The 72089-nt window shown below is 36.8% G+C and overlaps 1 protein-coding gene and 1 long non-coding RNA gene across 2 annotated transcripts; both read right to left on the reverse strand.

Annotated features, from left to right (window-relative positions):
* Positions 1-8078: 8078 nt before the first annotated feature.
* On the reverse strand, positions 8079-46875 carry LOC149772788 (sodium- and chloride-dependent neutral and basic amino acid transporter B(0+)-like). Its single transcript, XM_089947298.1, has 16 exons — positions 46721-46875; positions 34569-34646; positions 33927-34113; positions 33215-33346; positions 32127-32254; positions 29642-29826; positions 28535-28673; positions 28059-28193; positions 26722-26825; positions 26078-26202; positions 24967-25079; positions 20516-20644; positions 13951-14050; positions 12646-12752; positions 10856-11029; positions 8079-10109 (listed from the first exon to the last, which is right to left on the reverse strand). The coding sequence occupies exons 1-16, from the start codon at positions 46748-46750 to the stop codon at positions 9915-9917; spliced, it is 2061 nt and encodes a 686-aa protein (XP_089803424.1). The 5' UTR covers positions 46751-46875; the 3' UTR covers positions 8079-9914.
* A 4722-nt stretch (positions 46876-51597) lies between these two features.
* Positions 51598-53027, reverse strand: LOC149772789 (uncharacterized). Its single transcript, XR_016417598.1, has 2 exons — positions 52694-53027; positions 51598-52088 (listed from the first exon to the last, which is right to left on the reverse strand). It is a non-coding gene; the product is annotated as an uncharacterized LOC149772789 (long non-coding RNA).
* Positions 53028-72089: the final 19062 nt, after the last annotated feature.

The raw sequence follows: 72089 nt of genomic DNA on the forward strand, positions 1-72089 counted from the left end.
CTGATCATATACTCTTGAAGCTGGCATAAAACTCATACTGACCATAAACTCGTGAAACTGGCATCATCATACTCATTCGACCATATACTCAAGAAACTGGCAACAAACTCATACTGAACATATACTCATGAAACTGGCATCATACTCATTCTGGTAATATACTCTTGAAGCTGGCATAAAACTCATACTGACCATATACACGTGAAACTGGCATCATCATACTCATACTGACCATATACTCATGAAACTGGCATCATCATACTCATACTGACCATATAATCATGAAACTGGCATCATCATACTCATACTGCCCATATACTCATGAAACTGGCATCATCATACTCATACTGACCATATACTCATGAAACTGGCATCATCATACTCATACTGACCATATCGTTATACTCATATTGACCATATACTCATAAAACTGGCATCATCATACTCATACTGACCATATACTCATGAAACTGGCATCATCATACTCATACTGACCATATACTCATGAAACTGGCATCATCATACTCATACTGACCATATCGTTATACTCATATTGACCATATACTCATAAAACTGGCATCATCATGCTTATTCTGATCAAAAACGTATGAAACTGGCATCAAACTCATAATGAGGACATATTCACAGGGCACAAAACTGTATTCTGACTCAAATCTACAAAATAAAAAAAACAAGTTCTATTGTTTCTCAATGTCGTTAAATTTTTAAAGAATTTAGAGATACAAAAAAATAAGACAAACCACGTGACCAACTTAAATGCTAGCAAAGGTATATTAGATTACAATTGCGACATTATGAATGAATGAATTTTGCTGTCAGAAAGGTTTATGTGAGCTATTCGAAGCGAGCAGCAACGGGCACATGTGGTATTCAATTTCATATTAGCACATTGCAATAAATAACCCTCGTCAAATGTTACCGTGCGTATGTATAGAAGTCATGCATAATGGCTACAAATCAGTATTAATGACGGAACCTCTCGAAATCGTCAAATCATAATTAAGAAGAAAAAAAATGAACAATTCTCAAGGCGTATATTCTATCTTGGAAATGTGGATTTACGTGAAAAGGAGCATGTTCTTCAGTTCACATACGTGTTCAAATAATTCACCCAGGAGGTTTGTGGAAATGAAACGTCATGTCAACTGGCATATAAATGCATTTTATTAGCCGTGGTGTGTGTGTGTGTGTGTGTGTGTGTGTGTGTGTGTGTGTGTGTGTGTGATTTGGATTTTTAAAGTAGCTTTAACAATTTTTCAGTCATATCTCTACGATGTCTGGATTGTGGCAGGTTTTAGTGATGTCTAACTCTGTGGCATCGCGCCGCAGACACGTAGCATGATGTCCCACCCAGTCACAGCATTCTGATACCAGGCCGACCGGTCCTAACACTAACCTCTTAATGCTGAGCGCCAAGCGAGGCAGCTGTTAGTACCATTTTCATAAGTCTTTGATATGACTCGGCCGGGCATCGAACCCACGACTAGGCTACCGGAGCGATCTAATAACGGTGTTGTTTTTGCTTTCTATGAGCATTAGGCAATACTAATAAATCTAAACCTAAACGTCCGGTCGGCCCACAAGACCACAAGTATATAGCCAGAATTATGTTGTAGTACACATTGGCTAATTAATTAATCAGATATAGACCATTTTAAAGTTTTATATTACACATTATCGGGATTTTTCTTTCTCTCATTTCTTAGTCTTTAAAATCAAACAGTAATTAAGTTTTTTAGTGACGAGTCAGTTGGATCAAATTACATTACTCAAAGACACACCACAGTAGCTGACCTCAGGCCGGATCAGGTCAAGTGTTGGGGGACGGGGGGTCCCAAAATTGCAAAAGGGCCCTAACCTTCCTTGAAAGGGCACGAAAGCAAATGTCTATGTATCTATTTGTGTGCATAATAATCAATAAATGTGCGGAAGAATAATACGATGGTGAAATTTCAAGTGACAAGTGACTGCACGTGTGTGTGTGTGTGTGTGTGTGTGTGTGTGTGTGTGTGTACGGTTGCTGTTTTGGCCTGAGGGTGTGGGGTTCCGGAAACTCGTACTACCATCCCCTCCGATTCGTCGTCCCTGGACTATTAACAAGGTCTGAAGACAATGCAGACGCAAACTTTAGATTGGACACCAATCACGGAATCGATAAAAGAACTACAAATACAATGGTGACGACAATCAAAGCACTTGCAACCCTGTCGCACCCACACTTATTTCGGTCATCAACACAAATACTTAAAATTCTTTTCATTTAAGGTGATGGTAAAATTGAAAGATCTTTTTGTGTATCTCTTTATAATTTTAATTTTGTATGCGTTAATATATGGAGTTGGACAAATTTTACGATTTTGCAATAAAATAAGAAAACGGTTTTATATACATTTATTAATAGACATAAAATAATTTGCATATGGTGCTTGTTCAATGCCACTTCTGGAAATCACAAGAGAAAAATAAGGGTAACTTTTCTAACGGTGTTGGTGTATTTGTAAGCGTACACTATGTCCGTTTATTTGTCGTGCTTAGGTTTTCTCCACACTTCTGTATGTACACTCTTGCAAGTTGATGGGTGAAAACATTTTGGTGGATACAAATCACCACGGGCAAACAGTTGCCTCCTTTGCACCCTAGAATGACTGATTAACTTGATGCAGTTAGCTCACTTCCTCTGGTGATGTTCTGTGCACAATGGTGAATTTAAGAAGCCTATTTATTTTAGAGGGAACTACTCACTACCAACAAAATATATGAGCATGCGAAATACAGCATTCCGTGGAGTTAATCATTCTCATCAGACGTGCTGTTGAGATGGATCTATCTATATTGGTACTGTATTGTTGATACCATTGTGGTTGCCACTGCGTTATTTCATGGATCAAATCTATCTTCTTTTTCATCATCATTTTCATCTATATCTAAAGTGGTTTGTTTTCCTCATGAAAGAAGCAGCAAAAATGGCTGTACCGTGTCTAATAATATTACCCATCTGGTTAATGTTTTTGAACTGATGAAATGCTTAAGCCTCATTACAGTTCCAAACACATTATGACAAGTTAACCTCGGGTGGTAGCCAGTCCAACTTGTACGTGTACTGTTTAATTTACTGAGTAGAATTTACATAATTCCATCAAGGTGCTTACTGAAGTAAAGGGCAGAATTTTTATTTTAAAAAATTTAAATTTTCAGGTAGTTTAAATAGGTGTTAGCTAAAGACTATCATACAAATCAAATCGGTCGTTATTGTATAGACATTAACAATTTGGGGAATATTTATGGCCATTGGACAGCAAGTTAAATATTTAATCACTTCATATAGTACATGAAAGCAATAATCAAAGAAAGCAACTGATAGCATAAAGTTAATTCTTTAAAAGAAAAAAATTCATATACAGGCAAATGTTCTGTTGGGGGTCTAAGTCTGCTACGTCCAGCTGAATCATAAAAACAGCGTCGACAGAAAGCCCAGCCCAACATATCTGTCTTGCGTTTTGGTACGTCTGTCTTTGTTTCAAGGATGATATCTTTACATGTTTTTCTTGTGTGCGTAACGATAATATTTTCCAGGCAAAAAACGTATTTACATAAACTTAATTGATAAATTTAGACAAGGATATCCCAAGAGAATCAATGCGTGTCTCAGTAAATAAATAAATAATAAATAAATAAATAAATAGATAGATAAATAAATAAATAAATATGTTTATCGTTCTTTGATACACTTTGGTGAAAACGAACGTTTCTATATTGTAGGTTTATTTCAAATCGACCCATTATTTATATTTTTCATCTTATATTTTAATTTTAAGAAATTATGTAATGTGTACAGTCATTGATGATGATGTTGATGATAATTATGATGATGATTTATGTTTTTTGTGTATTTGTTAACTGATGTTGATGAAAATTTAATAAGGCCAATTCGAATTACCAAGTATTTCCTCAAATTGCATGAGAGTTTTGAAAAGGTATTTTCAACGAGCATGTTTCTCGAGAATTTATTTTAAGTTAACATGAAAGTATCTACTTACAAATCTTTACCGTTAGGCAACAGTTTTTGGAATTTTATAATAATAATAATAATAATAATAATAATAATAATAATAATAATAATAAAAAATAAATAAATAAATAAATAAATAAATAAGATTTTGGAACTAAGTACTTGTAAGTGTAATGTTTTGATGTAGATCATTTAAATTAAAGAAAATTTGAAAATGAAGGAATACTGTGAATTTGGGAGACTAAAACATCATTAGCCTTATATGAAACCGTGCACATGTATATTAGGCAACCGTTGGATCAATGGGAATCTAACACTGGACAACCATTTTGACTCAATATAATTAGTCTACAGGGGTAAGGCAAATTAAAGGGTCAGTCGCAATTTAGCACAAGAACCTACATATATTGACCAGTACACATGCATACTGACCATTAACCACATTTACGGACCAAAACCAACAACAACAATGATTAGCACCCACTTCTCCAGACGAAAACTTAGTATTACTGACTAACACCTGCATCTACTGACCATCACACAGGGTTGCGATCCCGTGCACACTTAGACTGAATAGCAACAATATCTACTAACAACATCAATAAAATTACTATTTAATACACAGCATTACTGATCAACACCTACATTTTCTGACCTACTGACCACCACACAGTCGTATTGACTAATACCCATATCTACTACCAACGCGAATGCTTACTCACTAGCACCCATGCTTACTAATAAATGCAAGTGTTGCTGATAAACACACTATTTACTAACCAACATATTCACCTTCTGACCACCACTCACAACTAGTGAATAACACACCGTCTTTACTGACTATATCCAATATATACCACCCAACACAGTCTTACTGCTCAGTGATCTAACCAACACCCATGTCTAGTAGCCAATATACAGTTTTACTGGCCAACACTAGCACCTAGAAACAGATGTGCAAGGGTAGAATGCAACGTAAGGGTGTAAATTAATGAGCATTAATAGCTACTTTCAAACAGACGCTTTATAGAAACACCCAAAGGAAGGGAAGTAATACATAATCATCAAAACTAATGTGGAATTTATCGGACGCTGAAAAACGAACGAGGAAACAAACGAAAGGTAAGTGTGGCTTTAACAGAAAGAAATACTAAATCTCCACAACTAAAAGAACTATTTAAATATATTACCAATTTCATTTGTTTTAAAATTGTACTTATAAGGAGCTTAAACCTGAAGGCATGAATAATCCAACTGCTTCCCTTGTCTCTTTTCTTTACAAAGATGAGTGCTGGATGATAAAATAGTGTATTTGTTTTTAAAACAAGTCTTCCTGATTCCACCCTGTAAATATATTACATTCATATTCTAATGAGTTCGTGTGTAATATAATGAGCGTTGGAATACTGAACAACATGAATTGGATTGTAATTATGTTTCACTACAATATAGCTATATATGTATTACATACATTCCCTTTTACATGTGTTTTTATGTTTGTTCTGTTGGATAGTAAATAACCTGCTTTGACTGTAATTATATTATTATGTAATTATACCCTTTAACTAATTACAGGTGAGTATGTGTGCATATGTGTGCATGTTGGATAATAAGAGTGCGCATTTTTTCGTCCATACGTAGGCACGACTGATCCTCGCTATCACAAAAGTCTGTTTTGTTTGATTGTGTGCTCTTGGGTTGCAAGGGCGTGTTTGTTGGTTTCTTCATAAGTTGCCACTATCCCTATCCATTATAGGTTTTGATGGTAGGGACGTGTGCTGGATCTTAATTGTGTGTGTTAGTGCCAATTACATAGCAACCCGATCCCTCGTTTTTTATATGTTGGTGTTGGATGATCAACGTAAGTGATGAATAGGCATTAGGTGTTTGTCTTCATTACTATGACGATGCATCAACAGAGTGTAAAATGTGTTAGCAAATCATAACATCGTTGACTCCAAACAGTCTTTTTCAGGACCACATATTCTTCTGGAACTAGAAATACTACCGAATTTATCAGTCCCAAAAATTATCTGATTTATCTAATTTATGATTTTACAAATATTGTATGATCAAAAAATTTTTTAAGGAAAATAAAATATTAACCTTAAAAATGGCTAAAATTTCTACCAAACTTACTAAAACTTAAAAATTCGATATAATTTGTTAAAGGCTCTAATGTTTTGCTTGCGTAAGTAATTTGAAACATGTAAATTTGTAAGAATTTTATTTTTAATTCTTTTGACAATTTGGAAGGAAAAAATTAAATTATGTTTTCTTTTTAAAAATTATTATTTAATCTGTGCTAAATTCTATGTTAGCTGGGAATTTTAGTATTTCTTTTAGTTTGAGACGCTTTGTTTTCTCCAGTTTTTCTTCTCTGCTAAATTAATCAATGCTACATAATTCCATTGTCTCTGACCGTTTCTAAATCTCTACTAACTTCCGCTTCATTGTTAGGTTTTAGTACTAGATAAAGTCTGTGCCATAATTTTAGACTTTTCCCAGCTTTATTTGCAGCATTCGCCAAAGATAGTATTAGCTTCACATTTTTGTATATACATTTAGTCTTGGATGTCCAAATATCTAGTTCCTGATTGGGTTTTTTTGGATTGTTTTTTTGTTTATGTGGGGGCTTTTGTGTTAGTTTTTTTTTTGTTGCTGCTTGTTTTGTTGTCCAAGTGCCGCTAAATGTTTTGATTGATTCTTAATTTTAACATTAGTTTAAGTCACGACGACATTCGTGTTATATGACTTGACTCTGTTAACTACAGCTATTTAAAGCATCGGTACCATATAAAAATGCACTATTAAAAACATGATAAACCAAAGCAATATGGGATAACAATAAAACATTTAGCAAAGACGGATGCCATCACGCTCCTTGTAAATTAATTTGGGGCGAATTTCACTTTAGTCTGCTTTAAGTTAATCTTGACGAACATATATATATATATATATATATATATATATATATATATATATATATATATATATATATATATATATATATATATATATATATATATTGTATCAAGAAAACATTCCTAAGATACAGTCACTTGGCATTCAATTGCCAGAAAGAATACTGACACCAAATGGACGAATAACAGCACACCGATATCATTTTGAAAACGTGAAGAGAAAGAAAATGACAATATATTTGTTCTAGAAATAGGGACAGGCACTGTACCTTTCAATAAACTCAGTTGACTCAAGCGATTCTTGATGCATGTCCTAATAATCAAATTGTATATCCACATATACAAGCTTGTTACGTAATCACAGGCACGTGGAATTTACACACTTTGAAAACTTTGCCGTTTGAAGAATTGTAACTACAAGTTAAACATCTGATTCTATGAAGGCAATTGCAAGACTGGTCTATTTCGACTAATCATTGAATTAATTTAATTTTGTCTCGTTACAGAGTGGCGATGTATTCCAAAATGGTAGCGGTCATACACTATGAAGGATTCGAAAGAGGAAGCTTGGTCCTCTGACAAGAGAGAGGTAGTGGACAGAGGAGAATGGGGCAACAACCGGGAGGTCATTGAATGTGGGGGAATGGGCACAAGGGAAGAGGGCAAAGACGTCTAGGTCTCATGTCGTTTTGCATTTGATTCTGTGTCTTAAAATTAGCATTGCTTCATTCAAGCCCTATGAAATATTAGGGGGGTGTTTTTAATAATATTTTCTTCTTCAGCTCTTCTGTGCGTTATACTGGAATCTCTAAATGCTGGATAGTGGGCCTATAAAGTCATAGCATGATGCGGCATCCAGAAATAAATATCATCATCCTACTAACGTGACGACTGATTTATACATGGCTCTGAACATCTTTCAGAGAATATAGTTTAACAAGATTATCAAAAGAGAGAGCTTAAATAACAGATATCTTCCAAGTATATAATTTTATGCCAAAATATGTCCTCTTTTCATCGGACACTATGATTTGAAAAAGAATTATGTAATGCCTTGAATTTACGACAGCGATAAGAAAAGGTGGAGCAGTAAGGATGATAAATGGGAACAAAGTAAATACTAGTCACGTGGTATTTTTTAATTCAGTATACAAATACGTACAGTGGTATTTATTACTCCAGTACACAACGAATTGAAGTGACAATTTTAATACAATACACAAAAATCAAGTGGTATTTCTTTTTTAATCCATTGCACTAAATATGCCTCACATAAATAAGAAAAGAACAAACTTTCTTTGTCTTTCCTTCCATTTATGATTTATTAAAAATCTAATGTTGGTACTGTTTTCATAATATCATTGATTTAAAATTTTAGTTTAGTCTTTTCCAGCCTAGAATTAAAGGGAACTGATCAGAAGCGTTACACTTGAGCTCTATTTTGAGGATGGTTAAACAGGATAACGCTACTTTGCCATCTTTATGACGTCTTTATTTCTTCAATTTTCTTAAACCATTGCAAATGGACGTAATAATATGTAATTGTTGGAAAACACAGAACTTCCACGACGTAAATGACCAGGTTTAGTCATTAGAAAACTAGACTTTTTCTCACAGTATTATTCTTGTTTATTTTAAAAGAGATTAATTAGACCAAATGTATCCACATTAACTCAATTAAAATTAACTGATACAATGAACATGAAGATGAAATAGTTAAAAGACATTCAATAAAATATACAGTTCAGTGAATGACAAAGAAAGAAAAAACACTTAAATATGAATAGTGCTAGGGTCAGCTGATACAATTAAGATGCAAATTACTATACAATTACATTGTAAATTAGGTTAAGAATGACGACAAATGATAAACGAGACCAAAACAGATTTTGTAACAATCGCGTGTTCTATACATATAAAGGAACAATTAAAAACCTTTGTTCAGGGGCAATTAGTCTTTGCTAAGATGCAAATTGGAACAAGTATACGAGATAAAAATCATGCATCATCCAAATATATTTTATTGTTAGTCCTAGGAATAGATTATCACATCCTGCTTGGAACTTTTTCCTTGGATCAACAATGAACTGCAATATTTCGATGCGAGCTACCCAGACACTTCTCATGATTATCCGTATATATAGCAACGCTAATGTCTTCAAGGGACGTCATGTATTGCAAGAAAACATCGTATCATTTAGAATTAGCACGTGGCCAAACACGCAATTATTAAATTCATAAGTTGATTATTCAATAATGTATTCAATAATGTCTTGTTAAATAGCTACCTTAGGGAAACTGGAAGCACCCTATACCACAAGCAAAGTTTGTGTATTTAATACACGTCATTGTTTAAGATGTGAGATTATGAACCAAAATCATTAAGATTGTACGTAATAAGCACACGCGAGATAATCATCAAATAGCGGTTGCGATCAACTAGCGTAATACACCTCTGAAGCCATTTATGTGCAAATGTTACCATCTGCAAAATTTAAATACACATCACCAACATTGTTGAATATGAAATGAATGTGCATGCAGATCTCAGTGATTTTTGACCTCCTTCAGGGGTCTTTTGGATTCTGAGGATTTGACTTTTCGGACTGGAACAGAATTGTATTGTTTTAATTTCTGACAGTCAGACTGAATATTACATTATGTCATTCTGTAAAGGTAAGCTGAAATATCTTGCCTGAAACTTAAATCTGAGTCTATCGTATGGGCTCAAATAAAGGTTTTGGTAATGTACTAATAATAGGGTTTACTGATTCAAAGACATTTTTTTAATCACCCGTCAATACTTAATGGCAATAATTGTATGACATTTGTGTTTTGCAATCAAATTACGAAAGGGTGCGTTAGAGCACGTCTACAGTTGAGAACATGACTCCATTGGTCTGGGGTATCGACAAAACCAAATACAACATACCAACACACCCAGAAATAATATGGATTATTTAGAATTTATGGTTTTCTTCATCAGGAACAATAGTCTCATACCCGCTCACTTTATCGTCAGCAGAAACAACAACTGCTGGGTTATCATAGGCATGTTTGTCGTTATTTGCAATGTAATGCATTTGAAGACCTTGTTTCATTGACCCGTCATTTGGTCCCCACTCTGACGTTGGTGTTGTGATTGTAACCAGCCTCTGTAAGAATATTAGCAATAACATCAATAACACCTCTAATAAATGAATACTCTTGTTCAGTAACATACTAAACTGATTTCTATAAACGAAGCACGTGAAATTCTTTTATTATCAGGGTCGGATTCTAAACAATTTGTGATTTGTGTAGCCATAATGGGGTTCGCTAAGAATCAAACTTTCGATACTTGAGAGGCTGGAATCAAATAACACAGACAGAAATGCACACAACCATACTAGAATATTTCATGTAGATATTCTCATTTTAATGACCTTGATCGGATAATTTCAAAACATATAAAATATCCATAAAATGTGGTTTTTCAGGTAAAAGTCACATCCTCTTGTAGTGGGAGAATTTAAGACAGAAAACTTTAAGTAAAATATTTTTTAAAAAATGTCTTTAATATATAACGTAGCATTTATTTACAAAGTGTAGTATGCGAGCAAATACTACATGATAACAAATAGCGGCAATACATGCACTGGCACATATTAAAGTACGTAACTGCCGTAGCTGAATCGAAAAGCCTTTTAATGTCGCTGAAACCGTATCCTTTTATTATTGATTGATGCATCATAATTCTCTTCAAAATAAGCTTACGCATAAAGTAACATCTCATTATTGCAGACAATAATGAAAAAGAGGACGCAACAAAATTAAATAAAATATTGAATAGTTTCGGACAAATGGGTATGCACTCTGTGTGTGTGTGTGGTTAGTGCCGGGGATATGGCACTCTGATTACCTGCAACAGATCTCCCTCCGCTTGGAACAACAGTTTGTAGAGGAACGTAAGTGGGATAGGGCACATGACAAAGGCCGTGATACCCCATCCGATATTCTGCGCAAACTGGGGGTAAGGAGAACCATCATCAAGCGTGGGAGGACTGTATTTAACCATGCGGTATACAAACAGAAGCTGCGTAAAGAAATAGGAAAAATAACGATAGAGCCAGCTGACTCATTCGGCACATCTCTGTCATTATCGTGTGGTGCCAATGAAGGTGCACATGAGATTGTTAAAATGTGCCCATATGCTCATGACAACAACATTCTCTTTCTATTGATTTTTTTGGAAGCTGGTTCTAATCTTTAATTTTAATTCGAGACTTTAAGTGACAAAAAATACAATTTAATACTTAAATGTGCACTCTACTCTCATTTTAATGAATAAATGGCTTTGTATTTTTGGGAATATTTTCCATTAACATGTAAGATTTCATTGAAAAGTAATATATTAATGCCACATTTTACTATCGATTTCCTGTTCCACGTAGGTGGGACTATTTTGTCAAACGTGGTATTCACAAACCTGTGCAGCCTGTCTGCTGTATAGTTCAATATAGATCGAAACAGTACACAGATTGTCCCTACAACAAGAGGCAACTTTCAGTACAATCAGTTACTTTATATTGATTCGAAAATGGACTTCAGCGTCCGAGCGGTCTCACTACATGGAGAATTGATGATAGCATGGTGTTTTGATGAGCCAATAAGCAAACAGATTTCAGCAAATCAAAATGGTAGGCGCTAATTTACATCCAGTATACTCTTAATGCAACGTGATATTATTATAAATATACAAAACGTAGTATGCTGAATTCAATGTTTATTTGAGAAAATGTCAGATACAATAAAGTCTTTTTCTTAAAACCTCTTCGACCTGGACACTGTTTTAGACAAGATAGTTGTCTACCGGTCATAATGACGATATGCTTCATTATTAATTGCAGAGTCTTTCTTCCTTTTTATCAGATATTTCCTTTGGTTGCTTTCAACTGAACTCTAGCTTAACGTTTCGCCAACGTTCTTATGCAAAATATTGACCACTTTTGTTACTCTAACTAGTTGCCTCTGTAGTGAGTTAGTTATTACAGCGCATTCTCCTGATTTTCGTAGGAGGTTGATATTGGAGGTGTTTGGTGTTACTTTGCCCACGAACGTTATCTGAGAACTCATTGCCCCACTTTCTGTCCAAAATACTCTTCTCGATCTAAACTAAATTTAATTTCGCGTGAAATGCACATAAACTGCTATTCGCTACTTCTTGTTCTCCGTTATGATCTTCAGCGGCAAAAGCGATCTTTTGTACCCAGTAAGACTGTTTTTTGTAAATTTACAAATGTGTGGTGACATTTATGAGTAATTTCAAATGTATCCCAATAATTCATTCCTGATTTTCTATACGTGGCCAACTATTCAAATTTTCAAGTTTTTCAAAAAAGCTCCAGGCTAGGTGGAACTTTTAGGTGTACGACACTGAGTCACAGATTGAACGTCTGTATCGGACGCTAGATCATGCATGATTAAGATTAAATGGGTACGTAATAAAAGTTCCAGAACTTGGAAGGAATATTCAACAATGTGGTTAGAAAGATGTATATTAGTTAACATTATATTTGCCTCAACGAATCGTTTTTAAAAGCGAAATTTAGACAGAAATAAGGAAGTTCGCATAAGAACCTGATTTGAATATATCGTCTCTCTGTCTCTCACTCTCTGTCTCTCTGTATCTGTCTCTTTCTCTCCACTTACCGCAATAAGGACAGGAGCACAGAAGGCCCAACAGAAGGCCCAGTACCAGGAAGGCCTTGGTGGACTGCCGAGCATAAAGGTCACATCTTTAACAAATCTTCTGATACCTGAAAGGTGTCAAGCAAGTTCCAGTGAACAGATCACTATCAAAATATAACGAAAAGATTCATACGTGATCCGGCATGAGTACGTTTTTTTTCTTTGTTTTCTTATACCTATTTCAGGGCAGTGGCAATCGAGTTGCAGAACGCGTCTATACAATATCTGAACAGTTGTTGTTGAAGACTTTAGTGCGATGTTTTGATTTAAACAATATATATATATATATATATATATATATATATATATATATATATATATATATATATATATATATATATATATATATATATATATGATTAATGAGATATCCATACCTTATCGATCCGTTTCTCATTTGTTATTCGCCGTGGTTTTAAGAATACACGATTTCAGTGAAATCTGTACTTTCCTCTGTATCAAAATAATATGACGGACGGAACTGTTAGCTCCGACATTGTACAACATAAGTTGTTTATGGAGCTGAAAATCGAGGGTTTTACGTGCGTTGCGGAGAGTAAGTTTTGATTTAACTCAAACGTTGAGATAATCAAAGAAGGATAATTTTTTGTCTTGCCATTTCGTTTACTAAATCGGTTATTGATTGCGATAAGAGTTGAGGTGGTGGACTCAGTAGTAGTATTAATCTTAGCAGCAACTATAGCAACAGTAGTTTCAGCAGTGAGTTAGAAGTACTGACAGAAGTTTTGATATTAGTAGTCGCAATAGCAGGACCTTAGCAAAGGGGCTATCGCTACGCCATTTCGCGGAGTTTTCGGTAGCTTTTCTTGTTGGGTGCGTCAAAGGCAGCGTTCTCCAGGGGTGCATTTGTATCCAGTTCAAACCTGCGGCTGCCTTGAGTAGCAATACATGTATAAATAGTAGAGGCACTTGCATAAATTTTGATAAGCCGTATCGGTGGCGGATGTTATGGGACGTTGTTGTTGATGAGAATAATAATAATAATAATAATAATAATAATATCAATAGTAATAATAATAAGTAGGTGTCCCGGTTACATTTTAGAAACAATACTCAAAAGAAGTCACTGTTATAAGGAAATAGATGAACATAATGAATGAGGCATTTTGTTTAATTCTATTTTCTTTGATGTTTCAAACTAAGGTACGATCAGACAAATATAAACTCTTCAAAACGTTAATCGTGTACTGAATGTAAGTTTTTTTGTGTAAAATAAAACAAACGGAAATTGTTCAACTAGCTTACCATAGACCCAAAAGACAGCTATACATTCGCATGCTGCAACGAATAAGACGCAAAAGTCGGCACCATAGCCATCCATGATTGTCACGATGTAGTCTCCGGCCTATGCAAAATAAATATATTCCATAAAAATCTAAATACAGCGCACCTTAAAACCTTAATACTTACAGTTTCGATTGTATCTTTTTGTTTCGTACAAATTGTTTTTCCAGTGTCCGCAACCAGGATATTTAAATCTAGAAGCAATAAGTGGGCAATACTATGGCGTCACAAGTCAATATACAAAATGTCTCAATCAGTTACTGTATTTCGTAAGTAACTGATATGTGCCTACATTGTTCACGTATCGATGCTGTTAATTGTTGCTCTGACACATTACTGCATGAAATATGCTGAGAAAAATGAGTACTAATTGTTACTTTGAAGAACAGAATGCGGCAAACGACTATTATCGAACCCACCAATATAGTATTTAGCGTCCGAAGATCAGCCAATTGAAATATCGCGACTATAAATTAATAGAAGACTTCTTTGGAATTTTTTCCTTCGTTAGAGGTTCTCAAGTTAAAAATAAATGCGATTAATTCCTTTATTCTGACAGCATCTATCTAACTATGCAACAATGAACTAGTTGTATAAAATATATGGCCAAATATAGCATGTGCAAGCTAATGGTTCGGGGACATATAACAACAGTGTAAATATTAGCTTAACGAGCATTGAGAAATGAGTACAAAGGATGTGAGAGAAGTAACGATCCTAAATATCCCTCGACCACTACATCCAGTTCTTTTATTTGAATAGTTTACAACCAGAACCCTAACTGCCAAAAAGATAAAAAGAGAATTCAAGGTAATAAGGTCACAGTATCCGCCAAATCAAAAATAGAATCTAAGGCCATCGGTGATAGTATCCACCAGATATAACCGAGGCCATCATCAATCTAGTATCATGAAAAGACTGAATACGACTGAATCCTCAGCTAATGAAAACACTATTCGAAATAATTGTGATTATGACTTGGGCATTTATTTTTCTTTCTGCCCTTTAGTCATTTTCTCTTCCTCGCACGATGTTTACTTGATTTACTGTAATCCTTTACTTAATCTCTGGTTGTACGCTAAACCCGGAACCGGGACAGACTTAGAAAATATCTATTTCGTAAGCAGTATTACCAAACAACTCGCTAAACTATTCAACTAAATTATCTTGAAACATTTCACGTAATCTGTTATTGTTCTCCGTGTGCTTCGTCCAACATAAATGCCACTTTTTACACATTTGCAAAATTCAAATGCCCGTTTTCTCCAGAAAAAGGAAAAGAAAAATAATTTGCAAGAGATCATTTTCGAATATTATAAAAGAGATATACAGCCCAAATCCCAGCGTTTTAAACTCTGACGCTCTCCATGCCTGTTCATGCCATGTATATAATCCCTACTTTCAGTAAACATTATCTTAGATAAAGTTTTCAAAATCGTTTTAAAGATTAAGAAATAGCAAGGGCACTAAAGTAGAAATATGCAATTAATCGTTTTAGCGAAGCCCTGGCACGTATGTATGTATGTATGTAATGTATGTATGTATGTATGCATGCATGCATGTATGTATGTATGTATGTATGTATGTATGTGTCTGTCTGTATATATATATATATATATATAGAGAGAGAGAGAGAGAGAGAGAGAGAGAGAGAGAGAGAATATAATAAATTATTTAGAATAAGCAATAGTATACAGCAAGTTATATGCATGGAGACCAAAGCTTAATTAAAGGAGTATTCTGTTTGAAAAATAAAGGGCATACATCAGATTTAAGACACTAACACGCACTTATTATCGATCAATTCAATTTAATGCCACAGTTGATTCACATTTTACACCAATATTTAAAGAGATAGAAAAGTACTACCCGGAAGACAATTGTTTTACGTACCCGCCAGTTAGCAATTTTAAAATTACACTTCAAAATTTAAAAATGATGAATCATTGAACAGATACAGAGAACTGTGTGACATGAAAGTTAATGAAAATGTCAACAACAACTTTAGAATGCCATACGATATATTTAAACTATGAAAAAACACTGGTTTAAATAAGGTAATGTATATAACAAAAACGCCTGTAATGAAGCCCGTAACAATTCGTCGAAACATAAACAAGGAAATTAGCCCAGAGAACGTGACTAAAATTCATGTAGATAAGAATCACGCAGAACAAAGGTGTATGACTACATTAATCGCAATCGAATGCTTTCATGATATAAAAGGCGTATATCACGAGCTTTTACTCGATTTTTATCACACAAATAAACAAGCGTTTATAATACGTATGACTAACAATGTTTAATTCATTTCTGTTGGTTTTTCTGTTGGTGCTGCATATATGTTATTGACAATATTGTTCATAACTTTTAAACTTATCAACCATTGACTTATCTTAATCATCATTCTACTAATAGCCCCTTGTTATTCTTCTTCCACCGCCTCCTACTAAACCCTTAAACAAAATTGGCTATTGTTAGCTGAACAGTTGCTGATATCCTAGCTATAGCTATAAAATCATGTGTCCCCGTTACTTTCACAAATTTGAAATATCTCTTGCATTTAAATCTTGTTTTTTTCCATATTTGCCTGACGGCTGACAGTATATCTAGAAATCCTGTATTTAATTGTAACACAGTTTGAAGTCTGATTTAATTAATTTAAGGTTTGAGTGTATTACATTAGCTTCTGTATGGCTACACATTACCGAAAGAAAATACTATTTGTAATAAAATCTAGAACAAAAAGGCCTCTTTATAGAATCTATCGATAAATTAGTTTTATTGTTAGAAGTAATATTTAGTGTTCACCTGGGAACTAGTCCTTTCTGATTGACAATTGTACTAATCGTGAGCATGCGAAAAATGACAACCAATCAAGCATGTTATCACTGAGCTCCAAATATTATTAAATATATGTATGTGTTATAGCGCCAACAGTATATTTCTGTCGTAAATTGTGTTCTTGAATGTGTTAGCTATAATGTCGAGAATGGACATTCCTCAAGAATTTTAAATTTCGATGTAAATTTCGAATTACTGTATTTACGCTTTTATAGATTTTGTGTGTTATCTCAGCAATCATGTTTTCCAACCGATAGTTAAAAAGCATTAAAATCATTGACTCCATATCTTTGTAGTTTAATAATCTAAATGTGCAAAGCAGATATAAGATTTTAACTCTCCAGTGCAAACTAATAGATTAGGTTTGTAACAACCCGATCACCTTAACAAGAGAGCTCTGTGGCATCTAGTGCTTTTGATATGGCACTCACTATCATAGAAGCGTTCTGGTCTATCGCAAACTCGTTTATCGACCTTTTGCTTTCATTTGTTCTCTTAGCTTAAGACTTTAGGTGCATTAGACGTTTTGCTAAATTTACTGTGATGTAGCCCGATGTGCCTCGTATCGATTAAATTCTTAGACAAAGTGTTCGTCATACCAACCACATGAACCTCTACAGCTGTCCGGTAGCTACTACTATCTGAATCAATCAACACAATCTTACCTCCAAGTACGATGGACGTTTAAGTTCTAAACAAAATTTATATTGATCATGATATTTCATATTCAATATACATTATAACATTTGTATTTGTAATACAGAAATAGTTGTCAACTTCCTCCAGAGATGTATGAAATTGACGATATTGCAGCGCAGAGTATAGTTTTGGTCACCGTATTAGTTTGTGTAGATTACAGCTTCTACCTGAATGTAACTCCACCGAGTTGAAGGGCGGAATGCTGTTTTCCCGGCTTCTTAACACGTTCCATTATTGTATATGCCATCACCGTGAATGTCAATAATGCTTGCTGTTTTGCCTCATAACAAATTCACGTCATTTGTTTCAAATCAGATCATTTACATATATTTCATGTTCTAAGTCCCTATGACATGTGCTGCAGAATTTTATGTAGTCCGCATGCCATCTTTTGCTGGTGCGTATATACTGCCACTCAGAACGAATGCTTTTGTTCTGAAATTTCCTAATGATCTTAGACAAAGGCCGCTTATAAAGACATTTTATATCATTCCAGCGTTCTGACCGAGACTATTGGCGGGTGCCTCTTTATACAAATAAAATATCGGATCTGAAGGTACGTATTTTGCATTTTGTTTTTCTCTCGTTGCTAGCAATGTTTCTCCTCACTTTCTGTCTCCCATTTTACGTTCCCACCATCCATGGGATATTTCCTCAAAGACCACATGTTCTAATTTATTTGTATCCGTACCAGCCAGAATGTACTCTTCCTATCAAAACTGTTACGACTATTATGTATTACTCTTACTGTAATATTTAATTTTACTTTTATTATATTTTATGTTACCTTGTGTTTCCTCAAATGCATTCATTTCTTCTTTACAACTGTTTGTGTCAATGTATTAGTGTCCTTGGATAGGTTATCGCCCCTGTGTCATTATTTGAGAATGAACTGACACATCTCATAGCAACCAAATCTGATTTTTCAACACTATAATGTTTTTTATTTTTTATTTTATTATCCTGCTGTTAGGAAATGTGAAAAGACCTGCCTATCAGACTAAATGGTATTAATGCATACATTTTGTCTGCTACATTCATTAAAATGAAATTTTACCTGTCAATCTTTGTCATACTTTACATAACGTTACTTTTAAACATGAACTATGCTTTGTCATTTTTGAAACCAATTTACTGATAATGTTTATGAAACATTGAATAATGGATGGTATTCTTCTTATTGCATATTTCATCCACCCACATCTGAGTGACGAATACGTGAAATAAAGAAAAACATGAGAGAAACTATTAAAATTACTGGATTTATTCAGTTATTTACATCTATAATGTAAACACATGGTACATATCTTTAAAATGCACCATTTGGTCTTATGATCTATAAACAAATTACATGTCTTCATTAGTATCATTTACTGCCCTTAGCATATCGCCCAAGTTAGTATTGTACATAATTGGTGTCTCAGGGTGGCAATGCACAAAATGACAAACATTTATTTTCAGTGTAAGCATCGGACCACTAATTACGATTTAGTTAGGGAACCAATGTACTCATGAGGAATAAAAATATAGTATAAAATCGTTTGACAAGCGTCAATTGGCTAACATGCTGTTGCAACATTTTGCCATTATTAATTTCACAAACTTCGATCTATGTAATATAGTCGACAAAAATATTTGATTTCCTGTATTTGATCGGGGCTATGTTTTTAGGTGTATAACATGGAATCCCCGGTACTACAATAAAAAAGGTAAACATGCTGCGAAGCTGCTTTTCTAAAAGCCGAAAGGAAATGTCGCGAGCCCTAATAAATAGAACCTGTTTTGCCTGACGACGTTTTTTTATATAATTGTTCAATATGTTAGCATTAGGTTCAGCGAAAAAGGAATTAGCCGTCCGATTCACAATTATTTACTAAACTAAATTAATTTTTGTTATAATTTGGTATCATATTTACTTCTTAGTCTAAATGGGGTTTTCCTAATATCTTGAAAAAGAAATGTGAATACTAAGCAAGTGAATAGTTGGTGTATGTATTGGATACTTGAGCTTTACAATGCTCGCGTTTTGTGCAGGAAATATATCTTTACCAGTCATGTGATCGTGATGGCTTAATTTGTAGGTTTTGTTGGTGGTCGCATTCTCAAAATACGCCGGTAAACTCCATTTTATAAGTATTGTGTTGGATGAATTATGATTTTTTTTCTTCATTCATAAATACTATTTTAGTTGCATTTCCTGTGTCAAATATTGCAAGATTGTATAACGAGATTAATAATAAAAGTTATAAATTGATTCATAGCCGTATCTTGTTTAGTTATGTGCAGTTTCTTAGAACTGATCAGTTGAAGAAAAAAACAGCACCGACCGATCTGCCAACGCATTATGCAGTTGGATTCGGCTCAGGAGCGATTATGACGATATATATTCGTATCTTTATTTGAGATTTCTTTTTTAATTATAAACGATACTTATTCGTATATGTATTTGCAGTTTCTTTCTGAATTGATTGAAGGTGAAGGAAAAATCTTGATAGTATTTATTTTTCTGTCTTTGTGCACGTTATGTTTTGCGAATTTATTTATAACAGCATTTAGGTTCATTTTTAAAAAATCACAGTATCACCGGTGATAGTAGTCTTCATATTATGGAAAAATGGTGGTACAGAGAAAAGCCTTACTTCCATTGAACTTGGCGATAATTGATCTAATCTACGAGGATGACGCAAGGTTTCAAAAAGGAGATTGCACTAAAATGTAAAGGCACTGAATGTGATTGTGGTACAGACAAAAGAATCCACCTTACAGTTAGAAAGTGGCCCGAAACACAAAACACGCCAAATGTTTAATTGTACGAAGATGTGTAAAATAATAAAAAGAAGCCGTATCTCTGAAAATGCACTATAGAGAATTGATATTATCATTCTCGTTAATAGTTCTAGAATGATACGTGGTAGCTGTGGTGGTCGTGATGCTGAAAAACTAAATAAATATCATTATATCATTATACCATAGTTTAACTTACGTTTGTAACACAGGATAGAGCAATCAGGTAACATGCCGCACCAAATCCAATACATAAGTGGCTCTTGTACTTCCTCAGCCTTGGAAACTCATCCTGAAGACAAGTGATTGTTGTTTCCAAAAGAGCGAACTGAAGAACAAACAAAAATATAGTTGACAGACTATTTGCGATAGTGAAACAAAAATTAATAGTAATGTCGACAAAATTCAAATAATTTACAATTCATTAGACAGTCGAATGCTGATACAATCTATATCAGTGTGAATCAGGGACAGTGGACAACATTGCCTCGATACATGTGGGTCTTATAAATAAATACAATAATGCCTACCTCGTTTTCACGACTGTAAATTTAAAAACATTAAACTAGACATCCTATGGAGACGTGTAAGTAGTGATCAAAGATTTATATACCAGTGCACAATTTGAAGCACACACCAGAAACGAATTAGTTAATCGTATCAAAGAGGACAGAAATGTGGGTACGTAAGAAAGCTTGCTAGTAGATTCTTTTGGATTAGTGGATCTTTCCATAGTTTTATCGGGTTCTTCCTCCACCATTTATATTGGACGCTATGTATAGCCTATCTTGTGATCAAAAATGGCGTTCAATCCAACAATGACAACAACAAACCTCAGTCAGATTCTATTGTGCAGAATTATGAACCATTCATGTCGAAAGGGTCTATATCACTGATAGATGATTCGACAAATCCTGTCATTATTAACGGACACAATAGCTTCTCGGAGTCTTTATTATCAGGTACGTTGTCTTTGTCTTAGAAGGCTTCTTTTCCTGAAAGTGTTACTGATTTTGTAGAGTGCATTTGTATTCATATGTTATTCATTATGTTAATTTATAATCAGATTAAGTTTCTGGTCCAGTAACTGTCCGCGCCGCTCACTGAGGGTGTCCATTTATTATTAGGCAATGACTTAGCTGAAAATAAGGCTGTGGTTAATCCACTGGTAACTTTGTAAATAGTTTGATCAAAAGTTTGATCAAATTGAAAATGAAATATCCGTCTTGCACAATTATTTAAGCTATGGCTAAATCAGCTGTTGAGAATGAGTTCGATCAGGACACTTAATTTAGCCGACACATGTATTCGTCAGGGTTTGACGAGATCACTATTTCTCCTGGTATTGATGAATCAAGATGTATCGATCATCTTGATCCTTGTTTAACTACCCATTCTCTTATTTCTAATCAAGGTGTCAAATCACTTGCAGTTGAACGGGGAAATTTACTTGAATTTTTTGTTGTTAGTTTCAGAGGGCTATAAGCTGTTTTTGAACAATAGAGTCTATTTGTTAATAATTACCCGCTGTTGACGAGTGGTCAGTGAGCTAACAAATATGGTACCTTAGTCATATAGTATAGTCCATGAAACAGTTTTGGCTGGTCATTTGTGACTCGTCAAGACTTACTCAAGATCTTACATCATTTTCATTGGCCTAAATTAAAAGTTATATTTCTAAGTGTTGTACATCTTACTGTATTTGACACCTGGTCAGATATAGTTCTCATGAACTATCGTTTGGACATTTGTCCATGAACCATTGGAATTGTTAAAAGAAAACTTCTTTCAACGGAGTATTCCGACATTGATCTCTTTATTTAAGAAATGAAGTGATATAACCATCTATCTGCATACTCCAGAATACAATTAAGACATGTAAAAACTACAAACGTAAGAACTTATCAACCTGTTGATAAAGATCTGTATCTCTCGCCAATACCTAAACATCGTCTTTGGATTATATTTTATGGTCTTTATAAAGTTAAAAAGAAAGTGATTTAAGTTATATGAACACTCCTGAGAGGGGGAAACATACATTATTCCGTCACCGGTTATGCAGATATGTTAAATGAGTATGTTGGTCGAGTTAGCTGTGTAAGTCATTCAATAAATTCATTTGTTCTTGTCCCACACAGCGAAACAATAAATGATGGCGTACATCCGGATTGTAGTGAATTTGGTTGCCACAGGAAAAGAATCAACGAAAGCAGCTAATATGTAAATATGAGCACTTTTTCACAGATATTAGAACTTGAACAAGCACAATCTACAATGATGTCGGAATATAGGGTGTAACATACATCCTTACGGGATCAGTCCTCTCAAGCGAGAAAGTTTGAAAAAGGAATGTGAGTATTTATTGGACAATTACTTTATTGAACCTAGCAAATGTAACTCTAAATCGCCCTGCTTGCTTGGGCCGAAACCAGATAATTCGTTCCGTATGTGCACTGACTACAGACAGGTGAACAGTGTCACCAATTGCAAAACAGAATCTTGCAAAAACCAAGAATTGATGGCTGTAGTGCCAAAATTGGAAATGTAAAATATGTCACCATGTTTGACGAGTTAAAGGTTACTGGCAGAATCCTCTTACGGATAGAGCAACAGAAAGTTCGGCCTTTGCAACTCCAGGTGGACTGTGTCTGGCAATACAGAGTGATGCCATTTGGTATGAATAATTCTCCCTCTTCATTTCAGCGCTGAATGCAAATGATCTCATCTGGTATAGAAGGCTGTGATTCTTGCATACATAGACCACGTCATTATTTACAGAGATTCCTGCAGGGTTCACCTAGAAACTATCCGCAAATTCTTTGTTCACTCAATTAAGGCAAATATGACAATCAGTTTAGGTAAAAGTATGTATTGCCGAGCTTTTATCACATTTTTAGGATATTTTGTAGCACATATTCAAGTTAAGCCTATATAGGATATAGTTAAAGCTATGTTTGAATACCCTGAACATATCAGTAAAATGCATTTGATAGATATGGCTGGATATTATTTAAATTTTGTTCAAAAGTTTCCTTAACTGTTCACCAATTTAGTAAGTTAGAAGGCCAAGTCTTATTGGTCTAACAAATGTCAGGAGGTCATCGAAAGATTACAGGCTATACTTAAAAGTACACTAGTTCAGCTCAGATTCCCTTTCAAATGTCTATAGACGCAAGTAATGTCTGAGTTGGTTGGGTGATAGTTCATGAATATTTATACAGCGTGGATCATCCAGTGTACTATTTCTCTGAAAAATTAAATAAGCACCATAGAAAATATTACTTTATCGAGAAGGATTGTTTGTCTTTAACTTTGCTTTACAACACTTTGAAATTATATTTATTCTGCTCCTTCTCCGATTATTGCATTCAGTGAAAACAGCTCCCCTGCTTTCATCAACATAATAAAAACTAAAAATCAAAGATTGTCGAGATGTACTTTGATTTTGGAAGAATACAAGGGAAAATAAAATTTATTGGCAAATGCACTTTCACATGTTGCTGATTTTCCTATTGATTTATTTTATTGTATGCATATTTGTATATTCATTATGCGTCTTCCAGTGTTATTTCATTATTATTATTTTTGCTTTGATTAATATGGAAAAAGAAAGCTATATTGCATACATCTTTCTAATCCCTATGACTAGATGTATTATGCATATTTATCGCTTTCTTGGAACACATGGGGCATGATTTTATTTTTCTTTGTAATTTTTATTGATGGATGTAAATCGTACAGAATATCTTAGGATAAATTTGGCCTACGTGACCTGAGCGTAAACATTACATAGATTGTATAAATAAATGTTGACCTATGTGTTGAATGTTATTGTTTATAAATTTATTATTAATACTTAATAGCGGCTTTGGATTCATTTCTCATTGGCTGATGGAGTTTAGACGATTCTAGAAGAATTCAATAACTTTCCCATTAGTTGGTCAAAGGGAATGTACGTTTTTGGAGTCTTAATGAATAGTAAGGTTGATCTTGTTTTATGTTGTACTTATATATTATTAAAACAAAACACCATTTGTTTCGACTGTTCAATGGAAATAGAAGGTTTTCATTACTTGGGCTATAACATTATTCTGGAACTGTTGTGAATTGTTCACAGGAGTTCTGAACAGCGCCATGTTGACAAAGTGAATTTTCGGTTTCGAACTTTATACGGAACCTTTTATTGCTTTGGACTTTTCCAGAACTCTTTCAAGATTATTTTGGATTTTCTTTACAATATTGTAGGTTCCTCTCATATTTTCATTTATAACTTTGTTAATTAAATAGTGTGTTAATGTTTGCATTTTCTTTTTCGGTTTTGCTTCTTTCTGTTATATAGTTTGTGATAATAGAAAGGTAACGCACAAAAACCACGAGACGCTTGTCGTTTGTTATTAAATATAAAATATATGCATCTAGTGTATGTCATTTTGGCATTATTCCAAATTTATTAGAAATTAAAGTAAAAGAATGTATTATTCGCAGATGGGATATTCTTTGGATTATTTGATTTGTCATACGGTGTTTTCTTTCATAATTCTACGGCATTTAGTTTTCAAAAGGATATAGCAATAGGTAATAAATGCATGAAATATTGGTTTCCTTATTCTTAAATGCAATTACAGAAAATAAAACAGAATTGACACATACCTCACTGTCGAGTCCGAGAGTGAAAAGCATGAAGAAAAAAAGAATTGACCATAGTTGCGGAGGTGGCAATTTCGATAGAGCTTCTGGGTAGGCAACAAATGCCATACCATAGCCTGTAATAATAATAATAATAATAATAATAATAACAATAGTAATAATAATAGGTACAGATTGTTAAATTATGAACTGGTGGAAAGTGTATACATACTTTGCCATAAAGTATACAAGATGTCTTCAAATTTTTCTTTCCTTATCTAAGAAGTGTACTAGCTACAATTTACTCAGAATATTAGTTCAAGATATTTCCCTTCAGAACATGCACACTTAGTATCGGATATTCCAAAGAAGTACTCTTCATCTTATTCTTTAGTCTTTTTGATAGGCATTCAAGTCTTGCATCTAAATTGGCGGCAAATTGTAGTAAATTTAAAAGGAATGTTACAGAGTTGGTAGAAGATTAACAACTAACATTCTAACGTAAAACAAATACATGTTAATCATTCAGAGAACAAAACTCGAATCAGATCATCTATTTCCTTCAAAGCAGGGCCAAATTGCAGCTATCAGTGAACAGGTAATCAAGGTTTTGACTTCAACTATTCATTTATCTAAGAAAGAAGGATTTTATTCATTGCATAGCCAAAACAACCAAGTGTAACTGATTTTATGTTTATATTTAACGAATCATTTACAAGTGAGCGACTTGGAAGGACATTCGGATGCCTCTGACATTATGTCTTTAAATTGCACGATGTTATGATATATTTTTCTGTAACTTTATTAAATGTTATCATACGTGTGCAAAATGACGATGACGGTAATATGAGCATATCAAATAAAACAGGTCGTTAAAACTAACAAATCAGCCCTCTCCCAAAAAAATACACCAGTCCTGTAATGAAAAAGACCATTTGATAAAACAAAACTAAGTTCATTTGGAAGGTTTTAAGAAATGTGAGTCTGCATCCCCGTGAACGTGCATGTTCAGGTGACGGGATTTTCTTTTAAACGTTTATCAAGTAAAGTATTGGCGTTTGAAGAAAAAAATACCTTTCTAACCCAGTTTCGCCGTAATTAAGGAATGCTTGTTTTACAATTGTCGCTGACTTACCTGCCTTCGCTACGTCCTGTACTTCCACACCAAGGACCTTGGCCATTCCACCAAACGTTGTGAATATAACAAAGCCAGCGATTAAACTAGTTATTAAGTCCATCGATGCAATAAGTAAAGCGTCTCTAAGGAGGAAAATGAAAAATATTAGTTTTTACTCATCTTGCAGTAATGGCCCAATTTTGCTGTCCTGTAACGAACTATTCCAGTCAGTTTTCTTTTTAAAATAATTAAAATCAATAAAAAGAAACATTCAGTATTAGATGACTGTTGAGGTCAAGGGGAGACCGTGTGTGTGTCATTTGTATTTTTAACCTAGCTTTAACAATTTTTCAGTCATATCGCGATCGTGTCTGCAGTGCGGCAGCTTATAGTGATGTCTGGCACTGGGGCATCATGGCGCAGACTTGCAGCATGATGTCCAACTCAGTCACATTATCCTCACACCAGACCGACCAGTCCTAACACTAACCTCTTAATGCTGAGGCAGCTGTTAGCACCATTTTGGAGAAGTGTCATCTGCGATTATATTATGTGTATGTGTCCTGAGTGGGAGTTTTTATATATTTGTGAGCAACAACATTTGTTACAGTTATATCTAAAAATAGTTTTCTCTAGTCCTGAATTGTATCGCATATACTTACCCATACACCTTATTTGTAAATTTGTTATAGCTTCCATACATGATTATGCCACCAAAGGATACACTTAGGGAGAAAAACATCTGACCCGCGGCAGCTACCCATACCTATAAAAAAAGAAAAGGTATGGTCTTTTAAAGGACTTAATATGATCGTTAACTGTGCCAATCGGTGATTAAACTCAAATGCAAGATATATATTAACAACTAACATTCGAAAATTCAATCTGTTATGGTGACTCTGAGTCATATTATTTTCAAATAAGCATTTAGGCAACTCGGTGACAGAACCAGTTCGACCATGTCAGACCACTGTCAGAAAACGCTGGGCATACAATGATATCATTAGAAAATGCTTCCATGCATCAAACCTGCGTAAGGCCAAATTTGGAACTGAATAGGAACATGAAACATGTTACCGCGAATTTTATGATTACAGCGACTTTCCACCGAGTCTATTATTATTTAGGAATCACTCAGCTGTTCATAGTAAACAATATGCCACATCCATTCGACCCCTTTGGAATCTAACATCCAGGGTTTCTTGAGGGACATTGTTTTTATAAGATACCAGAATCTACTCTATAGATGCTCAGTTATTCATGTGTGTGTATGAAAAGACTCCTTATTCAAATCCAACACATTTTAAAAGGTTATATCCTTTCAATATTCAAATAAACATGATGGTGAGGGGAATTCTGCCTTAGACTTACTGTAATGTATCATACCTGGAATGCATGATATAAAGCACGTGTCAGTTGGTAAACAAACTTCTTTTTTTCGAGAAGGATGAACTTTTGAATTCAATCCATGAATTTGTTTTGGGGCGTATAACTGGTGTCTTGATTAGAATTCTATCAGTCGTGCTTTAACATCTGACACGATAAGTTGTATTATGTTGTGACCAGTATTGGCTGAATTTTCTATCTTCAGATTATTTAATTCAAGTGATTATTTTCTCTCGAAATACAAACGTGCTCTGATGATTCTTGAACAAAGACGTTTACTGTAATTCATACGGAATTCAAAATTAAAACAATATTTTCTGTGATATAACAAGATAATGACATATTTGCACTTCGTTATTACAGACTTCCTCCCCTTTTATCTTGGATTTTCATCAGGATTTGAACAGTGGTTCACTTTGAACTTTTCATTAATAGGAGTTGTGTTTTATATCTTGGATTACAAATTGGATTGAATTCGCAATACCGTAAGTTCTTTTTTCTCATTTTTCACTTTGTATCCTAGGGAAATAAATGATTTGTTCAAACTTACAAAGCTTCTTTTCTTCACTCTTTTTTGTTACTTATTTTAAGAGCAGAAACTGGTAACACTCACCTTGAGGTCCAATAGATTTTTCCACTTTGGAATTATAAAATATTTCACCCCCTCTATGGCTCCGTCAAGGGTGGCACCACGGACGAGCAGGATCAGCAAGATGACGTATGGGAACGTGGCAGTAAAATACACAACCTTTGAAGAGAAAAATCAAGCGAATGCAAACAGAATTTATTTTTTATTACACAATCGTTCGAGTTTAATTGAAGATACGTCCAAAAGATATAGGCAGAATGTCAAGAAAAGGGAAATGACAAAACATGACCTGCTTAAACACAGGAAAATCAACGGCTTAGCCATTGAAAAAATAATGCTCGTTTTTCTCATTGGACGAATCGTGCACTTTTTATTCGTGGTGTTATTTTCTGTAAATTCTGATACACGTGGATAGAAAGCAACAACGATTGAATTTATAATTAATTTATGGAACGTAGGTCACACAATCGCTCAAAGATACCTTGATCAGTCTGGCCTACCTTTCCCGAGGACTTGATTCCTTTGATGAGGCAGACAATAACAACGATCCAGGACAGGAGGAGACACAGAGCAAGTTTCCAAAGTGGGTTACCCACATCCTCGGGGTACATGTTATGGGCCTTTTGAATGACCTCTTTACTGAAAGGAGTTCACAGAGAGTAGGTTTGTGCAATCATTTTCAGATAATTGTTTAAGGCGTCGATATTATTTATTTACTAAACAAGATATTGATACGCGAATCGTTGAAAGTTCTTTTTCGTTGTAGTTATAGCATCCATACAGAGTGGTTTCTATTGGCGGCATTTGAATATCAGTTTAAGAATTTACGGTCATGATTTATCCTGCCATTTTTCTTTAAAACTAGACAATACAGACATTAAACAGTCCTCGAAATTTTTGTCTTTTTAACGAAATATACTCTAATCTTGAAATGAAAGGCCCCAATCACAGGAATGTTAACCATGATAATGGAGAAAATATGTTGAGCGGTTGCTTGAACACCTGAAATTAACAAACGTTTACAAAGGCTGGACACAAGAAGCGCGTTGCATGGTGGAACGGTAAAACACACATTATGGACTGCACACGAAGTATAAATTTAAACAGCCTTCTTGTCATAAAGATTTATAAAAATCATCAACATATTTCACACAAGAATCGCTTTCATCCGCTACGTTCATTGGTCAGCAAGACAACTGCGTAAATAATCAGAAATTTAATCAGATCTACCGTGGAAATAGGCTTCTTTTGCACAGAAAAATGCAGTTGTCATAAGAGACTTAAAACTATCACGGTGTTACATAGCGTAACAAACAATTCTTTTTTTGTCTAATCTTTTTGTTTCTTGTTCTGACTATACTGCGATTAAGCGTTTATGTTTCGCAAATTTCCGAATTATGACTTTGGTAGTTGATCACGTCATATTGCTTTCTTGCTACGACATTGTTTTCCGGACACTTTGTATCCTATCAGATCTAATTTTTCAAATCTTCATCATCACTGGGTTTCCAATCATGAATAAAAGTAGAGAGTAATAATATATAAATTTACGTGACTCGTATTTAGTGAGAACACATATTCACAAAAGTATGTTTTTTTACACTCACTAGAAGTACAATTCAGCCACTGGTGTTGGATTTCCGATATAGCTGACGTTTGTGCAATTGACAGAAGGATAAACATCAATCGTTGCGTTTAAAGTACAGCGACAATCTTCAGTAATGTTTTTATCAGGATTACAGTATCTCAATGCCTTGGTTGTCTTCTCTACACATCCAAACTGCTTCCACTCCTGATGAAAGAAGGAATTATTAAAAAAATCCTATGTAAATAAATGTTTTCAACAAAAATACTGTATTTCCTGCTTCTGTAATCTTCTGTATTATATATATCTATATATATATATATATATATATATATATATATATATATATATATATATATATATATATATATATATATATATATATATATATACACAAAGCAACTAAATTAATTGTACACCATAAAATACTTTTTAAATACCAGTAATTGACAAATGTTTATAAAGTCATATTTTTGAATGGAACTTTAGAATAAAGTTTAGTACTTTTCAAGATTCATACAGGCAGAAACATTGAAAACAGATCAAACCGCATGAATGGCCGCACTTTAGCTTAGGTTGTTTATGCACAGAGTGCAATCTATTTGCGGTCTTCTTAACTTCTGGAATCATGTAAAATATCAAGTTAAAACAATTCTAATTATAAAAGCTTATAAAATTATTAATCATTTTCGAGTACCATTTGAAAAATTGTTTACAATTATTGACGGAGCAAAGTATAAGTGCGCTATGATATATTAGTAGTTCCTTTCATCATGTTATTCTAACCACCGGATGCTTGTTGCATAGGCTTGGTAAAACGTTGCAATTATATATCATTAGGAAATGGATAGATGACAACTTGTGCAAAACGTCTGGAAGCTCTTGTCACTTACGATGTCAGAAATGAACGAAAATAAGTTTAATTGACAAAACATATAAAACATGGAAATATTGTTAGTGTTGTGTAAAATCATAAATGAAGTAAAGACTAATTTATCAGATGCATGCACTGATATGGCCAGACCATCATTTTTGTGTGTTTGTGATGAACATGAATTATAGCTATCACGGTGGTTGCGGAGATTACGTTTATTATGTGTAATCTAGTATAAAATGTCCAAGACAATTTCTTGTTCTTAATAACACATGATACAAGCTTTCTATCACTGATTGGACCATTTCCGACAAAACACCGCAAAATGAAACGAAACACTTAAAACGCCAGTAACAAATCGTAAAGTTTCGATGCCATTGATGATATTGAGGCAAACTGTATCTATTCACTAACATATTTTGTATTTGCTTTAGATTTTAGTCTATATGTCTTTCTGTTATCAGAGAAATGAATATATTGCACTCATTATAGCTGTATGTGTATGACAAAACAACAAACACCGATAATTTGGCGGAGATTATTTCGTGGTAAAAAAGTATACTCAATGCAAAATAAAAATTTTATTGAGAAATTTTATTTAATTTTTCATTCTATACGCATATATTCTGTTACAAGTTTATTCTTTACTCTTATGTTACGTGTTTAGCTCGAATAAACAGTAAAGCAAGAAATAGTGAAAACAACAAACTTTGAAAAATATAACAAATAATTTATTTCCGTGGGAAAATACTGTAAATTTCATTTAAAATGTAACACAATCAAATCCAAAATAATCCAAGAATAACCCACAAATAAAATTTCAGAAGTCCTAAAAATGAAATGTTCTAATGATTTCAAGTTCGATTTCCGACGAAGAATCCAAGATGGAAGGCGATGACGTATGGTGTTGAACTGTACTGTGTTTTAGTCTACAGTTCCTGGTAGAAGCACAATAAATGGTCCTCCGGTTTTGGGAATCCAAATAAACTTTGTAAGAAATGTCTTTTGTTTAAAAATTGTGTATGAGCACAAACTATTTCCAGATAAACGAACTAATCTTTTAGAATCTGAAAAAATAAAATTAAAATTAAAAACTCACAAACTTAATACTGGTCACAACAGAAGAAAACAACCTGACATAAAGTGTTTAAAAGCCCCAAAACTATGAGAGAGATCTCCAAACATCACTATTAATACTAAGTATTTCGCAATTATGGAAATGACTAATTACGAAATGGAGGATCACGTGATCATGTTTACATATAAAAATCACGTAGCCCCTGTATGTCCTTGGTAAGAACAAATCATTTTACTCAGAGAATAAAACTTTTTTACTTGACCCTTAATCAAGTCCAGGAACTAAGTCAAAAATAGAAACACTGTTTCTATTGTTAGGCATTTATGAAAAGATTCAGGTCAAGCTGAAAATTTCCGGAAAATATAAAATTCCTAGTAAACAAATTTACATTAAAATGACATGTACAAAAAATTAGAAAAATATTGAAAAACGCACAAACAATCAAATCAAATCAAGCACAAATTAAATCAAATATAAATTAAATCAAATATACGTAACAGGTACAGCTGACACAAAGCATAATGGAGGAGAGAAACAAACGATACTTATCCATACCTCTTTACAAACGGTCCAGGGAAGAGTGCCCTGCATGGAGGCAAACATGTAATACACTGTATAGGCCATAATCACGTTGTAATAAATGGCAACTACGAGGGATATAAGGGCCTGAGCAATTCCAATACCTTTAATAATAAGAACAATTATATCAATAACAATGATATCAATAACAATAATATAAATAACAATAACATCTAAAACTACTATTTCAACTACTACTAGTACTGCAGTTTATGCTACAGCAATACAGTTCAATATAACTTAAACTGTAACTCATAGGTTATTTGAAAAGTACCCCTATTAAATTAAAAACATGAGATAAATCTTTACCATGACATAGAAAAGAATACAAAATACTGGTTTTCAGCAGTATTTAAAAAGTAAAAGTGAAAATTAAAAATTAGGATGGAAAAATTATTCAATAAGGAGCCTATTATCAACTTATGCAATTAAACTCGATGCAGATGGTTTAATATAATGTGTATTTTTGACATAACGTGTCAACACATTACTTTTGGTATGCCACGGTGTGATATAACATGTTTGAATGACTGAGACTTGCATAAAGAAGAAGAAGAAGAAGAAGAAGAAAAATATAAAGAAGAAGAAGAAGGAGACGAAGAAGAAAAAGAAAGAGAAGAAGAAGAAGAAGAGAAAGAAAAAATAGAAGATGAAGAAGAAGATGATGATGATGAAGTAGAAGGAGGAGGAGAAGAAGAAGAAGGAGGAGTTATGATATATTTACTAGGGTTAATATATATATATATATATATATATATATATATATATATATATATATATATATATATATATATATATATATATATATATATATATATATATATATGTAGATAGATAGGTAGGTAGGTAGGTAGGTAGATAGATAGATAGATAGATAGTTAGACAGATAGATAGATAGATTAGTGAGAGAGATAATGACATAAAGATAGAGAGACTGATTGGAAGGTAAATCAAAATCTTTAAAAGAAAATTGGCACGCATCTGTAATTTAAGTATTTATCCCTCCTACTGATTTTAGTAAGGACATATTGAATCATGTTATCATATTTGTCATTGGCACTTACCTTTGGCACTGGGATTCAGAGCCCAGAGCGCTGTAGGTCCCTTACCAGAATATTGTCCTAATACCAACTCCAAGAAGTACATCGGCTTGCCAACCAGAAACTGCAGGATGATGTAGGCAATCACGAAAGCAGCTGCAAGACAATGATTTATCTCCACTATTGCTCAAATCCTGCTCACAGTTTCGGACTTCAGAACGAATTGTACACATTCAACCAAGGAAGTATGTATGCAATATGCACGACAAGAATCTGAACAAAAGGGACTATTCAAGAAGTAAGAGCCGCAACAAGGAATATAGATGTAATTTCTAATATTTTTTACACAGGTTGTGTGTTCCTATCATCTGTTATTGTCCTCAAAATGTTTATATTTGTCTCTACAAACACGGAAAAACTTTAAACATAAGTTCTCTTTAATCATCTAATGTTATTTTGCATGCATTTTAAGGAGATAATATTTCTGTCAAAGATTAATATGTGTACACCATTGGCCTTATTGTTTCCTTTTTATTTTTTGACCTTGGTAATTCGTCGCAATGGCCACCCAGGAATGTGTCTTAATGAATTAAAGCAGAGTGTTTAAATCATGGTTATACAATGGTTTTGGACCAAAACAACAACTCTCCGAAAAAAATAAAATAAAGAGGAGGTCGTATACAAATATTGCATCCTTAAATCTCCATTAAGGAAGTTTTATTAATATGTTACAAACCTCCTCCATTTGCATAAGCCAGGTAGGGAAATCTCCAGACGTTGCCCAATCCCACTGACAAACCTATACAGGATAAAATAAATTCCCATTTGTTGACCCACTCTCCTCTCTCCACATGTTCCGGTTTGTCAGCAAGTATCTTGTCATAGGTTATTCCGTTGCTACCATTTTGAGTTAACTGGCCATTCTGCAAAAAAAGAAAAGTAAACATGGTTGAAAACGTTTATCATTGTATGATGTGGCCACTTCATTTATAATGAATCTATTATAGAAGTTCTTGATACATGATATGAATTTATTATTTCAACATTGATCAATATTTCGCCAGTACATAAATGACTGTAGAGTTTGTTGGCTATGTTAAAGAGTCGACGGAAGTGATTTTAAACTCAAAATCTGCAACACATATGCTCCCGATACATGTTACTTCTCCTTTCCTTCCGTCTTTTATTGTTGTCTGCGTCTTATTCCCTTTATATTTTGTATGTAGATGATAGGTCTGATTTTGGTTCAGTACTGTCAAAGCTATCACCCCTTCATGTTTGATCATGTCTTTCGTATTGCTTATATGATAAGATATTCCTATTAGTATAAAAGTCTTTTAAAAAAACAATTATCCGACGTGTAAATAAATATATTAACACTGAAACTCTCTTTGTCATCAAGTATCTTGTCATAGGTTGTTCCGTTGCTTGCATTCGATGTGCTACCATGGCCATGCTGCAACAAAAGAAAAGTAAACATGGTTGAAAACGTTTATCATTGTATGCTGTGGCCACTTCATTTATAATGAATCTATTATAGAAGTTCTTGATACATGATATGAATTTATTATTTCAACATTGATCAATATTTCGCCAATACATAAATGACTGTAGAGTTTGTTGGCTGTGTTAAAGAGTCGACCGAAGTGATTTTAAACTCAAAATCTGCTTCACATATGCTCCCTATCTATGTGATTTCTCCTTTCCTTCCGTCTTTAATTGTTGTATTCGTCTTATTCCCTTTATATTTTTTTATGTAGAAGATAGCCCTAATGTGGGTTCAGTACTGCCAAAGTTATCACCCCTTCATGTTTGATCATGTCTTTCGTATTGCTTATATGATACTATATTCTTAATATTATTAAGGTCTTTTGAAGAAAACGATGTCTAAATAAATATATTAACACTGGAATTCTAATTCCATGTGTTGTAAACCAAAGTTTGATTTTCGGTCTGCTGGTTGGTTTGAAAACTCTAGCTTTGTTTCTTTCGCTTCAAAATTAAACTATGGAACATAAACGAAAAATTAAAAAAAAAAACATCACTATTCGAATAAACGGAAAGAGACGTCATAAACGATTTTGGTAAATCTAATAACAAAATGAAAATCTATGTAAACTGAATGCACAATTTGTTGTCAGAACGCATTTTGATGCGTTTATTCATGTAGAACGACTGAATCGTTCTTATGTTTTGACAAGAGTTCTTTATTTTGGAATATTTTGCAGGTCTCTTTTCACTGTCATTTATCTAGATTCTTGGGACAGATAGCGTAAATCATTTAAAGACCAGCATTTATTCCGAGTAGATTTCAACATAAATGTGAGTCCTTTGAATGCTTTCTCGTCTGTAAATTTGTTTCCATCCTTCCGACAATGGCACAATGAGCCAGTAACAATTTGAGTTATCGTTTATTTATGTATATGCATGACAAAATATTACGTAAGGGTCTGTGTATTTAATTGCATTATTAACATAAAAATAGGCTGTCAGTATGGTCCTGGTAAATGATAAACCTTGGTAACGTCTGCAACCGGATAATGTATAATACTGATATTATACTAGATGTGAAGATCTTCTATGAATAGAAAATTGGTTAAGATTTAAACCTTCAGCTTCAGAGAATGGAGTTAACTGTGTATGTAAAAGAAACCGTAAGGAATTGTTTTCATTCGCTCATGACCCCAAATGACAAACTGAAACTCAAAATATTCACTATTTTGTACATTTCAACTGAGACAACGTTTTCTCTACCTCTACTCGCTCTTCTTTAATAATCACAAGTAACTATCATACATTTGAATGTTTATAATCATTACGCCTTTCTCACGTAAAATTAAGGTAATAATAAAGTACCTTTTGGAAACACTTTGTATAATTTTAACAAAGCAAATGCACAACACAGACTAGGCGTGTTTCAGCACTGATTTTCATTGCTCTCATGGAAGGACAGGTATATATTTGCTTCCGTCTAAGTGGCAGTCTAAACTGAGTCAGGTACAGCTTTTATGATGGTTTTCTTTAGGTTTTCTTTAAAATGTTGATAGGTTTCTTTTATTCATCTTGCTAAGCTTTAAATTAGATAATCTAATTTGTGTTACTTCTGAGCCTTCTCAAATAGCTTTCTGAACTTTTTTGCATACCCACAATGGCCGAGCCCGAGACTTGAACCCAACAGAAGAGAGATGGCAGTTATTCATTCAGTATTGTTTTTCTTTCATCACGTTTGACTTTGCGTCGCAAAATTTTATTTTACCATTTATCTTAATTGCTGGTTTCATGCTATGTATTCCTACGTTTCATATCTATTTTTAATCCACATAATTACATTATATATTTTCATGTCATATATACTTATAACACGTTAACCAATACTTTAATAAATCTGGACCATTTAGAACCGAAATTGGGCATATTATCTATGCAATACCACCCCCACCAACAGCGGGTTCGAGGTTGTAGACTAGACCCGATGTTCTCTCCTCCATGTCGTAAGAGGAGACAAATCGGAGCATCTGCATGATACTTGTATGCCACGTTGTTATTTAAATATATGCTGGACCATTTCTTGGACAGGTTAAGTAAGAGAACCCATCGATTAAGATACATGTAATATGAAACAGAGAATAAAACAATTGTCCCTTGCAAAAAATATTGATGGAAATGAATGACAAAATTATATTCACGAGAAGGAGGTACGTTTATAAAAAAAGTAGCCATGGTCTTTACTTGACCGAGTGGTGTCAAACCCTGGAGCGATTCCCGCTAGAAGTAATAAGTTGACCAGAAATTTACACTTCCATACATGTTCAGTTGTAAATGAGAAAGCCCGACGTGTCTTTTCTATACATCAATTTTACTATTATCAATGCAAGACGACAGATCTCTCAACCTGCCAAATATATATCAACCGCACATCTGCATTGTGCCTCTTCGCGTGGTTTCAGTACCGCCAGCAGTTCACGCCGTAGGAACTATGCAACTATCCCCTGACACCGGAAACTATTGCAACTATGCCACCCTAGGCCAGTCAATCCACTGTTTCCAGGTACATTTCGGCAGTACAACTGCATTACCTTTGCCACATAAACGGTATCTGCCGCGTCCCTTCTTATTTATTATTTTGTTTAATTTACAGTTTTCCTACCTAAAATACTGCCAATGCAGTCACACCACCAGTGTATAGCACTAGATATTAAGAGGGACTACGGTATTCCAGGGACACTCTTTCGGTTTTGACTACTAACGAACCACGGCATCATGGAAACTCACTAACACTTCATACCGTGACGTTCGCTTCTAGAAATTGGCTAATTATTTTGGGGTAAAGAATATTTACATTGCACCGAACTCCAATAATCAGACAAATAATCACAAAAAATCTAAGAATTCCTTAAAGCGGGGCGCTATAACCAAATGTGCATACTCCATATTTATCAGAATAGATATATATATATATATATATATATATATATATATATATATATATATATATATATATATATATATATATATATATGATTGGTTATTACATTTGTTCCACAAGGGTCAGAACAAGAAAGTTTGATTTATAAATCAGCCACACTGAATATCAACTTTGTAGTTGCATATGTATTTGCCAGCACAGAATAAACCTCTCTTTATAAAAGGAAAGGTTTGTATATAGTAACGTTTCTGGCCTAAATTATTTCCTCAAAACGCACGACCTGCCAATATTGTATTATACCTTGCTGACATGCAAACGGTTACAAAATGATGAATGACGATCATGAAAGTTCGTTCACTTGTGGGCTATTTGATATGTCGTGCGTGTTTGGACATATTGTTTCTCAAACCTCTAGATTCAACGGCACAGACCACCATATTGTACCTAATGCATAATTTTGAATTATTTTAATCATTGGCATTTTTAGATTTATTTTGTCCGGTAGTGCGAACGGTTGTAAAACAGAATTTCGCCTTCAACAAGAAAAAAGTAATTAAAATAATAAATCATTTTCTCGTCACTTGCATGTTTGCATGTAATGTTGTTAATATTTATGGACGGGGTGTTTATATTTTTTTTTCAGTTTGCTACAAGCCACAGTGATTGCTAGCAATGGATACATTTTACAAGATGCCCATCAACATTAACATGTATAGGCGTACAATCTGATAAAGGACAATCATATATATATATATATATATATATATATATATATATATATATATATATATATATATATATATATATATATATATATAGAGAGAGAGAGAGAGAGAGAGAGAGAGAGAGAGAGAGAGAGAGAGAGAGAGAGATTTATGTTCAGTAGTCGTGCATATGAGCTGCCTTACAGAGCAATGAGGTGTGGTAGTGTGGTAGTGGACAAACAGAAAAAAAGATGTGGAAAAATGGGAACCAGCCTGGAAATGGGTGAATATAAAATTGAGTGTATATGGGTTTGGCTGACCAAGATGTGTTAATAATGTAACTTATGCTTTAGGAAAAAGAATCTTTGAGACCCTATCCTAGTTGTAAGTGGGAAAAACAGAGACATTGTTTTATTGATGGAATTTCAGTCCTTTAACAGCCTTGAGTTTGGAATACTCATTACTAAAATTAGCACCTGACTCTTTGGTGCGGATTTGAAAGCACATGTTTCAGACATGCAGGTCCAGAAAATGCCGCGGCTCATATCCTTTCCTCAACACAGAAGCTGACGTCCAGGTTTCATCTATACTGATAAATATAGGTTTGATCATGAACACTCATAAATTTTAAGTTATTGAATTTTTTAATATTATGGTGTTTGCATACGTTTCCTATGGGAATTGAATTAGTACCGTGAGTCCTATAAAAGGTGAATCAAACCAATCGCGGCATTTTGAACGCAATGCAAAATATGTGGCAACTCTTGGACTTTTTTATTCCTTTTATGACAAGCCATACTGGTCCTTTGCGAGGGTGATGACATAGATCAATGATAAATTTCCCTGGGTCAAGTCACACATGGGACTTCAGCTAAAGACGCTTTGTTTAGTGGATTTAAAATACTTTGCTAAAACCAGTATAGACATTCCAACTGTGCCACGAAGTTGTCCTCTTTCAATATCTAAGCGAAAGGTATGTAAACATGGTGTTTAGCAACTATCAAATACATATATGAAACGCTTGGCGCGACTTCAATGTCTGCACAAGGTCATGTCTGATAAATTCAACGAAAAAATTGGAACATTGACCGTGCGACAGAAAAGCTGTGCAGAATATCCCAGTATTAGTCGAATAGATCTAGAAAGCTAATTAGATCTGACTAAAATGAAATCGAATAAAGAATAAAGGTCTTCGACATAAACAACGCCTTGTTTAAGTTTCTGGGTTATTTATGTGAACACATGGTAAAACGTAGGTCTTGAAACTACGTAAATAAAGATGTGGATCAAGAAGATGCAGCCTGCAGAAAGTAGTACAAGATTGATACTCGAACGCGAGATGTAACCCTGCCATAGTTTTCTGATCGAGTAGTGTGTTCTCTACAACTGTTTAAGATGTGATTACGCTCCGAAAGAAAGCCCTTACTAAAAGTAAACGATTTAGCGGAGGGGGTAGGATAGTGGAAAATATATAAAATTGGACATTGTAATATGCTCAGAGTAGCAGACAAGATTAACTATGTGCCCAAATAACACTATTTAATGCTGGTCACGGCCGCTAGTCGTGTTCCGTCTTCTGTGTAAAATAATAAGAAATATTCGACACATAAATTTGTTTTCTAATAAAAAAAAGCAAAATATAATGAGTACAGTGTTTACGAATATGCCAGAGTTTGTCAAACCATCCACATTGCACGTGGATTCAGTATGCATTGAAATTTATAATGGCGTTTTTTTTGTGTTGATGTTGGGGAGGGGGAATGCGCGACAGGTGCATTAAGTTTGCGAGAAATAAGGAATCCAAAACGCAAGTACTTTTCGGCTTGGGTGGGGAGTTAAACGCATAAATTCATCAATGCATTATCCGATCGGTCTCCTTTTAATATACCTTTCTGTATACCTTCTCTTCATTTTCATTTAATTCTTAATGTTATTCACCATTTATTATGTGATTCATTTCAGTGCAGGCAATATAGTATGACTTAAGTTACAATCCATATTTCGACTGCCACATATTCTGAAGTAGATAGACACATTACATACCAACATGTGATAACACGTATAAAAACATTCAATGTGAGATACCTACGTTGTGCAGAAATAAGCAAAAGTTATATAGATTGGAAGCGTTGGGATACTCCACATTTGTCACCGTTCAAATAAACCAGCCGGAAAAATCTGCTTTTAACCGGTCTTGTAGAATTTTCCCCGGGCAACCTTCTTAGCAATAACCCCCAATCGCACATGTTCTTTTTGAGCTTCTGTTTTCATTCATATTGATCAAATAAATAAAAGAGACTCAGAACATGAAACATTATGAACAGTGCATGGCTCGAGTCCCAAACAGTGAAAGCGCGGCCATTCGATCACGGGAGAATACATAGAAAAAGTGAGAGAATATATTAAGTGAAATGACTAAACAAAAAGAGGATATTCTAATATTTAAATTTATCTACAGTTGGTCAAAGTCATTGTTATGATTTACTTACCATCGATACTGACCATAAGAATTTACCTCTCTCTCTCTCTCTCTCTCTCTCTCTCTCTCTCTCTCTTTGTTCATTTTGTCTGCCAGTTTTGCAATGGTAGGTCCAGAGACATGCCATGGGCAAAACTCCGCTATTTCTCTTTTTTCATGGATTTTCACCAGTGACTTGCTATGGTCCAGAAGGTGGTGCGGGTTGGAACGGTATCCAGTTTGATTAAACTGACATCCTGGGTGAACAAGCAGCAATGATATCGTGATGATATTGGGTGGAGATTGGCCATAAAGTTGTTTAAATAGTGTTCTGCAGGCGTGTGTGTGTGTGTGTGTGAGAGAGAGAGAGAGAGAGAGAGAGATCAAATGATGTAAAACTGACATGCTAATTGTGCAACCAACTCAGACCAGGGTAGTTTGTGTATGTGATTTGGATTTTTTTTGTAGACTTTTTCATTAAAAAATCGGTCATATCACTATGATGTCTGCAGTACGATAGTTTATAGTGATGTCTAGCGCTGGGGTCTGTAGCATCATGTCCCACCCAGTCACATTATCCAGACACCAGGCCGACCAGTCGTATCACTAACCTCTTAACGCTGCGCGCCAAGCAAGGCAGCAGCTAGTGCCATTTGTATAATTCTTTGGTATGACTATGCCAAGGTTTGAACCTGTGACCTCCCGCATCTGAGGCTGAGGTTCCAACCACAAGGCCGCAGGAGCGATCTCAGACCAGGAGAGAACGAAAGGGAGAGAGAAACTTTCAGACATCTCAATAGAATTTACCTTTCGGCCTACTCGTCCCTGATACAGCGTATTACTCACTGCACATTGTAACTGTAACGCTAGAACCAACACATGAAAAGTGTACACTTATTATCACTATTAGGATTCTGGTTCCTCTAAATTATTAGATGTTATTTCAAGTGCAAGATAAAATTCTTTTCTCTCTCGCACTCCACAGATTTTTACGTATTTTTATGTTTTAGTGAAAGGGTGTGTGTGAGAGAGAGAGAAAGAGAGAGAGAGAGAGTTGAAAGAAGTGGGATATCGATATTTTATGTACCATATTATGTTAATTGCAAGATGGTAAATATTATTTTTCCCATTATTTTTATATTATGTTATGATTGCTTTTAATTCAAATGTGCCTCTTTTATGGCAGCAACAGCTTATGTATGTAACGATTTCCGCGCTGAGTGAAAGTGAAATCTGTTATCGTTGTTAAAGTCTCTTGAAAACAAACAAATAACGTTAAGAAGCATTGATTCCTAACTTAGCATTACTATCTGGAATGTCTGAATAGTAAGTAAATAGTTTATTATATTCGTCATGGAATTATTGTAATCATTAATTTCAACTGTGCTGTATATGTGGTCATTAACGACATCACGGACAGTCTCCAATAGCGGCCATTAGTAACAGTGATAATACAGTACTTTCAAGCAAGTGTTTTGGTCGACGTACCATAAAATGCCCATTATAATGTATCAATTTTATTGAAATATTTCTCCTACATGATATACGTAATAAACAAAATGCAAAGTGCACTTTCGCTTTAAAAGAATTCTTTTAAAACATGCTCAACAGAATTCGCCAAGATTTAACAGAATGCATATTGGTTAAAAGACAGTTCAGGGTTGCACAAATTATGCTGAATGGCGATCGTATATAGAAGCCATTACTAAAAAGAGAAATACCTTTGAACGGATTCTGCTCGAAACCTACTTTGCTAACATTGATCCAATTTGGGTGAATGTATCCTGGCATAACGATCTTTAAAACTGTACACAATGCTTTTAACTTTCTTACAAACATTGTTGCCGTTACTATAAAGATATATAATAAATGAAAACAGATTCTTCCTATAAAAAAAAAACTGCGTCACAACATTTGACCGAATTTGACAGAAAATATTGTGACACAAAATCCATTTAAATTTGGATAAATCATGTCGATTGTCCATCAAATACGGCCAATGTTTGCAAACAAAAAAGAAAATCCTTTATACGACCTCTTCCTAAATCGGTTAAGCGGCGTTTGACCAATTAGTAGCATAAAGAAGTTTTAATTTTATATAAAGTTGACAGAAAACATACATGCATTGAGGCATTTTGATATCAGACAAACGTCACTGATGTGGCCTTAAAGCATGAATAAGATACCAAATATACTGAAACCTTTAAACTCTTGTTTTCAACAGCATTTAAAGACAATAATTTTCAAAGTATGGGACCGACCCAGATGTATTGGTCAACTTTTCTTTGTCTATTAGGCATTTAGAAGACATATAAATGACCTCCGACCAACATGTTTTGTTATCAATTGCAAAAGAAATTCCTTTCATTTAACATTATTGCTTTTAGTATCTTTAGCATTTGTGCTACTGTCGTCATCATATTATCAGAAGCAATATCACTAACGCTCTAACGGTGAAGGGGTAGGGGTTGGGGGAGGGGGATAACTTAGGTGTTGTGGGTTTAGCCCCATTTTTCATTACATGATAGGATGTTAATGTCAGTCAGTAGATCTTGTGCCGGAAGAACACAGGACGACCCCGGAAAGAACCGTCGACCTACGGGAAGCTACTGTCGAGCTTTCTCACCCACCCGCGTTAGCCGAGCCGAGACTCGAACCCACGCAGACAGAGGTGTGTTGTGTGTGATCTGCAAATGCAAGCACCTTAGACCACTCGGCCACCCGGGGCCTGGAAGGAGGATGAACTGCAGTGGTAAACGTACCAATGTGTCTGTTTTGCTTGTCCCAGAAGACTCTGGCTTATTGTTTCTCCAATTTATGTTTGTTCCAAAAGACACCACATTTTTCAATCTGAACTGTACTTTCTAACACATATCGATTGACCTCGGATCCCTGCACTTGAACACGCGCTAACAAAAGACTTGTCCATTCATGATATGTGAATTCCTAAAGACGACGTTTTTTTTTATCCGGCATACATTAAACTTGCCCTGATACTATACTGTGATAAGAAAACTGTATTGAAATGTTGTCTCTAAAATTTATATATAATCTTTGTTGGTCAAGTTACATGACAAAATATCGTGATATATAGATATATATATATATATATATATATATATATATATATATATATATATATATATATATATATATATATATATATATATATATATATATATATAGATATAGATATAGAGATATATATACATACATACATACATATATACATATATACATACATATATATATATATATATATATATATATATATATATATATATATATATATATATACACACACATATATATACACATATATACATACATTAAACTTATATATGTGTGTGTGTGTCCGTGTGTGTGTGTGTGCATGTATGTGTGTGTCTGTGTGTATGTGTGTGTGTGTCCGTGTGTATGTGTGTCTGTGTATGTGTGCATGTATGTGTGTGTGTCTGTGTGTATGTGTGTTTCCGAATATATTTCAAAGTAGCATGTACCTTGCGCTTGTCCAAGAATGAGTTCAAAATGAAAGCATACGTCAGTACAATTCTACTATGTGCGAAAGATCAAACACCTCCCAGAGAATACCTAGTACAAATTTCGTCCAAAACTTTATATTTTGTTTCCAAGGTGGCTCCTTCCAGCACAATTATTGCAAGAAAAGGATTAGATTTAGATATCAGGTGTCAGATATAATGAATAGTCATTGGCGGTTATTTATGATATATAGTGTTCCCTTTTCTTTCATACGTTACAATAAAACCTGTGCAATAACCATATTGCTGCTTTGGTAATAGCTTTTTGTGGCTTTACTGGACAATATCTATGGAGACGTCAAGGTCATAAGTCGAAATCACACATTCATTTCCTTAGTTGATTCAAATTTTCAACAAAGCACGTAAGAATTGCTAGCAAGAGTAATTCATAATGGACTCCCCTTAAAAGTGAACCCAAATTAAGCTTTTGCCATGTTGTATGTACGTGACGTTTTCCATACTGAATCGTCTCTTTTAACCCACATTACTTACATAATTCAGTTTTTTGTGGGGAAAGGATTAGCGGAACAATATTGGCTATATCATAATTACAAAAGTGAGAGATATGTGCCCAAAGGTACGTCGAGGCAAACATAAATTTTGCATCGCTTTTACAGGTCGGGTATTGAAGTCGATGTTTACACTTATTTTACAATCTTTCATATCTTAAACCACCTAATGCGTTGTATTTATTATTGTATACTAAAACAATTTACGAACTATTGCATTTTTAAAAAAAAGTTGCAAACTTCAGAACAGGAACCTGTAAATGGAAGTGACGTATAAAGAAGCCTGATAATTACTTGCATTGAGATTATTGCTCATGTCACTCTCACGTAATTTTGAACATAATTATTTTTTATTCCACATTGTACGTAAAACTTAATCATTTTTAACTAGAGGTATTTAGTATTTGGTCTTTGATCCATGCGGAACACGGTCACGTGACCAGTAAGTCGGAACAAAGTCTGAGTAGCAGGGATACAAAGATTTAGTCTTGGCAAGGACGATGTTTGTCAAATTCAGCAACCTAATCATATATTAAGTTGAACTAGAGTTTAAACAAAGCTTATTTCATAATCTGACTAAAGACGAGTGCCTTGACTTCTACATATTTGCTATATGGTAATGTAACGTTATTTAGAAAAATCCACGAAAGCCCAAATAACAGCATACTTTGAATGATGATAAACAGTGGCGTAGAAAGATATTCTGCCCTCTCCACAGCATAACTTAATTCTGGGGTCACCTACAATAAAAAGTCGTTTGATGGGAATTTTGGGCCCCATCAGGTTTGCCTCCACCGTCCCCTGGGTGGCATGGGCAGTTGCTACGCCACTTATAATAACTGAGCAAGACTGGTTGTGTGTTCCTCATTTCCTCCATTATATGAAGTCACATAAAGTAGTAATGAAATGACACTGAAGAGGAGGAGGCAGTTAAGAAAGACTACCGTGTATATTTTCAGGAGAACGATGGCAGCGAAATGCATAGTAGCCAGATTTTCTAATATGATTATACGAATATGCTAAATGTGATTGCGTATATTTACATTTACAGATGTATATATTTTCTACTGCGCAATATATATATATCTCTTCCTGGTCATTTATCACTGTATCACAGTGTAATCTACGTCGAAGGTGAGCCCCATACTTAATTATATGCATAAATTGTATGTGAGTACAAATTCATATCATTTCTCTTCTACAGTAGTATGCGTTCATCAAACTCGATAACGGAAGTACATATCAGCCAAGAATTTGCCCATGATTCACGTCACTCTAGATACATAGATAGATATAAGCTTGGTCATAATTATGGCAGAAGGTTATTCGTGTGCAATCGAACCTTTCCATATTTAGTTATTTTATCTTTCTATTTATCATATATTGTGCGTACATCTTTCATCAATTCGTGCTAGATATGTTTCGTTTCTCATCTTGTTAACACTGAAATTAATTTAAGTCATTTATCAGAGTTCAAATTTTATGTCATACAATCTTCCAGGGAATGAAATTAAGACGATGATGATGATGATCAAAGTATTGGAAGTGCAATTGATGCACGTACTCCGCTGAAAATGATATCACTACTTGGAATTCAAACAAAGCATTGGAATGACTATTTTCATCATTCTATTATGTTTTACACTGTGTGCATTTAATTTAACATACTATTCTTACTTTGAATAATGAGCTACCCGCAGCTGATTTGAAAAGGTAACCAAAGTTGGTTTGTTAATAGCAAGCATGTCCAGTAGAGAATGCTACTTCAGTGTTTTTTGATCTTCCCAGAAACGTTGCATCACTTTGCACATTATTGCATTTTTGTTTTATTTTCCTTGTCTCTGCTTTTAGAAATAAGGATGAAAGGAAAGAAAGGACGACTTGATTTACTTACAAATTCATGATCCTTGAACTTTTCGGACATATCTTGATTTTACAGAATGTCATCAAAGTTAAATCGTCCACACACCAGCTATTAGTACTAGCTTCGTCACAATTTCAAGTGTAAGTAAGTAGGGCCCCACGAATACACATATAGATATGTATCTATACCTTTATCTAAGGCGCGAAGGTAAGATTGACGTCATACAGGGAGGGATAGATAACGGATTATGTTATCTCCTGTTCTTTCCCACAAATAAAGAGTTTTAGTTAATTAAAACTAAACAACGTATAAAGTGTGAATAATCTGGCATTTGATAAATATGAATGTCGGAATGGTTTTGTATTCACATAAAAAGGTAAGCTTGTAGGTAGGTATGTAGGTATGTATATATGTAAATGAGCTAAGTGTATGTAGCTGACCATATGATCCCTTGATGTACACTACATTCTTGCATCTCCATTAGTAGAATCGCACCGGTACGATTACCAACGTGTCCTATGAGGCGCCTAGTGGGTGCAGGAGCCTCATTGGTGCAACGGTGGCCCAATGGTTAGCGTGCCAGTCTCGAATTAACGTTAGGCATTGGATTAACCTGGGTTGGCTACTCATTTGTGCTCTTGGGTAAGGCACTTTACACCAAGTACACTAAATAACAAACTTTGTTTGGTATTCTGTTCAACAAGCCAAGCCATATCTTTCATTTTGGGTATTTAGTAAATAGAGTTGGCCCTATGTAGCTCTTCATATATGGTGAGGCAACGATCACGTAGGAGCATTTGGATTCGCAAAGATTAATATTTCGTTTTTTGCACGATTAACTTTAACTAAACAATCAGTGACACTTGCTTTCCTAAATGTATTTTTATCACTTTTAGATAGGATGTATGCTGGTTGTATTTCCATCTCCTCCAGCCTAAGCCATTTAATAGTGTGAGGAAATCAGGATCTCTCTCTCTCTCTCTCTCTCTCTCTCTCATCAAATGCCAAGATACGTCATCAGCAAGCGTATAGAGAAAATGGTCGATACGTCATCAGCAAGCGTGTAGAGAAAATGGTCGATACGTGTCTAGAAATTCTGAAGGCGATCAAAATTCTTCCGATTTTAGGTTTTACAACTTTTCAAATCATACTTATATAAGTGATGGATTTAGTAGTATTAGTAGTAGTAGTAGTGGTAGTAGTAGCACCAGTAACTATATTGACAGCTGAAATAGTTCGAGTGGATATTGCTTTTTTGTTGTAGTATGATGGTGGTGGAATATATTGTTACAGAAAAGAGCTTTGACAGTTTATTCAAAGTTTAGACTTTTCTTTTATTCAACTGCGATATATGAACTACAAGGGTGAATCAAAAAGCCCCAGCGATTATTTCTTATGTGATCAGTATTTATTTAGAATGTTTGTACGCATTGTTCCTAAGGACACATCAGCACGATCCTGGTTATACAGTCCCAAATAAAAATTTAAGTCCATACTTCAGCAAGAATAAACATCCTTATAAACATTGGTATAGAGATCAGGAAGATCAAAGACAAAAAGAAAACATGTTAAAGGCAGTCATAAAGTGTTCTGCACAGAGGAGTTGACATAAAAACGACTGACTTGTTTACACATTAGACATATTAAAGCTTGTTTTTATACGCCTCTGTTTATACAAGCCCATTTGCCAATGTTGATACTGGATAATCTGCATATGCAGATTGAAATGAAATCCTGAACCAAATATAATCAACAGCCATATTTTTATTGACCAAAAAGAATATTTGAGATCTAGATACACAATAAAGTCTGTACATGTATCACCATTTTACACATAAAATGCAATGTAACGGCAGCAAAATTTTCTTTGATCATGCCGCTGGAGACAGTTCAAAATTTACAACATCTGCTTTGATTAAATTAAGAGATATATGTTTAATTCGTTGTTTGTTTTATACTGCACTTGTTTCTGTGACTTTTTCTTCGGTTTTAAACAGTAGTTGGATATTTGAAGGCTGTTAAATCTATATGATAAATTGTTTTATAAGTAGGCGGATACTAGTGGATTGCCACATTGATAAAAACTTGGTAAATTATTTTCCTACGAACGTGACCATGGACGAATTTACAGCTGGCTGGCTGGCAGGCTGGATAAATATATTACAATACATGAAAGTGAACAGAGTTACCATTAGAAAGGTCTATAGGTGTCGTACTGTTGCATACGTTTATTGTTATTATTTCCAACATGATAAAACATAACTTGGGACATTAAAATCAGCTGCATACACGACAGGCGATCAGTGCTTTCAAATCATATTTCAAGATAATAAACAGCAATTAAAACGTGTAACAAAAACGAACAGTCGTGGGTTTTATAACTTTCTAGGTAATTTCATAAGGTCCTTTTGGGGGTTGGGGGATCTTGAGTGATGTTTTGCAAGTCCCGTCTATTTCAACTACTAAATTATAATATTTCTCTCTCATGACAGCGTCTGAAGCAACGACTGATATCATCCAGGTGGATTCATATTTTAAAAATATTACGTCATTTGCATGCATAAAATGTTGAGACGATGTGGAAATCTATACTTTGGGTGATGGACCTTACAGGAATAGATTGAAAGAGATTGCCCAGTCAGAGTGATCGATGATTTACGCGTTTTTGTAAGATTGAAATGGTTCACTTGACAAAGGAGTAAAATACGGATTACTGGTTCACCTGACAAAGGAGTAAAATGCGGATTACTTTCGATACCTTTTAAATCGTCTTTTCATTCGGATTTTTTTAAATCACCAGCTATGTTGCTAAACAATTGTTTTGATGTTCTTTTCTTATAAGTCGATTTTATCTAAACAGAATGTTAAAATGGTATGAGGAATCATGATAGCTCAAACAGCAGTCATCAGTCGTTTTAATGAATATGCTGAGCATCGGGGGTGGGGGAGCTGTAATCATTATAATGAATATGCTTAGCTATCTTTGTTTTTGATGTAGTCATTTGCTCATACAACGAAAATGTGGAGCTTTCTTTGCTCTGTACATAGTGTCTAGTCATGGAAATGAATAAGTGGGGCTGTCTTTGCTCCGGCAATATTCACTAGATTGTTAATATGTACAGTGTTTGCTCTTGCAATAATCATTGGTCATTTCAGTGAGAATGCGTAGTGATCTTTCCTCTCGTCGTAGGCGTTAGTCATGTATCATAGGGATGGAACAATTACTAATGGAATAAGTGAGTGTAGAAATTTGAAGAAAGCAAATAGCAACTATGAGAACAAACGAGATTTACGTTTGACGAATATGTTTACCCAAACCTGGAGTCAAAAATTTTGTACATCGTCAGAAGTTAGTTTGATGGAACACTCGCATACAAAATATCTAGAAAGCTAACATTTATATTGTAGCTTGCTATATAACATATGATTAAGTACTTCAACTTTGTCAGTGATTATCAAACCGCTGTGTAGAAAGGAACGGGACATAATATTTACTGTGAGAGCTAATAAATACCTTCAGGATTGACTGTCAACCTTTCGATCATGTAGTGCGTGATTTTAGCGTTTCTGCAAATTTGACGGTACAGAAACGGTTTGCTTTTAGAATAAAAGAGAATGGTTTGTTCAGCAGTTAACGAAATTGTGTCCACCAAGGTTGGTCTGTTAAATTTCTTGGCTACTCGACAGGCTGTCCTACGTTTGCATACTAAACTTTTGATTGCCGTTCTGATCAATGCATGATTCGTTTTAGCAAACATTAAGCATATATAACAGGTACATCTTGTGTTTGGCATATTTGTCAATATCATCATATTCAACCAATTCCTGTCGGCAATGGATGCTTTATACCTTAGAAGATTATATTTGCCTTGTCCGAAACAATACATATATACTTCAGAAACGAATTACGTTTTGGTTTTCTGCACTTAAGCACTGGATGAATAATTCAATATGGCAATGATATAATGATGTATGAAAGGACCTCCAATCCCGCTGAAATTAAACTTTCATTATTTATTATAAATAACAGATATATTAATGTTGAAGAATAGTTAGTGAGACTAGTAGGATGAATGGTGAAGGAAACGCTCATCACATAGGGTGCTTTCATTTTTTGACCAGACAGTGGATTTAGCGGATTAAAGTTAAGGTCGCCTATTTCATTTTGTTAATCTTCTGTCACTGAATTATACAATACGCATAGTTTGTGTTTGGAGCGCTATATAAATTGCTTAATGGTATTTGTCTCTAAGTGCACGTGCAATCGATACACACTCAACAGCATTTATTTCAAGATCGCGTCGTCTTTGGAAATGAAGCAAATGTTTCGCGTTTATCATGTCACCACCGTGGACATGTATATGTTCTGTCCTGGAAATCTGGCAAGTATTATAGTGCAGTGAAACGCTACGTGAAATTTGTTTTTGTGGAATAGCATGTGGAGAGATGAATGAACTACTCAGGTTGGTAAGTGCAGGAGTTTTCATTTGCAATTGCATTATTACGTTTGATTCAACTGGGGCGGATTGTGTGTGTGTGTGTGTGTGTCTGTGTGTGTGTGTCTCTGTGTGTGTGTGTGTGTGTACGCTCGCGCGCGCGCGCGTGTGTGTGTGTGTATGTGGTTTGGACTTTTAACGTAGCTTTAAAAATGTTCAGTTGTATTGCTACGATGTCTGCAGTGCGGCTATTTATGGTGATGTATAGCACTGGTACCTATGTACAGCTGAATACCAATGTTAAACGGGGGGAGAATTGTCCCTCCAAAATTTGGTTTTCGTTATCTAGGGGTTGACCGCCCTCGATGTTATTGCCCGGTTCGAGTAATTGTAAATATAAGTGGTGAAACTTATAGGTGAAATAGATAGAGATCTGAGCAGGTATATAGAACAAACCAACACGAGCCCCCGTACATGTAAACAAACAATTTAATCAATTACATACAAACGCTGTGAAAATTCATTACATCAGGAATGTACTCTGCTTTTAGAAATTTAACTTTCACCGAAATACAAAGAAAACGCAAATAGATTTAAATAAAATAGCCGATCTTTTTACTGATAGATTTAGTTCATCATAGGATCGAGTGAACAATCGAAGTCAACGTCTTGTACGATTGCATAACCTGCTCGTCCCCAGTCTGTTTTGCTTCCTCTGTAGCTGTTCAGACCCTTGGATCTCAGGATGATACTTTCCACCATCCGTCTCAGGATACTCTCAGAATACGTTTCTAAAATTAATACGTCGCAGGATTGCGTCACAGGATAATACGTCTCACTGCACTTCTCTCTAAACTTCTCCGTTTAGGTCTCAGAATAACATCACCTCATACGTCCCAGAATAATACGTCTCATGCGTCTCGGGGTAACACGTCTCATACGTCTCAGGAGCTATTTTCTCCCTTTTAAATAAATATAAATAGAGACAACCTAAATTTCCCGTTATTTATGAAACAGTTAATTCTTCATTATTCTCCCTCGTTATCAGATTTCATTATCAGTGCTAAACAGACACTAAGGCTATCATTCGACTCCACATGTCCTATAATGACCCTAGTTAGTCAAATGGCTAATTCGTTACGCCTTGACCTTACACATTAACACATACGCGAGGCCTGGGGTTCTGAGCCAGCCTCAATTTACACAGCAAATAAATAGGATACATCACATCAATCAATTACTAGATCATTTCAGTCAATACACACTTATTCTTAATCATACGTGAAATCTTCTAAATTCGGCGAATTCACACGGATTCTTGTAATCATATTAACTAATGTAATGCATTAAATTCTTAGAACATAAACAAGACAACAAATTCAAACAATTCGTCAAACTTATCTAAAGAAGGCTAATGTGACTTCCTATGTATAAACTCAACACATTTATACTTCATAAAGCAAATTATTACACGAATGTAGAAAAAAGATTCATGCAGACACAAGTAAATAACTTCATCAAAGCATTATATATGGCATCAACAAATTACATGGAATTGTCACACTACCTTTGCTTTCAACGTTCCTCCCTCTAATCGGTAAATTAGTTCGTCGGTTCCTTTCGACAGTAGTCCCCTTTTGGACAACAGTTCCTTTTTACGAGAATTTCTTGCAAATCCTCGGAGTCCTACTTTGGTTTTCACGTAGAAAAGCTTAGACTGATTAGAATTTCGATGTGACTATTTTAAAAGCTACAAAATTTTGTGTGGGAAACACGCCCCTTATTTAATGTAACCAATCAGAATCAAATATCGCTGCCGCCTTTTTCCAGAGGCGCCAAAGTCAGGGTCAGCTTGACCTGGTAGTTTGAGTAACAGAGTTTCTGCGATTTCTCAGTTTGTGACAACTGTACCATAAAATGAAGTTTTCCTTGTCAGTAGTGAATGGGGCCACCCTAGCCTCAATGGGAATTATCATTACAGAGACCCCTGGGCCACTCTAGCCTCAATGGAAAATTAACATGGAGAAAAATCGTGGGCCACTCTAGCCTCAAGGGGAATTTAACATGGGAAATAGTCTTGGGCTACTCTAGCCTCAAGGGGAATTGAACATGGAGAAAAAACCCTGGGCCACTCTAGCCTCAAGGGGAATTGAACATGGGATTTTTTTTTTTTTTAATTTTTTTTAAATTTAAATTTAAATTTAAATTTAAATTTAAAAAAGGGGTAGGCAATTGAATAAAGTCATTCTCTTTTCGAGAAATATGGCTGGCCCTGAAAAGGGCCTTTGGGTTTATGTTAATGTATCCATTAACATAAAGGGCACCGCATTGGTCTTCTTCTTGTCCTTAGGCTGCGTTTCACTGTAGGACCGTAAATCAGGACTCTTTTGAGGCATCCTTGTCTTTCTACGTAGATCCTACGTATCCACAGACTGGTGTTTGTCCTGTGGACAACGGTCCACTTGGATCGGACATACATGGTTATGTCCGTCCTAAACATCATGGAAGACACAAGCGTAGAAGATTGCACATCGGTCCACATCTTGAAGCGACGAGAACAAGTGAATCAATGCACTGAACTGCGCTTATTTATAGGTAGAGGTAGGATTGAAACGGATTGAGTTCATTCACCAATCCAAACACGCGTTACAAAATTCAGTCAGCCCGCATCCAATCCGAAGAGATTAGTCTCTGACGTCAGTTGGTCTATATAGATTCGCTAGCGCTTGTGTACAGTCAATCTATGCGACAGTGATTCAACATGACGGAAATTCAGAAAACGATCCATTGGGGTGCACCAGCAGGGGAGACCGCCCAAGGGAACCAGGACTTACTTTCAGAAGAGGTACATTGGGATTTTGTGGATTTTCTTACCTCGCAAGAATTTGTTCCGGAACCTTCGTCTCATTCTTCATTACCGCAAGTGGAGAATTTTAGACAGAGACAGAAAGAAGAATTGGAGAAATTTATGCAACGACAAAAGGAAGCGGAACAAGCTTTTCTCCTACAGCAACAGCAACAGCAACAAGAAGAGGTAAGAAAAAAACAACAGCAACAACAGCAAGAAGAAGTAGCAGCAAAGAAACAGGAGGGTGAAAATCAAACGGTCACGGTACTGTTGGACATTTTAGCGGAGTTAAGAAGTCTGAAACAAATGTATCAGACTTCTTTATCACGACCGAAGAGAATACGACCTTCCCGAGCTAAACACGCCAACCCTGTGACTAAGCCTATCGTACCATCCTTAGTGATTTCAACCCAATCATCAGAAGTAGGCCTTGGCCGTGGCAAAGGCTTAAGGCAGTTAAAGTTGATTGGTTAAACTCACTCCTACACCATAAAGAAAAAAGGCCCTTTTCAGGGCCACCCACATTTCTCGAAAAGAAATACAATTTCAATTTGCCAATAATTCAAAAATAAACCCCACCCATTTTACCCTTATAGTACGTGTCTGTGTATGAGTGCGTGAGTGTAGCTTCTTATTTTAAAATCAAAACTCAAAGACACTTACCTTATATCATTAATGTATTCTTTTCTCCATAGTTACAATCCAATTCACAATTCACAACAGAACACTTTAATTAAAAGTTAATTGACTTCTTCTTTCTCCTTGTTTAGTCTCTCTGTTTTTTGAATTTCTTCACCGTTTTTTCCTCATTTTCTTCCCTTCTTCTTTTCTTCTCCTGTTTCTTTGCCTCTTTTAAATAGAATTGTCTTCTTTCTTCCTCTTCTTCCTCTGAAGAATCCCTCTCTTCTTTCGAAGAATCCCTCTCTTCTTCCGAAGAATCCCTCTCTTCTTCTGAAGAATCCTTCTTTTCTTTTGACTCCTCTTGTTTCTTTTTTGGGCAATCTGGAGACCAATGTCCTTTTTCTTTACAATAATAACAGGTATCTTGACTTTTGTCTTTTTTAGCCCCTGTTTTTTTTTTTTTTTTGACGGTCTGGACACTCTGAAGACCAATGCCCTTTCTTCTGACAGATATAGCAAGTATCCTGACTTTTATCTCGAAAGGAAGGAGAGTAGTCCGTAGGCTGGTCTGAAGAGAATTTTCTAATGACCCCTCGCAAAGCTCTGACGAAACGTTCCATCTGGGTAGTCTCTTCCATCGTTGTGCTCGGTTTGAAAGTGAAATGAATAGTGAAAGGACAAGACACACACCCTTTTATATACGCTGGTTTGTCATGACTATAAATCAGTCTATGGTGTTTAAACTTTAGTCATTTGACGTTTTTCACTCAAGATGAAACGATCCTATTCATTCGAGAAGAAAGAAGAAGAAGAAGAAAGTAAGAGGCAGAAACGTGATCTATCGCCTCGTACCAGGGCTGAAATCTTGGCACAAATTCATGCCAGTGATTTTGAAGAGGACATGAGTGAACCAGAATCAGAACCCTCTAAACCAAGTTCACCACCCTCAGTCAACCCTGAAAAGTACTATTCCATTCGAGAGACGGAAAAGCGCTCCTCTAGAAAATTTAGAACCACGGCTTACACCTACACAGTGAAGTTTAAAGATTTCAAGGCCGACGTACCCTTGGAGAAAGCAGAAGGGTTTATCACCGAGATGTGGGATTCTTTGCTCACCGCACTCAAGCGACAATGTCAACCCAAAGAAGACGATCGCTTGACACTATCCATAGATCACGACGGTTTGAAATCCCCTGTTTGGATCGAGTTTAGCAGACCCGCACAACTAACCCCTTCCAAAGTCATGGACAAGATTCAACACGTACAACAATCTAATGACCAGTTTGACATCACCGATGGTAAAGCCACACTGAAAATGGCCCACGTCTCTCCTCCTCAAGGGACTGGACGCAAAAAGATGTTATTGGTGGACGACCTTCGCAACACCAAAACAAGTCTCGTCCGAATTAGCAACCCTCAAGACCAGATGTGTTTAGCTCGAGCCATCGTGGTGGGACGAACCTATGCCAACAAGAACGACACGGCAGAATGGAAAAGAGCCTGGAAAACTATTCGACAATCGGACCGAGCCAAACAACGAAACGAAGCAGAACTCCTGTTGCAACAAGCTGGTCTGTCCAAAGACACACCCTGTGGCATTCCTGAGATGCAAAAATTGCAAGATGCCCTAGCTCCACGCTACACCTTGAAAGTGCACCCTCAAGAAATGCGCGGACCTCTGTTGTTTCGAGGCGAAGACTTTAAGGATGGAAAATACATTCATGTTTATTATCACGATGACCATTTCGATACCATTACCACTATCACCGGATTCCTGGGATACAGATATTACTGTGAGAAATGTGATTATGGTTATAACAATCGAGAGCAACACAAGCATTGTGGATGGAAATGCCCAGGATGTTTGGCCTCTCCACCCTGTCTGAGCGAAGAACCAGTGCCTTGTTCGACTTGTCTGCGCACGTTTGTCAGCCCTACCTGTTACCAACAACATTTGAAAACACAAGGTTCACAGAAGAAATGTGCTTGTCAACTCCTGAGATTGTGCCCTACGTGTAGACAAGGCATACGTACCAATAGTACCAAGGCACACGTATGTCGAGGAAAGAAAAAATGTCACATTTGTCACCACATCGTCGACTTGGAACACCAATGCTACGTGCAAAAATACCAACCCCCACCAGAGAAAGAGGACGGTCACAAGAAGAAAAGCAATTTCATCTTTTTCGATTTCGAATGCATGCAAGAGACCGGCATTCACATTCCTAATTTCTGCGTGGCTCATCGAGCGTGCGAGAAGTGCATTCAAGAACCTATCTTCAGTCATTGCCCTCACTGCAGCAAGATTCCTGGAGGGAGTGAAAAAATCTTTCGAGAACCGAACACGTTAGCCGATTTTGCCCAATGGGTCTTAGATCCCATCGACAAGACGTGGAGCCAAGAGGACATCGAACGTTACGGAGATTGTCATCGTCATGCCACAGTGATGGCTCACAATTTCTCCGGATACGATGGACAGTTTCTTCTCAGATACTATACGGAACAAGGCACCGATCGTCCTAAAGTGACTTTGAACGGAGCCAAAATCATTTTCATGCAAGTGGGACAAGTGCAGTTTAAAGATTCGATGAGTTACTTGGCCATGCCTTTGAGTCGAATGCCTAAAACGTTTGGAATGACAGAAATGGCTAAAGGGTACTTTCCTCACTTTTTCAATACGGAAGCCAATCAACATGCCGTTCTACCCAATTTACCTGAGGCTCGCTATTACGACCCCGACAACATGCGTACCGAACAACGAGAAGCTTTCTACGCTTGGTACCAAGCTCACGCCTCGGACCCTTTCGACTTTCAGGAAGAAATGCTAAAGTATTGTCGTTTCGACGTGGACATTTTACGGCGTTGCTGTGGAAAATTTCGAGAACTGTTCATGGAACACGGATGGGTCGATTCTTTGAAAGAAGCTTGCACCATTGCCAAAGCGTGTTCCTTAGTGTATCGACAACGATTCATGCCTGAAAACACTGTGGCTGTCATCAGTCCTCAAACGACCCACTTTGTCAAACGTCAATACTCGGTCAAAGCCCTACGTTGGTTACATTACTTGTGCGACAAGGAAGACAAGTGGATTCAGCATACCCGCAACGGAGGGGGCGAAAAGACCATCGGAACGTATTCGGTCGATGGCTGGGACTTAGAAAACCCCAAGATCGTGTACGAGTTTAACGGTTGCTTATTTCACGGATGTCCCGTCTGTTACCCTGACCGTGGCACTAAAAATCAGTTTTTGCAACGAACCATGGAAGACTTGTACCAGGACACTTGTCAGCGGCGCCTAAAGTTAGAACAGGAAGGATACCAAGTGGTGGAAATGTGGGAACACGAGTACGATCACCGTATGAAAACCGATCCCGAGTTTAAACGCCTCGTGGAAGGTTACCAGTTCATGGACCCGCTGAACCCGAGGAATAGTTTGTACGGAGGAAGGACCAATGCCACCTGTTTGCTGTACCAAGCCGACGAAGAGAAAGGAGAAGAAATCAAATACTTGAACGTGTGTTCGCTGTATCCCTACGTGTGCAAATATTGTCGCTTTCCTGTAGGGCACCCACAATTGTTAACGGAACACATCGACCTGAAAAACATTCGACAATACGAAGGCTTGATCAAGTGTAAAGTTTTGCCTCCCACGAACCTATACCATCCCGTCTTACCTCACCATTGTCAAGGCAAACTGATGTTTCCATTGTGCCGTACTTGTGCCGAAACGTGCAACCAAGACCAACCTTGTCAGCACACCCAGGAAGAACGGGCCTTGACGGGAACCTGGGTCAGCATAGAATTGTTCAAAGCTCTGGACATGGGATACCAACTGTTAGAAGTGTACGAAATTTGCCACTTTCCCAAGACACAACAGTACCACAAGGGTGACCCTACTCAGAAAGGCATTTTCGCTGACTACGTGGATGCCTTTTTGAAACTGAAACAAGAAGCCAGCGGCTATCCTTCCTGGTGTCACACTCCCGAAGACCAAATAAAATTCAAAGAGAAATACTACGAACAAGAAGGCATCTCTTTAGACCACATCGAAAAAAACGAAGGCAGGCGATCGTTTGCCAAAGTGATGTTAAATTGCTTGTGGGGTAAAATGGCACAACGACCGTGTTTACCCAAGACGGAATATTTGACAGAACCTTCCCGCTACTTCCAGATGATTCAGGACAAAACCAAATACAACACGTGGACGTCGTTCGAGAGGATTTGATCTTGGTCAATTACGAAGAAGATCTGGACTTTGTACAAGACGACCCTTTTGGAAATGTCATCATTGCGGCTTACGTGACAGCTCATGCTCGCTTAAAATTGTACGAAGCTTTAGAACTGTTAGAAGAACGCGTCCTGTACTTTGACACGGACAGTTGCATTTACATCCATCACCCGAGTCAACAGCACCCTGACATCGAAGGAGACCGTTTAGGAGCCTGGACAGACGAGCATCCCGACGACAAGATTCTAAGTTTCGTCAGTGGCGGCCCCAAAAATTACGGCTACGAATACCGGGACAAACAAGGAGAAGTGCACACGACGTGCAAAGTGAAAGGACTGACTCTGAATTATCGTACCAGTCGAGTGGTCAACTTTGGGGTATTGAAAGAAGCCTTGCAATCGGGAGAGGATGGAAACTTTAATATGACCACCTATCAACTGAACAAGATTGTACGTTTACCCACTCACCACATCGTCAGTCGACCCTTGGAAAAAGTCTATCAAATTGTATACCAGAAGCGAGTGCGACTTCCCAATCACTTTACGTTGCCGTACGGTCACGTCGGTATTGGTCTGTATATAAAAAGGAACCCTAGGCAAGATCGATAGTTCATTGTTCATTGAAGTAACTTACCATGTCGTTGACGAAGAAGAAACCAGATTGGTTAGGAGTCAAATGTTGGACATCACCGAGACCATGGTTTTGAGGCTTGGACACAAGAGGTGGCCCAGTATGCACGAGAGTTATTCAAGGAAAAAAGTTACTTTTCAACCTGTGTTAGTGACGGTGCCAGAAGAACCCGTCACCCAGGACAGGACTGTCGTGGACAGGCCTGAAAGACCCTTTCGGGAGGACACTTGTGTGACCTTACCCCCTACTATAGAACTGGTTAGAACTTTACCCAAAACATGTGGTTGTTGTACAGACACTTGTTTTTATTCCTCGTTCATGGTTATCATGTGCCTTTTATTCTTGTACTTAAGCCTTTGGCTTTTATGTATTTTTGTCTTTCGTATTCATGTTTGAAAAAAAAACATTCAATAAACGTGTTCTGAAAAAGTATATAAACTCTTGTCTTGTTTGTTTCTCGTGTCACAAGTGACATTTCTCACACCATGTCTCTGCTCCCTCTTCCTCTACTGTCAAAGTCATCGACGAACACTTAGATCGTGCCATTTGGGAGGCTTTGTATCTTCGCCATCCCTTTAACATGCTCATTGCTGGACCTAGCGGTTCAGGCAAAACCGAATTCGTCAAACGTTTGATCGAACATAAACATCATTTGATCGATCGGCCACCTCAGCGGATCGCGTGGTGTTACAAAGAGTGGCAATCGGCGTACAACCTCTTGCGAGAAAGTCAAGGCGATTCCATCGTGTTTGTGGAAGGCATTCCTAAAGAAGACGACGACATCGTCTCTGACTCCCGTCAAACCCATTTGGTCATTTTCGACGACATGTTAGGAGAAGACGAAGAAGAAATTAAACTGTGGTTCACGCGTAAAGGGCATCACCGTAATGCCAGTGTCGTTTACATCACCCAAAATTTGTTTCAACAAAGTAAAGCCCATCGCACCATCAGTCTCAATGCGCATTACGTGGTCTTGTTTAAAAGCCCTCGAGATAAATCGCAAGTGCAAGTCTTAGCCAAACAGTTAGGAACGCCTTGGCTGACTCAGGCGTACGACGATGCCACTCAAACGCCACACGCCTATTTACTCGTCGATTTGAAACCTACGACTCCCGAGGATTTGCGATTTCGTACCCACTTGTTTCACCACTGGTGCCAAGACGGAAGGCCTGTCCTGTACACGTCTCCGTCCTCGACTTCATTTCACTCCCCATAAAAAAATCTATAAAAACCTCAGACCCTTTTTCGTCTGTCTCACACAGTGTGAACATGACGTCCCTTCAGTCGCATCTTCCCGTCAAATTGATTCGTGCCTTGTATGGCATCAGTCGAGAAAAAGATCCACAAACACGAGCCCGTGTCTTAGAAGCTAGTCTCAAAGAAGTCTTACGATGGTTCACGGTGACGGCACGTCAATTACTCCAAGGAATCATTCAGATTCCTCATCAAACCAAACGCTTTTTTGATCGAAACAAAGTCGCTTTGGTCCAACTGGCCGATCCCCGCATCGACACTCAAACCAAAAAACAAATCATTTTGAAACCTGGAGGGAGCGGTACTCTAGGAGGGGTCATCATTCGCTCACTCTTAAGATGGGATCCTAATGCCCCCAAAGTTATACCCAAGACAAAAGTCCAACGAAGCCCCAAGAAGAAAAAGACCAGGTCCCCAAGGAGAACTTCTCCAGTGGCAGGACCCTCCTCTTACCAGACACCACCCCGGAAAAAGAAAAGAAGCCCCCAGAAAAAGAAACAGAGAAAAAGTCCCCAGAAAAAGAAAAGTCCACAGAAAACTAGTCGCAAGAGAGGCACTTCGGCCAGGACACAACCTTACACTCGCAAACCACGACCTGCCACGGCGGTGACTGCGTCTCCGGCAGCCTCACATTTGTCCACTTCTCCGTTAATGACACCCAGAACTGAAGAGTACTTGGAGACGTTGATCACACCAAGAACTTCTCCGTTGATGACCCCCAAAAGAACTTCCCCAGTGGCAGGACCTTCCAATTTAGTGGCAGTGGCTGCTGCTCACAAAGTACCTTCTCCCAAAATCAAAGTTCAAGAAAGATCGGGCATGTTACAAAGTTTACTGGATTTGTCCAAGCAAGAACTGGCTCGATTTAGTCCGTTGCGTACCCCTGCACGACGAGTCATGCCTGTCCTCAAACTAATACGACGTACAGACAATCAGTGGCGACGCGTTCCAGTATAAAAAAGGCCTGTGACCAAGTCGGGTATCAGTGTTTTTTGGTGCTCCTGAAGACTCAAAGATGTCACCCTCCAGAAAACCCCAAGGAAAGAAAAGGAAAGGACTGCCACCACGTTTAGCCAAACATGGGGACATGTTATCTGTCCTGTCCAAAGCTTCTCCACCCCTACGAAAAAAACTCATTCAAACAGCCTCCAAAGAGGTCATCGATACCGTGTGCGAATGTTGTTTGAACGTTTTGAAAGGCACGATCCCTTTGTCCAAACACCAGAAACAATGCTTAGGCAAACATCGTCACGTTCTTCGCCAAATGGTTCAAAAGAAAATTCCCATACGTCAAAAAAAGAAGATGTTAGTGCAACGTGGAGGTATTTTACCTCTCTTGTTAGGCCCCATACTGAAAGGAGTCTTGGGAACCATGTTGGGAGGACTGGTGGGAGCAAGATAAAAAGGCCTCGGAAGTTCCAAGATCTCAGAATCGACCCCTGACAACCCCATGGAAGGACGAAAACTAGCTTTAGTGCCTTACAAACGATGGATGGAATACCATCGTTGGCAAGAACAACACACCCCGCATTTACCTCCCAATCCCAATTTGAGCGAGATGTCCCAGTTACAACACGAACTGCAGTCCTTGATGGATCGCCAAGATTTGTCCGAAACAGAAAAATCGCAAAAGTACGGTCAACTCTTGCAACGACTGCAACTCTTTCACCAGAAAACTTTAGACGAAACAGCTCTACCCACTCTGAAAGATTTTAAGACCTTGATGATAAGTCCAGCACCATCACCAGTACCAGTGACCAAGACAGAAAAAGGAAAAGAAGAAGAAGAAGAAGAAGGGTTTCAAACTCCACCAGAAAAAGTACGCAAGTTAACAACACCACCTACCTCCAGAATTGGATGGATTAAAAAGATGATGGCCACCCCTTCTTCATCACAAGAGAAAAAGAAAGTGAAGATAGAAGTGAAGACAGAAGTGAAACAAGAACCGATATCCCCCGCTCAGACATCCTCCTCCTCTTCAACACCTATTGCCGGTCGCACACGCAAAGCATTGCAATCCAAGAAAATACCCCAAGAGAAAAAGAGTAGCATCCTCCAAGAGTGGGTGCTTTATTAACACACCAACCAACACAAAAAATGGAAAAAGTCTTAGCCAGCATTTACTACGATCCCTCCTATCCTGCAGGTTACGCAGGAGTTCAAAAATTGTATCGTGCTGCCAAAACGCGACTGAAAAGTCTCCGTTTACCTCAAGTGCAACGATGGTTACAAGAACAAGCTACCTACACTTTACACAAACCCATTCGACGCAAGTTTGCCAGAAGTCGCACCCGAGTGGAAGGCATCGATCATCAATGGCAAGCCGATTTAGCCGATGTCTCTCATTTGGCCAGCTACAATCGTGGCTACAAATATTTGTTTTGTGTCATCGACGTCTTTTCCAAATTTGCTTGGGTCGTACCCTTGACTTCCAAATCGAGCAGCGAGTTAGTGCGAGCCCTGCAACGGGTTTTGAAACAAAGCGGTCGTCACCCTCTTCGATGGCAAACGGACAAAGGTACCGAATTTCTGAACCAAGCTTTCCAAAAAGAATTGAAGAAACGTGACATTCATTTTTTTACCACCGAGAATCCCGAAACCAAAGCCAGCATCGTGGAACGTTTTCAACGACTTTGAAAGAACGCATGTGGAAATATTTTACGCATCACCACACTCTGCAGTACATCGACATCTTACCGCACCTGGTGCAAGCGTACAACCAACCTTACCATCGAAGCATTGGACGTGCCCCGCAAGACGTGACTCCCGACAACGAAGTGTTGGTGTTTGAGCACCTGTTCGGTACGTCCCCGACGAGGGCTGTCCCCAAGAAAAGTGGAGACTTGGCCGTAGGAGATTGGGTGCGCATTGGCAAAACCAAACGCACTTTCAACAAAGGTTACTTACCTAACTGGACGACCGAATTGTTTCGCGTCACTGGACGAGTGCATGGCCGTCATCCTACCGTCTATAAATTGGAAGACATGAACGGAGAAGTGCTCAAAGGAACGTTTAATTTGCCCGAGTTACAACGTGTCACCAAAAAAGAAGACGACGTGTACGACATCGAAAGCATTCTCGAACGCAGAACCCGTAAAGTGGGCAAACGACGTATCAAAGAAGTCAAAGTACGTTGGAAAGGATATCCACCCAGTTTTGATTCTTGGATCGACGCTTCGCAAGTCATCGACTATAGAAAGAAGTGACCATCATGCCCTTTCACACAGCAGACGCAGCTACGTCGACCACTCCTCCTTCACCTAGTTCTTCTGTGCAAGATTTACAAAAACAACCCTTGTGGGTGTGGTGTGGAGAACGTGTGCCTAAAACGCAAATCGTCTTTTTCTGCCAAATCTTCGTGGTGTATTGTGTCATCGGGGCAGCCATCGCCAATTTGAGTTTGCAACAAGGAGACAAACAATTGTGGACCATTTTATTGAGCAGTTGCATCGGTTACCTGCTTCCCAATCCCTCTCTGAAATTCTCTTCCAACGGGAACCTTGTGTCCAGTGCCAGTGCCAGTCACCACTCCAACAACAATCACAACCAGAACCCCATTTTGGGCGGAGACACGCCTCTGACGTCCACTAACCCCTCGGACAGAACTCTGGAATTATGAGTCACCAAAACCAATTTTACTTAACCTTACCCAGTGACAGTTCCATGGAGGTGTTTCCCAACAACACGTTGTGCTGTTACACGGCCAAATTACCTCAGGCCATCCCCTTAGATCACGAAGCCCATTGGGAAGTGGCTTTAGTGGAAATCATTCACCCGACCCAAGTCCTCAATGTCCTTCCCAATCAAAATTTTTTTGATGTGGAAGTTCATGACGAGCAAATGCAACAGTGGATGGATAGCAATGTCAAATATGACAAGAAAACCCGTACACAAAAGTACACCACCTATCACTTGTTCATTTCCCCAGGCTATTATTTTAGTGGTCAACATTTGGTCAGCACCATAGCCTCCAGGTTTAATGTCGTGTTTCTGAAAGCTTTGGAGCATGTTAACAAAAGTGTCACCATGGAGTACCACAAAACAGCTCGTCGCTTCTTGATGAAATTTGAACGGAGTAAAATCCTGTCCATTTTATTTTGTCCTGAATTGTATAACATGTTGGGCGGAGACATGAACCTGAGAATGGCCATGGTGAAGAAAAACGAATTACCCATCGTTTACGACAACGAGTCTTTTAGCAAGTTATTTCGTACCCCGGTAGAACTGAACCAAGGACTGAATTTGATGTTCGTGTACTCCGATGTGGTGGAGTACAACGTGGTGGGACACACCTCCGTGCCGTTACTGCGTGTCATTCCTTTCAAAGTGGATTCTGCCACGAACACTGACGAGGAAGGTGGAAACACTTACCACGTCCACCGCGAATTTGTACATCCTCACTATTTGCCTGTCAGCAAGTCGTATTTGGACACGATCAACATTGCTATAAAAGGAGATTTGGGACAAAATATTCCATTCACCAAAGGAAAAGTCACGGTGAAACTCCATTTTCGAAAACGGTTCTCTCACGACTCGTAAGTCATGTATCCAGTGTACCGAGGGGTTGCTCGACAGCGAGGACACGGTTTAGGAGATATGTTAAAATCGGCCTTTCGTTCGGTGGCCCCAGTGTTGAAACCGATGGTGACACGCGGATTGCACGCCTTGAAAGATGCGGCACTGACGCAAGGCAAAGAATTTCTCCAAAATGTCATCATCGACAAACAAAACCCTAAAGAAGCCTTCATGAGGGCAGGCAAAAATGTCTTGCTGCAAACGGGCAAAGACATTTTGGGTCGCCGAGAAACACCTATAAATGCCTTGCACGCTACCGAGTCAGGCATTCAGCAAGGACAAGGCAGAAAGAGACGACGCAGAAAACACCCTTTCACCAGACTTCAAGCTAGAAATGCCAAGATAAGAAGAACCGTTCGAGACTTAGACGTTTTCGATTATTGAGAAAGAACAGAACAAAATGATGCACCGAGAGTCTTGCGCTTGTTCCAAGACGGAACTGGATCTGTTTGCCATGCCCCCCACCATGATGACCATGCAAGAATCCCAGTGGGTGGAATTTCATCCCGTCTCCTCATTTGCCGATTCCGCTCCCATCGAGTTTGAAATCAAAGGACAGCCCGAAGATTACATCGATCTGAATAGCAGTTACTTGTACCTGAAAGTCAAAATTCTAGATAAGACTGGAGGTGCTATAGACGATGAAGCAGTAGCTCCCGTCAACAATTTCATGCATTCCTTGTTCAGTGGAGTGGACTTGTACTTGAATAACAAACTGGTCAGTAGCAGCATGGATACTTACCCTTATCGTGCCTACCTGGAAAATCTCTTGACGTACGGAATAGATGCCAAGAACACTCATCTCAATGCCTGTGTGGTATGGGAAGCTGACGAACCTACCAAGTTTGAAATATTGGAAACTGATGAAAAGAAAGACAACAATGACGGATTTGTAGAACGAAGAAAGAGAATCACGGGAGTCGACACAAGTTTAGAACTGATGGATCGTTTGCATTTGGACATGTGGTTGCAAGAAAAGTATTTGCTGAACGGGGTGGATGTCCGCCTGAGACTGAATCGTAGCAGTGCCGCTTTCCATTTATTGGCTGATAGTGACGGTTACAAAACCAAAATCCTAGAAGCCAGACTCTACGTACGTCGTGTGGAAGTGTTACCTAAAGTAGGTAACGACATCAGTCAGACGTTGAGCAGAACGACTGCCAAGTATCCCAAACGACGCGTGGAAGTGAAAACCTTCACCATTCCCAAGGGACAGCGATCCATGATCGAAGATCATCTATTCCAAGGACAGTTACCCAAACGTTTGATCGTTGGTATCGTCGAGAATACAGCCTTCAACGGAGCTGCCGAAAAAAATCCTTTCTACTTTCAACACTTTGGCGTGTCCAAAATCGAAGTCAGTCGCGATGGCAAAACCTTGTGTACCCGACCTTTCGAACCTGACTTTACCAAGAAGAATTACTTGAGATCGTACTTGTCCCTGTACGAAGCCACCGGCCAGTTAGGAACCAACACCAGTCACGGCATTACGTACGAAGATTATGCAGGAGGCTATGCTTTGTGGGCTTTCGATTTCACTCCAGACCAAGGCAGCGACGAGGGACATTTCCACCCTATAAAATCCGGCCAGATTCGTGTGGAAATTCAGTTTAAAGACCGAGACCCTGATGAAACGGTGAACGTCATCCTGTATGCAGAATTCGATAATACGATAGAAATCAACAGTTTGAGAGAAGTCATCCTAGATTACTAGAAACCATGGAAGACTGTTATCCCTCTTTACCTAGTGGAGAAACTTTGGACATGAAATGTGAGGAGACCGTGGAAAAAGAAGAAGTGATCATGATGAAGTCAAGATGGCCAGAACAAGAAGCCCATTTAGTCTCCTGTTTTGCCAAACACTTGGTCGAAAAAATGACGGAATTGATCAAGAAAAATTGCTATGGATGTCAAAACGATCATCCCAGTCAAATTCAACACGATAAATGCCTGATGTTGAGTCAAGAAGAAAAATTGGACGAGTATCTGGACGAAGCTTGGAGTCTCATCTCGAACAAAGACGTGTTGCACCAGTGGTATAAAGACTTGCATAAACATTCTTGTCCACCATTAACCACTCAAGAGATCCATCGTATCGAAACTCTCCTGAATCAGAGTGAGGAAACAGAACGAATAACCGTTTATTCGTCAGACATTTTCAAGCAAAAAGTCAGGATCGAATTGACGACTTATTATTACCTGTGAAGAAGAAGAAGAAAAAAAACACACACAAATCAATGGATACCTGGGAACTTTATTACCTTTTGAACCACAGTTCGTATACGGCTTCTTGGAATCCTGTCGTCTGTGCTAAAGATGAACTCCCTCATCGCAAACCTCAAGACCATCAAGCTTACGTGATCAACACGGACGACAGTCATCTCCCAGGAACCCACTGGGTAGCCGTCTACTTTCCTCAAGAAGGATGTGTGGAATATTTCGATTCGTACGGATTGCCCCCTTTGGAAGACGATATCATCGACTTTATGAGAAGAAATGCTCAGACCACCCGATTCAATAATGTGAAATTACAAGGCACAGATTCCTTGGTGTGTGGACAATATTGCGTGTATTTTCTGCATCATCGCAGCCTGGGCTATTCCTTAGAACATTTAGTGACTCATTTTGATCCTCGTTCTTCTTCAAGAAATGATGTGAAAGTAGATCGATGGTTTTGTGACCATTATGCTTATCTTTTGTCTCAAGCTAGGAAACTTAGTGTCCATCAATGGCCTAATGATTTCCAAAAGTGGAAATCACAATTTCATTCACAACGTTGTCAGCCCTGTTTAAAGTAGATTGTGAATTGAGAAAAAATTGTTGTTGATTTGAAAAAATTGTTTGATGTTATAGTGTTGGATTATTGTTAAAAATGTTAGAGTTGTTGTTGGTTTGTGTTAAGTGATTTTTGAATAAAAATGTTGTGTTTTGAAAAAAATGCCTTTGTCTTTTGTTTAGCTATAAGAATGTTGGATTGATGCTCTTTGACTTCTTACTATCCCTCTCATGACACTCACTGTACATTGCGACTCGAAAACCGTGTGGGGGATGTTTTCCTTCACGTCCGCGCTTTGACTTTAAGAACCGGTTTGTTTCCAGTCTAACCATCCATTGTCGACTCATCCTCCTAAGAAGATGTGTTCCAAACTAGCTAAGCTCAACGAAGCCTACGTGAATTTGCATAGGGTCAGACACAGTCTGATACCGAAGCCAGAAGAAATAGAGAATGTGAGAATGTTAAAAATCACTGAAGACCTGATAGAAGAGCTCTTCAGAGAAGAAATGAACAGGGAGAAAGAAGAATGGACAGAGAAGTACAGACTTCAGAGACAGCAGCAACAGCAGCAACAGCAACAACAACAGCAACAGCAGCAGCAACAACCTGAAGCTGACAGAGGCTTTGTCGATTGCCGTATCGACACTAAAGAGTTCTTCTTCTCTTTCCGAAGAAGCAGACCTATCGCCAGAAAGTCTATCCTCAGAGGACATCGCATTCTTAGAAACTAAAAGATTGCCATAGCAAACAAAAAAACAGCCCTTTTCAGGGCTACCCAATACTCTAGAACAGAAATAACTATCCATTTGCCAATGTGTGTAGGTAGAGTAGTGTGAAAATAAACACTAACTCTTTTTAAAAAAATGTGAGGGTATGTGTTTGTGAGTTTGTGTGTTTGTAAGTGATCAAGTACGTTGGTGTGGATAGCAGATTAAAATGATGTCTTTATTTGGTGTTTGAGGTGTAGATTTCGGGGTTAGATTGGATTGCTTTGAGTATGTGGATAGTCAATTGAAGTGATTTATAAAAAATTTTAAAATAGTGATGGGTAGAATAAAAAAGTGAGTGAGTGTTTCTTTTAGGTCCGCGCGTTGTTTTTTTTTTTTGGTCATGATCTAGGTAAGATCAATTTAATGTTTTTAGGGGGATGTTTTCCTTCACGTACGCGCTTTCACTATAAATTGAAACTCGTTCGGCAGTCTAGCTACCCTTGTTGATTGATCAACACAAGAATGAATAGTAGCAGAATAAGCAAACTTCTTGAACTCCAGATACATCTGGAATATGTCAGGCGCCTGGTAAATGAACTGGCTGCGGAGGCTGTAATAGAAGAAGAAAGAATAAAGAAGGAAGAGGAGGAGAGAAGACAGAGGGAAGAGGAGGAAAAGAAAAGAGAAGAGAGGATGTCGTTCAATATTCCCGAGACAGAGGATTGGGGTACTGAAGCGAATCATCCTCCCTCTTCGCTCCCCAGAAGAAAGGTGAAAGGAGACTGGGGAAGAAGATGCGTGTGTGGCGCCAAGCCAGGAAGGTGCAATCATTAGATAGTTGCATATGGAGTTAAAAAAAAACAACCCTTTTCAGGGCTACCCAATACTCTAGAAAAGAAATAACTATCGATTTGCCAATGTGTGTGTGTGTGTGTGTGTGTGTGTGTGTGTGTATGTGTGTGTGTGTGTGTGTAGGTAGAGTAGTGTGATTATAAACACTAACTCTTTTTTCATAGTGCGAGGGTATGTGTTTGTGTGTTTGTGTTTGTAACTGCTCACGTAAGTTTGTGTGAATGGTAGATTATGGGTTTCTTTATTGTTTCTTAGCGTATGTGAAGAGTATAGTTTGGGTTTTGTAAGCGCTCACGTACGATTGTGTGGATAGTAGATTATGGATTTTGTTTATTGTTTCTTAGCGTATGTGGAGAGTATAGTTTGGGTTTTGTAAGCGCTCACGTACGATTGTGTGGATAGTAGATTATGGATTTTGTTTTAATGATTTGCGTGTGTAAATAGTAGATTTGGGGTTTGTTTATTGTTGCTTCACTTATGTGGATAGTATATTATATGAAATGAGAAAAGTAGGGATGTTTTCTTTCACGTCTGCACGATGTTAGGTCATGATCTAGATAATATCAATTTTATGTTTTAGGGGGATGTTTTCCTTCACGTCCAAGCTTTTCGTATAAGAACCCACAGTATTCGTCGTTCAAACCATTCTACAGAGAAGATGGCTTCGAACCACCTCGATAAATTTCAAACATTGCAAGACGTCCTTGACAATTTGGGCATGATAGAACAAATGCTAGTACGACTCAATGAAGACCACTATTCTTATAGTCCGCATAGAGTAAAAATGGAGATTAACAACTTAAGAAAAGCAAAGGACATGATAAGTGGTGTGATGAAGGAAATAAAGGAGGAGAAGGAGGATGAAGAGGAAAGGATAAGAATAAGAAAATGGAATGAAAAAATTGAAAAAGAAGAAGAAAATGAGAAGAGGAAGAAAGAAGAGGAGGAGGAAGAGAAGAAAGAAGAGGAGGAGAAAAAAAGAAGAAAAAAGAGTGTAGGTGAGAAAATAAGAAGTTGGTGGAGAAAAAGAAGAAATTAGAAGCAGAAGAAGAAGAAGAAGAAACCAAAGGCCCTTTTCAGGGCCAGCCATATTTCTCGAAAAGAGAATGACTTTATTCAATTGCCTACCCCTTTTTTAAATTTAAATTTAAATTTAAATTTAAAAAAATTTATATAAAAAAAAATCCCATGTTCAATTCCCCTTGAGGCTAGAGTGGCCCAGGGTTTTTTCTCCATGTTCAATTCCCCTTGAGGCTAGAGTAGCCCAAGACTATTTCCCATGTTAAATTCCCCTTGAGGCTAGAGTGGCCCACGATTTTTCTCCATGTTAATTTTCCATTGAGGCTAGAGTGGCCCAGGGGTCTCTGTAATGATAATTCCCATTGAGGCTAGGGTGGCCCCATTCACTACTCTTGTCCCTTACAGTCCGCCTGGCTGCTGTATAAACAAATGTTTAATTAGGAACAGAATTCTCCCTCTAAAGGACATTACCGTACACGATAGTATGGCGATATGATACGCGCTTGTCTCCATAAATCTAATTAATGGTTCTCTGGTCTCAGCTAATGTATTCTTGTTTGATCGACATAAAATTTGCCACTTCACAACCAATAATTACCTTCAGTATGGTCACAGTTTTACTCTTTTTAGGTCTTAATGTAAGTAACTGATGGACATTCCACGTATGCTATTCTTGACCTGAATATGTCGTCGTTTAATGCCATACTTTACATAGGACTGTGGTATACAAGACCATGGTAATGCCCTTAGTTCACTGCTTAGTACATGCTATAATAATAATAATAAGCGGAGACGATTTAGCAGAAGGACATGAGATTAAATGACTAAAACGTCATGTGATACATTTAATCCATCATACTTAACGGGTATGTGTCAGGTACGTCTATTCAACTTTTTCCAGGGTGGGAGCAAATCTTGATTCGGGGGTGGGGGGCAAAACTTGACGAGCTTGTTAATTGTTGTATATATGTTACATCAATTTTACAGCACATGCAAATTCGGGGTGGGGGAATCCTCTCTACCCCCCCCCCAAAAAAAAAAAAAAAAAATTTTTTTTTTTTTACTTCCCTGGTATGTGTATGTGTGCTAATATGCTATGTTCAATAATTGAAACATTATAAAAACTGAACTGAAGACATACCTGCAATGAATTTAATGATAGCATATGTCAGGCACATATAAACTAAAATAAAGCCTTTCTAAAGCTACACAGACGTAATCTTGCCAGTTTTAACATAATATGTGTTTGTGTAACTTCCATGAGTCCTAAAAATGTGAAAACACTAAGACTTGCATACTTTTAGGAACCTATATATTTTCTACAAAGCTGTTGATAACCAAACTAATAAAAAGTATAATCGTCAACTAAACAGTCTTTTAAACGTTACAATAACGGATTCTTGCTACAGAGGGGACAATGATAAGAGGTGGGTTCTTGGATGCACTTAT

This window comes from Sinohyriopsis cumingii, unplaced genomic scaffold (genome assembly GCF_028554795.1).
Source record: "Sinohyriopsis cumingii isolate HCF-2022 unplaced genomic scaffold, ASM2855479v2 utg001176l, whole genome shotgun sequence".
Taxonomy (NCBI): Eukaryota; Metazoa; Mollusca; class Bivalvia; order Unionida; family Unionidae; genus Sinohyriopsis; species Sinohyriopsis cumingii.

What these genes read in the sequence shown, in the direction of transcription:
- LOC149772788 (XM_089947298.1), bottom strand. Translation starts at nt 46,750, where the DNA reads ATGTCCGAAAAGTTCAAGGATCATGAATTT. An exon ending in TCTGAATCCCAGTGCCAAAG is followed by an intron (nt 32,255 to 33,214) that starts GTAAGTGCCAAT and finishes TTATTATTAAAG; the next exon opens with GTATTGGAATTGCTCAGGCC. An exon ending in GTGGCTGAATTGTACTTCTA is followed by an intron (nt 28,674 to 29,641) that starts GTGAGTGTAAAA and finishes AACTCCTTTCAG; the next exon opens with TAAAGAGGTCATTCAAAAGG.